At 40.6% G+C, this 72,089-nt stretch overlaps 2 protein-coding genes across 2 annotated transcripts; one reads left to right on the top strand and one right to left on the bottom strand.

Moving 5' to 3' along the window:
- Positions 1–6,221: 6,221 nt before the first annotated feature.
- BTG4 (BTG anti-proliferation factor 4) lies at positions 6,222–11,835 on the bottom strand. Its single transcript, XM_070426926.1, has 4 exons — positions 11,663–11,835; positions 10,968–11,105; positions 10,195–10,393; positions 6,222–6,404 (listed from the first exon to the last, which is right to left on the bottom strand). Exons 1-4 carry the CDS (start codon positions 11,833–11,835, stop codon positions 6,222–6,224), a joined length of 693 nt encoding a protein of 230 aa, XP_070283027.1.
- A 9,425-nt stretch (positions 11,836–21,260) lies between these two features.
- On the top strand, positions 21,261–68,061 carry HOATZ (HOATZ cilia and flagella associated protein). The gene is made up of 7 exons (XM_070425947.1): positions 21,261–21,550; positions 25,318–25,787; positions 27,038–27,076; positions 27,516–27,577; positions 64,966–65,025; positions 65,606–65,658; positions 67,873–68,061. The coding sequence occupies exons 2-7, from the start codon at positions 25,562–25,564 to the stop codon at positions 67,928–67,930; spliced, it is 498 nt and encodes a 165-aa protein (XP_070282048.1). The 5' UTR covers positions 21,261–21,550; positions 25,318–25,561; the 3' UTR covers positions 67,931–68,061.
- The last annotated feature ends 4,028 nt before the right edge of the window (positions 68,062–72,089 follow it).

Genomic DNA, 72,089 nt, shown 5'->3' with positions numbered 1-72,089 from the left:
AAACCAAGAGATCAATTTGGGGGTAAAGATAGGTGAGGTGCCCTTTGGATCTACACTATTCAGATTGTACTCTGATGCATCATTGAAGCTTTTTATTGATTGTTTGGGACTATGTCTATCATTGATCATGTAAGCAGAGCAAAGGATTAGAAATGAATGGTGGTGTGAATAAGTTAGGTCATCAGCACCTTATTTAAGAGCTTCCCAAGTACCAACAGATATGGATCTTAGATCTAAGAGTTGGAAAGGACCCAGACAATCACAAAATGTACCACTCTGCCCCGAGGTAGGTAAAGTATTAATCCTAGAGAGCAGAAACTGAGACTCAGACTTGCCCCAGTTCACCCAGCTGGAAACGGACAAAAAGTAATTAGAGCCCTAACCGGTTTGGCTCAGTGGATAGAGCGTCGGCCTGTGGACTGAAGGGTCCCAGGTTTGATTCCGGTCAAGGGCATGTACCTTGGTTGCGGGCACATCCCCAGTAGCGGGTGTGCAGAAGGCAGCTGATCAATGTTTCTCTCTCGTCAATGTTTCTAACTCTCTATCCCTCTCCCTTCCTCTCTGTAAAAAATAAAACATATTTTTTTAAAAAGTAATTAGAACTTGGGTACACCACTTCTTATTCAGGTTTTCTTTTACTATACCATAATGGTACCTACTGCTGTTTAATAAAAAGTTATTTGTAAGCATCTTAAATGTCATATCTTTAAAAAACAATAAATATTGGAGATGTTCAACTTTAGTAGATACTACAAGTCAGACTTCCAAAGTGATTGTATAAATATATACTGCCACCAACAATGGATAAGAGTTCTGGTCCCTCTTCATCTTTACCAGTCCTTAGTACATTGCATTTTTATTTTACCCATTCCTCTGGGTATGTGGTTTTAATTTGCACTTTCCTGGTGGCCCGTGAACCTGAGCATCTTTCATATATTTGTACACCATTTAAAAATCTTCTCTTGAGAAGTGTCTAGTCAAGTATTTTGCCCATTTCTGATTGGATCACCTATTTAATTGATTTGTAGGAATTCTTTATTCTGAAATAATTTTTCTTCATTCTGTGGATTGTCTTTTCATAAAAATAACTACATATGTCTCTCTTTTTATTTTTTAGATCTAGAAAGAAAATGGTGATTTCATTTCAGGCTGCATAATTAAATGGTATTAAATATGTCAAAACAACATCTGATGAAGCTGATAAAATATTTTAAATAGCTATAATACTCATATATGAATCTCATTAATGTATATTATAATCATCAGTGATATATAAAATAACAGGGGCTAATATTTGGCACAGAAGATAAGGAACATACTGACATTTTCACTATGACTACAAGATCATTAGATCACATATCTTATTAAAATATCTATTAAAAATATTGACTGGCCTTCTTTTATGTAAAATTTGTATATATTATCATTTGTCTGACTGACTAACATCTAAAATTGTCTGTTTCTGAGTCACACAAAGTAGTTAGATATATTTGCACAATATTTAGTGATCAGGAATAAGAGAACATAAAATGTAGTTCATGTGGCATATACAAAGTTCACTTTGGAGGCCCCAGTTGGAGCACCTCAAAGAGATGAGCAGTAATCTGAAACTAAAGTTTCAAGGTGGATTTGAGTGCTACTCAGGAGAGACACAACCATCACATGAACCAATAGAAGCCCCCGCCCAAAAAAAAAAATTTTTTTTCAAATACAAAACTCAAATCAAATGCCTGCTCAAATGACAAATCCAATTCCAGCAATTCAAACTGCTTCTCACGAGGATGATTCTCTTTCTTGTGCTCTAAGATGATTCTCACTCAGGGTTTTATATTACTTTAAAAAGGATTTTTTAAACTAATATAACAATTGTTACTGAGTCTATTGAGCAATGCAAGGAAGACAGGTTAGTAAAGAAACACTATGTGGGTAGATAATGAATAATAACTAATTAGTGAATGCAGTATTTAATTCATATTCAACATTTTTTAGCCTGGCAGGTCTTTTGTTATAATTAAGAAATTTCTTCACATGGCTGAAGATTTAACTCTAACTCCAACCAAAATACTAATGGTAAACTACTTTAGGGGAAATAAGTTAACGTAAAAAACACAGTGAGACAACATGACAAGAAGATTTACGATTAAGGTTATCAGAAAAGTTTTAAAGCGGGTCATAAAGAATATCTGCTCAGAATCAGTTTACTGCATCTAACTCCTCTATTTCTACCATCTTACACTGACCAGTTCTCATTTCTTTGTTGCTAGCGTTTGCTCACTTAGTCATCTTAAATAGCCATTCAGATTAAATTATTAGATTCTTATATACACTCACACCTGCAATCAATGCACAACATTATAAGATTAAAGACTTCTCCAGTACTTTGAGATGATATAATATTGGAGTATGCACTTAAGAACTTTATTGAACTATTTATATAAATTATTAAATGAATTTCCCAGTGAGTAAAGTGAAGATTAATTATGCCAGACATGCAATACTATTTAGGATAGTTAGGCAAAAGCCCAGGGCCTCTGAGAGAGGTGGTAAAGAAAATGCTGTGCAGAAAGCAAAGCTCTTTCTTTTGTATTCTTAGTTTTGGCTGAGCAATACACCTACTCGAACATGATCCAACTTCCTGATTTCTTGGGCCTTGCACCTGATTCCATTAATACATTAACAGCTGTAAGCTTTTAGTAAGCATGCACTTTTTAATGGAAATGCCACAGATTACAAGGCAGGGACCACGTTCTCTTTCCTGCTGTCTTATGTGTATTTCTTGCTGACTTAATAAATGTGAGATTAAGTTTTGATATTTGAGTTATCTTTAAGGAATTAGCTTGTATGCACACACATACACACACAATAATAGCCCACTGAGCAGAAAAAGGATAAGAAAACCTTAATAGGTATAGAAGCCATATTTCACCAACTATTAACAAAAAGAACCCTTTCCCCAAAATATAATACTTGTTTTAAGAAAATGTGGTTTTTAACTTCAAAAGTAGTGCATAGACTTCTGTTTCCAGGAAGAATAAATGGCATACTTTTCCCTACTCCTTCTACCAAATACAACTAAAATACCTGGGTATTATGTATAAAAAATAAACAAGAAGATTTTGAAAGGTGTAGAGAAGAAAACAGAACAGCCAGGGACCTCTGAGTCCAAGGCAGCCTGTGATGGTGAACTCCACAGATTCTCTTTTTTCTTCATGTATTCCCAACTTAGAAATAAACCCCAGTAACCCACAAACACCAGTGAGCACAGACCAAAAGAGCTCCACAAAAGCCTGCTCTCTTCAGCCAGAGAACTGAGAAAGGAGCAGCCCACTAAGACAGAAAACCTTTAGACAATGACTGCTTTACTCCAGCCAAACATCACAGCCCAAAGTGCAAACAAAAACCCTGCCTCCAACCACACCAAGAAAAGTTGGTTGGGGAGTCTAGACTTCCCCCCACTCACCAACCTGTAACAAGGCACCCCAACCTCCTCCTGTGGAGATGCCAGGAAAGATGAAGTAGCAAGCGGGGGATTTTCATCTTTCATCCCCACAGGGCAGTTACAACCCGCCCCCACCCCCCCCGCCCCCGCCCCAACTCCATGATGTCAGTGGAGACTGTGTGGCAAATCTAGACATCCACTAACAATATGGCAGCAATAAGTCCCCTCACCACCACCTTCCCACTGGAGTGGCATCAACAGAGGCCAAGAGTTAGAACTTTCACTATTGCCCACTGGTAATAGGGCCACCGTCACCAAAGTGTTAGTCGAAACAACATGAGGAGCTGGAATTTCCATTCCAGTCCAACAGCTATGAGGAATCCCTTCCTGAGATGGCCAGAAGACATGGCACAGACATTTCACCGAAGAGAATAAATAGATGGTAAAACTACAATGATTTGACACTATTTTTTTTTTAAATTTAAGTCATTCTGGTAAGTGTGAAGAGATCAAAACCAAAGGCAGGCACCGATATGGAGAAACTACATCCTTCATACATTGCTGGTGGGAGTAATGGTACAGCCACCCTATAAAACAGTGTGATAACTTCTTACAAATCCAAACATACAACAACCATGTGACCCAGTATTTGCACTCTAAGGCACTTATCCCAGAGAAACAAAAACTTATGTTCCCAGTCTATGTGCATGAATGTTTATAGCAGTTTTATTCATAATCCCCCAAACTAGAAAACTCAGGTGTCATCCTTTGACAGGAAAATGGAAATGCCACAGGCAAATGGATATACCAACAAATCTTGGTATATCCATACCATCCTATATAATAAAGAGGTAATATGCAAATGGTCATTACACCATGACAGTAACGACGGATCAGCAGGAGAGCGGGGCAGCGAGCTACAGTGCAGTGGAGAGCTACTTGTGATATATAATAGGGAACAAACTACTGATACATGCAACCACCTGGGTGAATCTCCATAGAACTTTGCTTAGTGAAAAAAGCCAACCCCAAAAGGTTACCTACATATGATTCCATTTATAACATTCTTGAGGTGACAAAATTATAGAAATGGGGAACAGATTAGTAGTTGTCAAGGGGGTTAAGGAAGGGATGATAGTGGGAGGGAAGTGGGTGTGACTATTAAAGGCAGCAAGAGGGATGCTGGTGGGTGATGCAAATATTCTGTATCTGGTTGTGATATTATAGTTTCACAAAATGTTACCTTTGGTGGAAACTGGGTAAAGAGTGCACAGTATCTATTTCTTAGCTGTATGTAAATTTACAATTATCTCAAACAATTTTTTAAAAAGAAAAGCTGCTAAATCCAGTTCACCAAAAATGAATCAAAATAGATTTCACAGTATAGAAAAGTTTATTGATGAACATTGAATCAGTTTTAACATTAGAACTAAGAAAAAAAACTATAGGAATAATTGTTTTAAGACAGAACATAAATGTTAAACTGTAACATTAAAAAGGCCACATATTTGAAAGTTGCCAAGAGAGTAAATCTTAAAAGTTGACATCACAAGAAAAATTTTGTAACTATGTATGATGGTGCATGTTAACTAGGCGTATTGTGGTGATGATTTCACAGAGTACACAAATATCCAAATCATGTTGTATACCTGAAAATAATATAATGTATACTTGAAAATAATATAATGCTATCTATCGATTACACCTCTGTTTTTTAAAAAATGACATGGGAAATAAGGGACAAAGAAAAAATAAGAGTGCTAATTTCTGCAGCTTATATAGCAACAAATAACCAATACTGCATAAATTTTTTAAGTTTTGAAGATTATTCCAGCCTCTTAGTGTTTTCCTTTAAAAAAAAAAAACAAACATAAAGAAGTCTTTCAAGAAATAAGATACTTTGTGATAGAAAAGCTGATGAATATTCAACAATTCTGTTTCACTTTAGGTTTCTTTGTTTTGCTAAGATCAAATAAAGTTGAATCCAAATATTTACAAGTGGCTCCTGTAGCATGCTTTTCTTGTTAAATTGTGTGTGTACAGATTCTTACATCTGTATATAGAAGAGGATGACTGGAATGATGGTCACCATTTAATGTGAATAATGGTAATTTCTGGCTGGACGTGATCGCATTTTATTTTCTTGGTGCTGTTTTTCCACTTAGCTTGAATTCTTATGATGAGCATGTATCACTCTTATAAAGTAAGTCATAATTATTAAGTCTATTTTGAGGTTTAGAAATAAAACCAATTTTTTTTTATAAAGGGAATTATGTATCTTAAAGAGCAATTTTCAAACAAGCTCTCACTGGCCTTATGAAATAAAAGTGATGGTAGGTAATAAAGTAGAACCAGAAAACTATATTATGAAGCTCACTCTTCCCTAAATGAAGACCTGCTTTTTTTTTAAATGGCTAATGAAGAAAGAAACTTAAAATTTTCTTGCAACAAACTGAACGAGGAATATATTAAAAACAACACGTTTATTTAAACTGTTACTTTTCATAATTCATTAAATCTTATCACAGGTTAATATCTTCATTCTATTATCTTCAGGGTACATTCATTAGTGTTATCTAAAACTTCATATAAAATTAAATAAGAATTAAAAGTAGAGCTAAGAACACTGTCATGATTTGTGTGAGAGGATTCCCATCATGTACCCTGGTCCCTAATGTTACTTTTTCTGCTTCATGAGCCTCTCAACCTCAGACTAGTTTTGTTTTAGAGGAAATAAAGTGGCTCCTCTGAGCACTATGGCACTGAGCGCGCAGCCACTGCCTTATCGGTTGGTGTTGACCCAGTGGTACCTGTCCACCAGGCACACAGCCGCAGGCTTATGGCCCCTGCGGTTCCTATGCAGCGCGTGATAAGCATTTCTCAGGTGGCCCAGACCGCCATCCAATACTTTCTTTTTTGGGGGGATTTGGAACCAAGTTTGAAAGGGCTGTTTCAGGTTTTCAACCTGGAAAAAAGAAGAAAAAAGTGATAAAAAGGTGCATAAAGATCTTTTTTAAACTAAGAAGTTAGCCCTAAGGGTTAAATAAAACCTATAACTCAGGAGTTAAATGTTTCAAAAGCATAGGAAGTTCAAATGAAGAGAAGTGGACAATCATATTTGGAAAAAATTGGCTAGCATTTTCAAGGGTATAAAGCAAGTCAATTTCATACCTTTAAATAAAAATAATTTTTTAATTTAAATAAAATTTTTAAAAACACACTTATGCAAATGTCTATATATTTGTGCATTCTCCCCTACCTCACCCCACCCCACTGGTGGGACCCAAAACTGTCTAATCATGATCTCTGAGTGGAGGTCAGGAAATATCCATTTTAAACATCTCAAGTGACCAATACAGATGTTTTATAGACCATACTCTGAAATGATATTGTTCTAGAAGAATACAGCTGATCCCTAAATGGAAGATGGCCTTTCTAAGCATAAAAATAGAATTAGATCTCAATCAGGAAGAATCAAAAAACCTGAATAGGCCGAAAGCTACTGAAGAAATTGAAGCAGTGATCAAAAATCTTCCAGCAAACAAAAGTCCTGGTCTGGGATGGCTTTACAGGGGAGTTCTTTCAAGCATTCAAAGAAGAACTAAAACCTATCCTCCTCAGACTATTTCAAAAAATTCAAGAGGAAGGCACACTTCCAAGCTCTTTCTATGAAGCCAGCATTACCCTAATTCCAAAACCAGGTAAAGAGAGACTAAGGATAAAATAAACAAATGGGACTACATCAAAATAAAAAGCTTCTGCACAGCAAAAGAAACCATCAACAAAACAACAAGAAAGCCCACTGCATGGGAGAACATATTTGCCAATGATATCACCGATAAGGGTTTAATCTCCAACATTTACAGGGAACTTATTTAATTTAACAAAAGGAAGATGAACAATCCAATCAAAAAATGGGCAAAGGACCTAGATAGACACTTTTTGAAAGAAGACATTCAGAAAGCCAAGAGACACATGAAAACATGCTCAAAGTCACTAATCATCCAAGAGATGCAAATCAAAACAACAATGAGGTATCATCTCATGCCTGTCAGAATGGCTCTCATCAACAAATCAACAAATGACAAGTGCTGGAGAGGATGTGGAGAAAAAGGAACCCTAGTGCACTGCTGGTGGGAATGCAGACTGGTGCAGCCACAGTGAAAGACAGTATGGAGTTTCCTCAAAAAGTTAAAAATCGAATTCCCATTTGACCCAGTAATCCCACTTCTAGGACTATATCCCAAGAAACCAGAAACACCAATCAGAAAGGATATATACACCCTATGTTCATAGCAGCACAATTTCCAATAGCTAAGATTTGGAAACAACCTAAGTGCCCATCAGCAGATGAGTGGATTAAAAAGCAGTGGTACATCTACACAATGGAACACTACAGCGCTATAAAAAAGAAGGAACTTTCACCATTTGCAACAGCATGGATGGAACTGGAGAGCATTATGCTAAGCAAAATAAGCCAGTCAGAGAAAGATAAATATCACACGATCTCACTCATATGTGGGATATAATGATCAACATAATTTGATGAACAAGAATAGATCCAGAGACAAATGGCGGGGGCGGGGGTGGTTAGAGAGCAATCAAAGGACTTGTATGCATGCATATTAGCATAACCAATGGACACAGACACTGGGGCGGTGAGGGCTTGCCTGGGGTGGGAATGGCTGGGGTGGGGGGTCAAGAGGGGAAAATGGAGACATATGTAAAACTTTAGACAATAAATTGATTAATTAATTTAAAAAATAGAATTAAGGGCAAATATTTCACTATATAATTTTAAACTTTTATACACATAGAACTATGTACAAACTATCTATATAGTTTAGAAAACTAAACAAGCTGGAGAAATAATATTTTCCAGTAAAATGACAAGTTAAAATACTCTTTTTTTTAAAAATATATTTTATTTTTTTGCAGCGAGGAAGGGAGAAGGATAGAGAGTTAGAAACATCGATGAGAGAGGAACATCAATCAGCTGCCTCCTGCACATCTCCCACTGGGGATGTGCCCGCAACCAAGGTACATGCCCTTGACCAGAATCGAACCTGGGACCCTTCAGTCCGCAGGCCAACACTCTATCCACTGAGCCAAACCAGTCAGGGCAGTTAAAATACTCTTAAAGTTTGAAGAGCCTATACTAATACATTCAGAAGTTAAATGATAAGTGGATAAAAAAAGGAAATTCATTAAGATAGTAAATACCTAAAATATTTGGGGACATGGAGATTTTTAAGTTTTAAACTTTAATAATATATGTAATATTATTGTTATCAAAACTATTTTTAAGTGAGAATACTCAATTTTAGGAAAAATGGTAAACACTTTCACATAAAGCTGGTTAGACTACAAATAAATATAATTTTCTAAAAGGTACTTTGGCTGTACATTGAGAATGAGTAAAATGTCCATACATTTATTAAAATGTATGGACCCAGTAATTCCATGTCTGAGAATCAAATCTCCAGAAATAATTTAAAATTCAGACATCTTTCTGTATAAGTTATCAGCTTTTTTTATATAACAATGTGGAAATAATTTATTATTGGCAGATATCTAGATTAACTGAGTAAATTACTAGGAAAGCAAATGAATATTAAAATTTTAAGTATTTAAATTACTTTAACATGTGAATACATAAGTGATCATTTTATTTTATTTTTTAATTAATTTCAGAGAGGAAGGGGGAGGGAGAGAGAGATAGAAACATCAATGATGAAAGAGAATCATTGATCGGCTGCCTCCTGCGTGCCCTCCACTGGGGATCGAGCCCACAACCCGGGCATGTGCCATTGACTGGAATCGAACCCGGGACCCTTGAGTCTGCAGGTCGATGCTCTATCCACTGAGCCAAACCAGCTAGGGCCATAAGTGATCATTTTAAGGAAACATACAAGCATACACATATAAAGTGTCAACACAGATCTCCCTAGATCGGTGTTTTTCAAACTGTGGGTTGCCACCATTAGTGAGTCATGAAATCAATTTAGATGGTTGAAATCAATTTAATTTAATTCAAAGTGTTGGAATCATTGTACCTACTAAGGGTAGGTAGTGTTTCATGAAAACTATTTCTAACATATAGCTATGCGTGTCTTTCTACAGGTTGTGGTAAAAAAAATAAAAATTAAAAATAAAAATAAGCCGAAACCGGTTTGGCTCAATGGATAGAGCCTGCAGAATGAGAGGTCCCAGGTTCGATTCTGGTCAAGGGCATGTACCTGGGTTGCGGGCACATCCCCAGTGGGAGATGTGCAGGAGGCAGCTGATCGGTGTTTCTCTCTCATCGATGTTTCTAACTCTCTATCTCTCTCCCTTCCTCTCTGTAAAAACTCAATAAAATATATTTTTTAAAAAATTTAAAAAAAAATAAAAATAAAAATTAAATAAAAATTAAATAAAAATTAAAAAAATAAGAAAGGCCACTAATTTTAATATTTATTCTGAAGAAATTTAGGTGAAAGGAAGTTTATGCCCAAATACTATACGGAAAAATGGGACTGCAAATGATAGCATAGATCCTGATCATTCAGCCAAGTAGAGGAACTACATATAGAAGGAAAAAACAAAACACAGAAAAACGTTTTGCCAGAATGTTAATATTGTGATTTTAAACTTTGCAGTGTTGGTTTTTTCCAGGTTTTCCAATTGTTGTTTCTTTGCTTTTATAGTCAGCACATTCTTTTTAGAATCAGAATAGGAATAAAAGTAGACAGGAGGCCTGGAGCACGCTTTACCTGATAAATACTCCTCGGATTGCTGACTTTAGGAATTATCCGGGGCTCTCTGCTACAACTTTCTTCATCGGAGGAAGTGCCCGAGGAGTAGTCTAGTGAGGCTCTACTGACAGCATCCAGGACTTTTCGGGAGATCTCCCATTCCTCCCATCTGCCTTTGAAAGAAGCAACTGTAAACGGGTGATTTTTCTCACCATACCTAAGTAGGAAAAGAAAATAAAGTATTTGTTTGGGATTCAACGTCTCACAGCTCATCTCTAATTTCTTCTGGAGACAACTCACTAACTTTTACAAAAAGAGTTATTTTGAAAAACAAATTGAAATGACTTGACAGCAAAGCAAGTTGAGAGACGTTTATGACCTTCAGCTACTGCACTGTTGTAATTGGTGGGGGTGTTCCTTAAGCGCTATCTTGGTTAACAGCTCAGAAAAAGACAAAGACTCATTTCTTTTGATTGAACTGATGGCCTGAATTGCCCCATGGTAGATAACTCCTCTTCCCCTTTGATACTGCCTATAGGACTTAGACATAATCTACTATTGGCAGGGATTAAAATCAAATTTCGAATATTATGCAAAATCGTTGTGCTTCCCACTCCTCCTGGAAGTCTGCGTTGTCTAATAAAGTTGTAACTAAAACCTTAACCAACCATTGCCCTCACTGTTAACCCAGGGCACCATCTTTCACAAACGTGTACAGAACTGACTAACTAACCTAAGGTTTCCACCTGTCAGAGGGAACGCAGACTCTTACTTCCAACGAGGTTACTCACCTGCAGCAAACTTCAAAGGGATCTACCCATAAGGTCATCTCCTTTGGAAGTCCCAGGTGAGAAAAATTCACATTACTTTCAGCACAAGCCCTCTGTAGAATGGGATCTTTATTCTGATTATTGTTTATCCGGATACACCTTAAAAAGCAAGGGAAGGGAAACAAAGGCATGTCGACAGGTGCTTTAGCCGGAGAATCATAGAAACTGTCAGACATGAATGTCACCCTTACCAGCCACTTCAAGGGCACAGACAGGCATTGTGAGAACCACCGCACTCTGTTTTAGTTAGGATTTAGAAGAAATACGGTTTTAGGCTTCTGCTGCAATACACAAAGCTCCCACCTCACCCCTGCTTTCCCCCACCCCTTCCCCACCCTCCAGTTTTACAAATAAGAGTGAAACCTCAGCTTTTCTCACAGCAACTCAGAATGTGAGTTGCATCACTGAGTCACACAATTCATTCACCAAGCGTTCACTGCATATTTTTCATCGTTAGCACCAGTTAGAAATTGCTCAATCCACCTCACATAAGGGGGTTTGTGCTAGAATATTCAACTGCACTATCACCAAGTATCTCTTTCTTTCAAGCAAGCCCACATTCAGTCCATAAAACTTGCATTCCTCATAGGCTGCCAACAAAATCGTTGCCAATGCCTGCTTCCCCCCGCTTCCCCATACCCCACACTAGCTCTCACCTGAAGGCTTGCCCTTTAGAAGGGCACTCAGAGTGCCAGTGGCCTCTGTATGTTTTAAACAAGATAGTCATCAGCTTTTCTGCAAAGTTTTCTATTTGCTGTTTACTCAGTTTATCATGCTTTTTCACCAGTCTTGTGACAAAGAAAACCGCTGTTGCAATTTCATCTCTCATGATTCAAGGGAGAAAGATCTATGAGGTCTGCAACCATTAAAAGGAAGCAAGAATGAATTAAATAGAACCAAGAGCCTCACTTACCAACATGTAGTTACTATTTGGAAATTGTATACACCTTACATTTTAATTAGAAATTATTTGCTAGTTTTTAATAACTAAATAAGCACATGAGTGGTATCAACAAAACAGGCAAAAATACCACCTCTTCAACTAGCCAGTTTTTAACAAATGTCAAAGGAAAAATATCTTTTTTAAACTTTAATACACCTAAGAAACAAACAAAACTTCATTATGCAACTTAAGCAAAAGAAAAAGTCTTTATGTTGGACAGTAATTACACCAAGCCCCACTTTTAAAAAACATATTTATAGAGAGCAAAAACATTTTAAAATGTGGCTCTCAGGTTGCATGCTTTAAATAAAAGTTAATATTAATAAAAAAATATTGTACTTGCCAGCAAAAAAAACTTCAGCCCCAACACAAAGTGGGCCAGAGTCAGAAGACCAACTATGCTTTTAGTTTCCAACTCTCACTCACACATGTTTTGTTAGTTTCAGGCGGAAATTTATAGTAGCCTGGGCCCCAAAGCCTGGTAGGTGTTTAGCCTGACACAGGTGCTATCATTCAGGATGCTCAGCTTTTTTCTCAGCCCCCATGAAATTGCTCCTTGTCTATGTCGACAGGGTTCTCTGTTTAAAGATTTTCAAACTGCATTTGTAACTTCCATTGCACTTTTTAAGTCTTATCTGACAAATTGAGAATCAAGCCGTCCCCTTCCATATTCTAATATCCTACATTCCAAATAAGTTCACTTCTAATTGTAACTGTCACCATATTAAAGAATTTTGTCTTGAATCTTTTATAGAACTTACAACTTTCTCTGCACAGTCATATGTGGACTGCAGACATTATTTACTGATATGTTTATTTGTGAAATAAGTGGAAGAGATTTCAGAGTTTATCAACCTCACTAGTTCTCAAAGTGTGGGCCCTGACCACCTGGTTTGGATCTACCCGGCTGCTTGTTAAAAAGGCAGAGTCTTGGAGCTTGGGCTGGATCTACTGAGTCAATACAGTGGGGCCTTGACTTACAAGTTTAATTCGTTCCCTGACAGAACTTGTAACTCAAATTACTCGTATGTCAAATCAAAAAGTGAACGAGTGAGACACATGATGCTGGGCTGATGTTGTGGCGTTCACTGTGACGTTTGCTGCGCCAACTAGCGGTGGGGTATCTGAAGCTGGCTCGTAACCCGAATTTTAGCTCGCAACTCAAAGCAAAAAATCGGCCGAGAGACGGCTCGTATCTCGAAAAACTCGTTAGTCGGGACACTGTACTTCTAAAAGTGAGGCCTGGAAATCAGTGCTAGTTAACAAGTTGCCCCAGGTGGGCCTTATACCACTAAAATGTCAGAACCATCACACCTGACTTATACGTCTTTAAACACCCACCATAAGAGCTCATTCAGGTTCTGATCAGTGAAAATGATTTCACTCTGACAAGAAAGCCCATATTCTTTCTAAACAGCTCCAAACACCAGGTGGACCTCCCTCCCTGTGAGGAGCCAAATCCACTCCTTTGATTCTCTATCTATGCAGCTTCATTCTTCCCTCTGGAGCAGTGGTTCTCAACCTTGGCTGCACATTAGAATCACCTGGGAATCTTTTTTTAAAATCCTGATTTCTGGGCCTCATCCTCTGGAAATTCTGTTTCTTTGTTACTAATGTTGTGGCCTCACCCCATAACAAAGAAACAGAATTTCCAGAGGATAAGGCCCAGAAATCAGGATTTTAAAAAGATTCCCAGGTGATTCCAAGGTTGAGAACCACTGCTCTGGAGTGTGTCCCATCCTCCACCACGTGAGGACACTTGAAATCAGGGGTGGGCAAACTTTTTGACTCGAGGGCCACAGTGGGTTCTTAAACGGGACCGGAGGGCCGGAACAAAAGCATGGATGGAGTGTTTGTGTGAACTAATATAAATTCAAAGTAAACATCATTACATAAAAGGGTACGGTCTTTTTTTTTTAGTTTTATTCATTTCAAACAGGCCGGATCCGGCCTGCGGGCCGTAGTTTGCCTACGGCTGCTTTAAATACTAGCTATTCAGCCTGCACGGAGACTACTCTAAGAGTTTTAACAGTTCTTCCCTGAGACATGTTACTCAGAGCCTTCCCCACTGGGCACTCCCCTCGGGCTGGGCTTCAGGTGAGTCAGGGACCCTCTGAGAGTGTGGGGCCCACACGCACACAGCGCTCCAGGTGGGCTCCATCTCCGCAGGACCAAGTGGGACTGTCGCCTCGCTTGCTCTGAACACTGTATTTCTACAGCGCAGCTTCAGGTAACATTTACCTGGGTGGCAGGAGCATCAGACCACTGCCTCACATTGAACCTGCAAGTCGTCTTTTTATCTTATCATCGTTATCTTCTTGCACAGTGCAGAATGTTTAAGAGTGCGGGTTTCGGAGTCAGACCTGGTGTGAACGGCAACTTTACAACTCGCTATCTGTAAGCTTGAGCAACTTGCTTAACCTCCTGAACTTTCAGAAGGAGGAGGTCTGTGAAACAGCAATCTCCTGGGGTTGCTATCAAGATTACCACCAATATTCTGTAAGCACCTGATCTAATTACTAGTTCCTTAGTAGTTTTACAGGAAGGCAGTACAGCAGAGCAGTTAAGAAATCTGTTGTAAAATCAAGCGCCGTGGGATTGAATCCCAGGACTTAGCTTACTAGAAACTCGGGGAAGTTTCTCAACCTCTCGAATCTTCAGAGTCTCATCCGTAAAAGGAGGAAGAATATGCATGGCCTTGGAAGCCGACTGCCAGATTTGGATCCTAGCTCGATTTCCTGTCTGAACTTAGCAAGTTATTGAACTTCTCTGTGCCTCGATTTCCTAATCTATATAAAGGTAATAATAATAGTACCCAATTTGAAGGGTAGTTGTAAGAATTAAGTGTAAAACGGCAGCTGGTACTGAAGAAATGCTCTGTAAATGTTAGCTATTACTGCTGTCGTAGTACAAATGTCATACTACTGCTATTGCCTTATGAGGTTCTTGTCAAGTTTAAATTAAAAATTATATATGAAGCATTTAGCAGAGTGCCTGGCATATAATATGTACTCAAAAAGTGGTAGCCTTTCTTATTAATAAATTTAAGTTTATACTTATTTTAATATAATTTTCTAGTTTTTATTAAGTGAATATAAAACAACTACATAATTGCAGCTATACTTATCATATTTCATTGTATAAAACTTAGGGCATCACTATAAAGAATGGAGATTTGTGACCCTGATTTTTGTCTTCTAATACATTCTCTTATCTTTTGGGCTACCTGTTATCTGCAAATTTGACAAGAATGTGTCCTGCTGCAAATAATGAATTAAAAGGTTGTAGAGGATGCAAATCAAGCAGAGTGCGCTCACAAAATCTAGTGACTCTAAAGTAATTCTAATGTGCAATAAAGGTGGGAGATCATTAAGAGAGATCTCTCCTAGTTGTCAAAGAAATTGGAAATGTATTCTAAACTTCTAATTGCTTAGTAATGCCTTAAGTTTAACAAAGATTATTATGACAAATTTGCATTTCATCTTTTTATTCTCATCCTTTCTAGCCTTTGCTGGGATAACTTTTGAAAAGATTGCTTTTTAAATTTATATTGGAAATAACAAAATTGAAAATCAGGACAATGCTCATATATTGCTGAAATAAAATTTGCTTCAGAACTAAAGGCAACACATGCATTAGCACATACTCAAATGTTTCCTTTTCAAATGATTAATGTTTATACTTATACTAGAAGCCCAGTGCACGAAATTCATGCACAGATAGGGTCCCTAGGCCTGGCCAGTGATCAGGTTCCCCGCTTCCTGGCCTCCCTGCCTCCTTCTTCCCTCACTCCCTCAGCGCCCAGCCACCACTGCTGGTGGCCCGCCATGTTCCATGCTGCTCCCTGGTGGTCAGCCCACAACTTAGCGAGTGATCCAACTCTTGGTCTCCCAGTTGAGGACAATTTGCATATTAGCCTTTTATTATATATGATGATGATTAAAATGCTATCAGATATTTAATAATTCTTTATTTCACCTTCCAGGATGGCATACTGTTCTACTGCACTTTGAGTTAGTGAATCATGTTAACTGATAAGGCTTTGAGCCCTCTCCTAGCATGATTTTTTGCAACAGGCCCAGGCAGGCCTTAGAAGTATGAATAGAACTGTAGGATACCAATGTACTTAGATTTCAGGAAAGAACAATCAAATAGAAACTAAACATCATGCAAGACTTCCTTCAGTTACTTGCTTATGATGATTTTAAACACCTTACTTAAATCACCTCCTACACATGAATGACAACTATACCTTCTGTTATAATTAATATTCACTCTGTGACTATTCACTGACCATCTACTACATATTACTGCTAAGTGCCATGGAGTTGGGAAAAAACAACTGCCTTTTAAGAGGTTTAAAATCTAGAGAAGGAAATCAAATATGTACACAAGTGCTATTTGGATACAGAGTTTGAGAAATAGGATACCTCAAATTACTCCATGTTTCAAGCATTAGTAACCAAGACGACAATGTCATCATTGACATAATCAAGTTCAGCGGAAGAGCCAGTACAAATGGAATGATGGTTGGTTCAGGTTGAGGTATACTGAGTTTTGTTGTTTTTTCTGACAATGAAACACCCAGATAGTGATGTCCACTGCAAGGATACAAGAAATTAGTGGAAGGTCTTAATGGGGCCAGCCCAAGCCAGCCTCAGACTTAGAGTAGAAAATGGCTGCTGAAATGTGAAGACTAAAAACAGCACTTCCACTGTTTTTATGTGATGTCTAAAATTCCTACTATAAGACATTGTCTTTCCAGGATTTCCTTTACAAAGTGTCAAATGGGTTATCCATAGTAGAGCAAAAGGCTCATGCTCTTTCTGAGGAGAGGAGTCTGGGGGAGGCATCACGGGAAATGGGAATCGGGTTTCTGGCCGTTAGGAATGAGGATGCAGAACAGGATGAAGGGGACCATCAAAGACATTTTACCTTTTGTAACAGGAAATCAAATGATGTAAAACATTAAAATGACCAAAATGACTTTGTACGAGGTCATTTTGGAATTGCATTTCTTCATTTTAACAAGAGTTTAATTTGATTGCGACAGTATCTTCAAGCCCCACAAGGTTCATCAATAAAGGTAAGCCTTGACATTTGTCTTCTTTATTTATCTAAACTTCAGCTATAAAATGAAAATGTTTTTGCATACAACAGTTTAAAATAGGCAAAATAATTTAAAGTATCATCCAAATTGAACATTAAATTCACTGGATTTTTGATATCATAGCCAGTCTTATAATCTGACCTGTTTGATTTCAGTAGCTTCACTTCCTTAAGTTGTAAATTACATCCCTAGGATCATCCATCCATTTGCACATGCATGTCATTGCTAATGAGGGGGAAAATATAGATGTTTTAGCAAAAATCCCATTTTTGACAGAAAGTACATTTCTTTTTTTATAAAAGCAAGTAGCACCATTTTATATAGTGATGAACTATTCTATACAACCCATGCATGAACTCAGTCCCATTAGGTTCAAACCACATAAGGAAGTTACATTAATTATTAAAACAAAATTCATACGCCAACATGTTACCTAGTAAAACTGTACACCATGCAATGTTGATTTGAACCCAAAAGAAATTTAGGTTAGAGCTGTCTTATCTACGTGAAATTCATTTAATGATAAAATTAATGAACCTGAAACATGATGCTTCTTTTTCATAAAGTTACCATACAAGTGCTTTATTTATGACAAGCATTTTTCTGACTTTATTTCTATTTTTTTTTTTTGAGGGGAAACACATATTTTTCTCATTTCTAAAATGTAAATTTTGGATATTCAAAAGTGTAACAGTTATTGTACCTCTGGGAATATCATAGTTGAAAAAATATAAATAAAGATAGTGATACAGCTTTATTATAGATGTTTTAGCAGTGTTCCCCAAGTCTATATAGAAATATATATGTACATATTGATGTATAACCTCATTTTAAGTTATGTCTCTCTCCACAAAAATAAGACCATTTCATTACAAATTGGCAGACCATGTTTTAAAGACATCATTGGCTATTTTAAAAGTCAGAGATTGTGTTTCTTGGGCCAGCTTTGATTGTCTTCATAAAAATAGAAAGCGGGACGGATTGGCAAATTTTCATCTGGGGTCTTTGCAGGAGGCCATAAAGGAAACAAAGCTGTGAAACATTGAAAACAGTATTGTTGTTTTTTTTAATGCAGCTACATACAAACTCAGGGGGGACATTCATTATAACTGGAACCTGTAAATTATTGAGCACTATAATGTAAGTGGTATTGTGCTACAGAGTGGAGTAGATATATTGCATCAAGCTGGAAACCAAGGTAGCCCACTAAGAAAATGTATATGCAGTGCTCTGTGCTAATATAAGAAATGTGTGTTATCTATGGCATCACACTCTGCTAGTATAACAAAATACTTTTTTTCAAAATGCAACTACATATTGGAAAAAAAGTGCTCTTTTACTAATGGAAGATACTAATTGTAAATAACTAAGTGCAAAAGGAGTTAGAGAAGGGAATGAGCAAGATGAGCTGAAAAGCACCAAGAAAATGTTACCATAAGTAGGTTTTGAGCCTGAGATGAAAACAATAGATGAGAGCTAAGAGGGGAAGGACAATGTGAACTTTAGTAAATGTAATCCTGATGAAATTCTTGAGAGATAGTCTATGGATATAGAGGAAATAAAAAATAACAAATAAGAGCTATGTAATTTTTTTTTAACTAAAAAGTATAAATCTACATAGAAAAAAAAAGATTAAGTGCCAAATTAGGGAGAGTGAAAATCAGAACAATAAGTAGACATAGAGTAATTCTTCAAAGAATAGCATAAAGTATTTTCATTCTTATAAATTAATTAGTTAACAAGATAATCAGTGAATTCTCTTATGGAGAATAGACTTTCTTCAACTGTGCACCTAGATGACTTGTTGGTTGTACTAAAACCCTAAAATTATAAGAGGTACCCTATAAGAGGTAACCTTGACGATCTAGCCTGTTTCTTTTGTTTTGTTTTTGTTCTTGAGGGGACAGAGTTTAATCAGTGGTGAGAAGTGGCCAGGAAAGATCATCTATTTACTAGTAGCCAGAGCAGTTTACGGAGCCTTTACTGACTGGCTGATGAAGCACTGAGGCAAAACGTTCTGATAGAGCCAGTGCAGTCGTCTGTTGCTCTATGGGCAATTCCACTGACCACACCTTGTGACCTGGTGGTGCCACGGCAGCAGTTACCCTTGGGTTCATATGTGCATATGATCCTGTTTAAAGCAGCTTGGCCTCAATGAGCATCCTCTCTTCTGCTTCTCCTTGCGGACTAATCATTCTCAAGATTTACTTCCTCTTGCCAGCCCCTAAATAGCAGATGGATCCTCTCAAAGTTGGTCTTGAGGCCTCCTGCTTTCCTCATGCTATTCCCTATTCTGCAAGAATAACACGTTGCTGTTAGTCGTCTTCTGTCCTGAGTGAACCATAGCAGGTTAGTAGGTGCTGTAGGATCAATAAAAATGAGACAGCATAGCTCTCTTGGAGATCTTGCTTATCCTCACAACTTCAACTCTTACAGATTCAGGAAACTATGAAATCTCTCTTTTCCGTTCAGGTCTGGAGTTCCAGCTCCAAATACCTAATTCCACCACCATGTCCTTTCACCACCTAAAACTAAACATGCCTAAACCTAAACACATCATACGTAAGTTCCATCTTGGCACTTAATATAATTATATGTAATATAAATATACAAATAATATCTAAATTATCATATTGGGTATATTAATGTAATTAATATACAATCAGCCCTCCAAATCCATGGGTTCTGCATCCTCGGGTTCAACCAAACTTTGATCAAAAATATTTTTAAAAAAATGTTACACCATGTATTTCGGATGGTTGCATCTCTACTGAACCTGTACAGATTTTTATCTTGTCATCATTCCAGAAACAATACAGTATAACAACTATTTATATAGCATTTACATTGTATTAGGAATTACAAGTAAACTAGAGATAATTTAAAGTACACAGGAAGTTGGATGTAGGTTATATACAAATACGGCACCATTTATATAAGGACCTTGAGCATCTGTAAACTTTGGTATCCGTCAGGAGTCCTGGAACCAATCCTCCAGGGATCCTGAGAGATGACTGTGTAACTATCTCAATTATCTATATACTAGAGGCTCGATGCACGAAATCCATGCAAGTGTAGGCCTTCACAGCCCCAGCTGCCTTGGCCCTTGCAGCCCCAGCTTTGGGAGGTTGTCGGGAGGGTGGTTCCACTGTTCAGCTGTTCAGTCAATTTGCATATTAATGCTTTATTATTATGGATACAAATTGTGTCTCTCTCCAGCTAAACCATAAATCCCTAAACTGTGTTCCCTGAAGACCGTAAATATGCAACATGTTTACTCCTTCTGCTAAGAGCTCAAACAACTTTAATTATAAAGCCTATTTTTAGATTGTTTCTGATTTACTAAAAGATTAATTTAACATTTTCATATCAAAAGCAGCGTTATTGATTAATCAATAAACATATACAAGCTAATTAAGAATCTGGTGCACTCTTACTAATGAGAGTGCAATAAAATGGAATCAGAACTCCAAAATTATAAAAACTGCTGGCAGGTCATTTTAGTTAGAAAGAAAATCTCTCATTCTCTTTGATGTTTGGTTCTTCAAGGCACTAAACTGACTTCAATCTTGTCTTGCTTTGACACATAAATTAGTTCCTAAATGTAGTATCATGAATGTTAATACGATAATCTGGCATTTATTGATATATATAAAAATCAAAATATGGTTTTATATTTCCTAAGAAAAAATGAGCATTAAAAAAAAAAGGTCTAAAAAGAAGTTGATAAATTCCAATAATTTCTAATCAGTCTAATTGTCCACTTCTTCCTTCCTGACATGCTTCAAAAGCTGTAATAAATAGAAAAAGCTCAGATGGTGTTTATGTGTTAATTCCCAGCTCCCCGTCACTTCTTAGTCTTTTATGTAGGAGTGGTAAATGTAGCCAATACAAATTTGCCAAAGCTACAGCAGAAGGTGTTTGTTTTCTAGCCTCTTGGTTTCCTTCTCATCACTAATCTCACCTCCTTTCCTTAGTGCTCCTTCCCCATCTCCCTATTCACCAAAAGCCCAGAAATTAAATAAAACAGTAAATAATTCCCGTGAAAGGTGCCTTCCTGGTACTGTCTAAAACAAACACAGTCTTCTGTTGGGGCATTTTAACCACCCCCAGCATTCTTACTTAGATTAAATCGTGGGTCTCCTGGTCTCCAGGCATGCCTAGACATGAACCATAAAGGGAACGAGATCCGTGGAGTTTCTCTAGTAACTGCCGGCCACATCAACAGCAACCCTGAGAACAAGCATTCTTTAAAACAGACACACACAGAGCCAGGCCACACATATTCTCCTCATTATTGAACTGCTTTAGTTGTACTATCCACAAGATACATGGCATTTTAAAAATTTATTTCAGTAGGAAATGCATCTTGGTGACTTTTATATCTATGTTTTCTTTATTTTTTTATTATATTTGAAGAGAAGTTTTAAAAATCTAAATTTCAAGGCATCTACTGCAACCCATGCCTTGGATGAGAGCAACCCAACTCAGGTAAGACGTGCAAGATGCAACTAATAATCATAAATTACAGTGAGTTGTAAATGACTTGTGTTTTGCATTTTAACTTAACAGGTTAATTTTTACATTCATGTTTTCTGTACTGTACATTTTATATTTCACTTTGATTTCTTACTCTTCACTTTGGTGTTCACAGAACAAATAATGAATTTAGCAAAAATGCTTGTATATTCAAAGATAATACTGTAACTTCAACTTATCCTTGGAAAGTCCTGGCATTTTAATAGTGTGGGTTTGGAATGTGTGTTGATAAATTTCACAGGACTCCTTTCTGTGGCTAGGACTCGCCGGAGGCCTCCTTTCCATGTTATTGATGGCACCTATGAGACCATTTGCTGGTTTCGGGAATCGCTCTGTAGCTGGGAAGCTTTCTTTGGTGGAAAATAATTTAGAACTAGGCTTTCAGGATCAACAGGGAGTGCATTATGCTGGGTTCATGAAGACTATATTGGGGGGTGGGGGTCTACTTCCAATTGAGTTCCACACAGGGTGTAATCAGAAAATATTCTTTATCGTCTTCTGATTCATTTATTGAAGGGAAAGGGGGGAAGGAGTGACTAAAGGAAACAATTATTAGTGGAGGTCTACCAGAATTCCTCTGTAACTGTCCTCTTTGCCCCATCTACTCCACACACACACACACACACACACAAACACATCTCCGTCATCAAATGTGAAATTGTGAGAATAAGAAAATGGAACTGGTCACAAGACATTGCTTCTCCGGCCTTCACAGCCCTCACCCTGAATGTCCAAATTGAGTCTTATTTCAAGTACCTGCCCCACGAACCTTCCCTGACCAATCACAATTCTCAGTGTCCCACCCTACTCCCTTCTGTCTCTACCCAGTTTAGCAATTGATTGTATACTGCCTCCAAAGGTAACTATGTTCACTTTTTTGTTGCCACCTATGACTTTGGGGGCTGAACACATAGCTGGTATTTAAATAAAGATGTGCTGGAAGTAGGAATCGTTTTGCCTCATGTGGGTCTTGAGAGTGTAAAACCGTGGCCTTGATCTCATGAGGGCCAGACTTTGATCTAAGTAACAAGCTTCCTGGCTCCCTTTTTGACTAAAGCGCAGCCTTCCACCTCACCCCATGGCCCTCCCAGCGTTTAAGGGGCACACAGAGCGCAGATGAAACCCTCAAAGTCATTCCTCCACCCAGTGGCAGGGTCCAGGCCTATCTCCACTTGGAAAAGTCAGCCTTCAGTTTGGTACCAGGCCAGCTGTCATCCCGAATGGGATGGGCATGAAAAGTGGGCTCCTGGGGCTTCTTGGGGGGGAGAGGGGAGAAGGAGCGCTTAGTCCCCTGGTCTCATCAGGTAGAGGAACTTTTTAAGGAGCTGTGCCTCGGTCTCCTGGCCTCTCCCCTCCCTCCGGGGGCCCTCCACCCGCCCCTTCTCAGCTCCCTCCGCGCCCTCCCCGACCCCTCCCCCACCAGCCCCGCGTGCCCGCCCCGCCCCCCTCCCCGCGGGGTTCCAAGGGCCGTTGGCTCGCCACGGCCACGGCCACGGTCACAATCACTTGGCGGCTCGGAGCTGCGGGGCGCACGGGGTTGGGAGCCGGCTCGGGGGTTTGGGCTGGGAGCTGTAGAGAAGTCGTCGGGCCGCCCGGGAGTGAGGGCGGTGGGAGCCGGCAGGAGGAAGCGCAGGGGACGGAGAAGAGACGGGAACCTAGAGGAGGCCCTGGGCGGTGCGGGAGGCTGCGGGGCGGCGGAGACCGGCAGCCGGACTCTGCGGCAGAGGTGAAGCCGGCCGGCCGGGCGCTCCCGGGAGCCACTTGGAGTTGGGGGGCCCGGCCCAGGAGGTGCGGGTCCCCTCGGAGCGCCGCCCACTGGCCGTGCCACCCGAGGTGTATGCGGCGAGTCCTGCGGGACAGCGCAGCCTGCGAGCCGGGCGTGGGTCCCAGGTGGGTCCCTGGCGGCTCCGGGGGCGTCGTTCGAGAGCCTCGCCCGGGCCTCGCGCCCAGGCACTGCGGGCATGGCCCGGGGTGAAGTGCGGGGTCCAGGCGGGTGGCGATCGCGGGCCGCCGGCTCGGGGACCCCGCGTGGGCGCTGCGGACCGCCGGGAGCTGCAGCCTGCGGGCGCCGGTGCTCGGTTTGTAGGCAGTGTAATTAGCTGATTGTGCTCTGTGCTGGCAATCACTAACTCCACTGCCATCAAAACAAGGCACAGCATCGCCGCCGCCGGAGAGGAGAGGACGCCGCCGCAGCGGCGGCCAAGGGCCAACCCCAAACGTTGGAGCAGAGCGAGCTGCGCTTTGAGATCTGATGCGTCAGCATTTGATGGGCCTGGCGCTGCTTGGCGAGCAAGTTGTCCAAGTGCCAGCAAAGCCCTGAAAATTGGGGGGTGTGGGGGAGGGGGGCTGCTGCTTCTAGATACACTTAAACTGTTCCCCTTTCTAAGAGTAAAAGCAAGATTATGCAATCCCATGTGAGAAAAGTGAAATATGTGGGATTTAATGGCTTTAACTGTAAGGTACAGACTTTTAAACTGCTGGGAGGACCCCACCCCCTCCCCCACACACACACCCACCCTACCCCCGCCCCAGGTAACGACGTTTAATGCTGCATAGCTGTGATTAATCGTGCCGATTTTTCATTACTTAGTAGGGCATTCACACACCCACCAACTAAAGTGAGCTACAGCTGAGCCAATGGCTTAGTCACAAAGCCTGGGGCTCCAACTTGAGACTGCAGTTTGCGATGAAAGGAAACTGTTTTCTGTGAGTCTGGTTACTAGGCAGTGTAGTTAGCTGATTGCTAGTAGTACCAATCACTAACTACACGGCCAAGTAAAAAGATTTGGGACTTCATCCAAAGGAGGCGCCTGTGCACATCGATGGACTTGGGGGAGTTGGGGTTGGAACACGGAAATTTTGCCAGTTCTCTCAGCCAAGAGAGAACTCAACATTTTAGCTGCTAAATATATAATGTTTGTAATGAAATATATGTGTATTTTCATATAAAAATGTTCAGTATTTCATCAGGCTCTTAACCCAAAAAATTTTCAGGTAGATTGGGTAATTGTATAGATTTGGGATGATCAACTTTTGAAGTATCTTTTCCATGAGACTGTATTAGTGTTTTGAAAGAATAAAGTGCCATGCCGACATAGACGGTCATCGGCGCGTGTTCATTTCCTAAGTTGCCTTTATGAGGATCATCTCAATTCCTTCCACAATGATTACAACTTTCCTATCTCTGAAATGGTTAAATTGTTCCTAGATTATCAAAACCTCCCAGGAAAGCTATTCACAAGCACTTGTTAATATTTCTGTAAGACTACATTAACAAAATTTTTGTTTTTCATGAAAGGACCGAGTCCACTCATCAGACGTCCTTAATCATTTACACTGTTGCAGTCTAGGCAGCCTTTAGCGGGACCCATTAGTAAATGCAGTTAATCTAAATCCAGCTTCTTTCCTAAGATTTGTCTTAAAGGATGGGGCGGGGGAGAGAATTATAACAAAAATTATATACACGGGTACCCATTGCCCCAGTTTAGACCTCTAGCTCCCAATAGAATGGGATCTGCCCCATTTAATTCTCCAACCAAAGCTGGCCTGTAACGAGCTATGACAGTCGGTGTGGAAGCGGGAATTGGGGCGGTGGGGCTAAGGAATAGAAAGCTTTATTGGGATATCTTTGGGGGAATGGAAGTTGGAGACTAGGGGAGGCAGGTAGAAGGCTGACCCACAATATGAGCGCTGAAGTGCTTCCCCACTGACCCCAACAGGACAAGACACGCCCCCAGTTGATGTTTTGACTCTCCTATCTGGACTCCATCTAAGACTGGTCCCGAAGCCTGCGGTCACTACAGAAGTGGGCTTCAGAGGACCCACCCATGCGCGCTGGACCTCAACATCTACGGAGGAAACTAAGGGTTTCCGGCCTGGCCTGTTGCTGCCAACTTGAAGGTTCTCTGAGAGGCGGGGCTGGGAGAAGGGCCAGGGGAGCTTGGAGAAGCGTCCTCAGTTGCCATGGAAACGAGGCCTGGTGCAGGTCCTAGCCCTGGAAAGAAGTCCTGTGAAATTTATCCCCAGGGATTATTAGTATTCAGTGGCTCCTCAGAAAAGGACACCAGCTTGGCCAAGCAGTTTTGGATCACGGCGTCAATGTATCCGCCTAACGAGTCCCAGTTGGTGCTGTCGGGCAGTAGCAGTCAGCGTCTGCCCGTGGCCAGGTCCTCTAAGAGCAGCACCATTGGTGAGTAGCTGCCTCCAGTTTATCCTGTCTGCCTCCACCTCTCTACCTCAGTCAACATGGAAGATACCAGAGCCCCTCCCAGGAGAAAGTGCTGAACATAATGCTTTTTCTTTTTTTCCATGATGGTTGACAGTCAATATTAGTTTCAGGTGTACAGCGTTGTGATTACACACTTATATCACTTCGTAAAAGTGATCCCACCAACACAAGTCTATTACCCGTCATATATAATTATTACAACATTCTTCACTATATTCCCTATGCTTTCCTTTACAGCCTGTGGCTATTTTTATAACTGGCAATTTGTACTTTCCAATCCCTTCCCCTTTTTCATCCATCCCCTAATACCCCTCCCATCTGGCAATCATCAATTAGTTCTCTATCTATGAGTTTGTTTCTGTTTTGTTTGTTCACTTATTTTGTGTTTTAGATTCTACATGTAAGTGAAGTCATAGGGTATCTGTCTTTCTCTGTCTGACTTATTTCACTTAGCATCATACTTTTGAGGTCCATCCATGTTGCCCCAAAGGGCAAGATTTCATTTTTTTTTTTTTATGGCTAATATCCCATTGTATATATGTACCACAACTTTATCCATGTATCTATCAAATTTAATTCTAAAATAAGAATCTTTCATTTGACATGTCTAAAACCTTATGCAAATAGTTCTTAAGACTTCTCATCAATTCTTCTACCCAAAAGGATCAGTGGTGTCTTTGTTATATCTAAAAGTACATCTTAAAGTATCCTATATAGCATCTATTTGGCCAAAGGGTATAGAAGCATCTGGGGAAATATTATTATACCTTGGCTGAAAGGATATTAAGAAGAGCCATTTAGCCCTAGCTGGTTTGGCTCAGTGGATAGAGCGTTGGCCTTCAGACTGAAGGGTTCCCAGTTGGATTCCAGTCAGGGCCACAAGCCTGGATTGCAGGCTCAATCCCCAGTAGGGGGTGTGCAGGAGGCAGCTGATCAATGATTCTGGCTCATCATTGATGTTTCTATCTCTCTCTCCCTTTCCCTTCTTCTCTGAAATCAATAAAAAAATTTTTTTAAATAGTCATTTACATAATTGAGTTCAAACATGAAATCCCTAGTGAAAATTGAAGGCAGAGTTAACATTAGGAACTAAGTTCCTGGCCTGTAAGACCTTAGTAAGGCCTAAGGAAACTATTTTTATAGGTATAGAAAGCTTAAATACCTTTAATGCTGTTGTTTTCTAATGACTTATATTCTTTTGTTAATTTTAGAGAAAAGTTTATTGCAGTCTCTTTCTCTTGAGAAAAACAGTAAGTACCAAGTTTTATGCCTCTCAACATTCTGATTCCAAGATTAAGAAAATTCGAAGTATAAAGATACAACTTTATACTTTGGTGTAACTCTGCCTCGGGAAGCACCCTATTTACTCAGAGGAAAATGCCTCATTTCCTATAACATCTTGAATAGGGATGTGGAAATTGGAATCTCTGATACCAAATACCTTTTCTTGTCTCTGGACTCAAGCGTACTCATCTTCTAAAGATTAGAGGTTTTCTGGAGCCATAGCTAATTAATTCCATCTCTAATTATTTATGAATCTGGTTTATAAAGTTTTAAAACATAGTACATATTTGTGTTTACCTTCCTACTCTATGTATTAACTTTTAATCTTTATGCAATTTTATATCAATATTATTATAAAATCAAGATAAAATTATTTCAGATTGAATATGACTTTATTTTCTGTAGAGGGAACAGATGCCATTGATGAAACCCTAAAGATGGAGGAGAAAAAAAAGTATCTGGAAAAGGTAGGTCAACATTTCAGAAGGTCATCTGATTTTCATTAAGCTTTCTAAATAATCCCAATTATTCTTTTTTAACATCTGTATATAAAATTTTTCTACATCTGTATGTCTGTTTGAGCAAATGGAAAACTTTTGCTAGAATTTTAATTGAAGATTAAGAAATTCTATTAAACTTGCTATTCTCAGTCTCTGCAAAAGCCCAAGGATGTATAGGAACAACAGAATTAGAGGGAAATGGAGAGAAATGGATTCACATACTTTCCCTCCAATAAGATCCCAAACCATATACAATGTTTTAAGAACAGAAATATTATAAAATTGGGAAAAATTGAATATGATTGACTATCTTAATAGATCAAAATTAAAAGAACAGAGGAATGAGTCTGTCACCATTTCCACTAAGGGCTGAAATTACTAAGTAAACACATTGATGTTGTCAAATCAACTGGACAAGTCTCTTTTTGGCAATATCTTTTGTTTGCTTTTCATGATGTGGGCACAGCCTTTAAGTCAGCAATTAATATAGTGATTTATAGAAATACTTTATTTGGTTAATGGATAAATTCCATTCCTGTAACTGTTTCTGTACTCTAAAGGCAAAGACAAAGGATTTGTTTTGGCCTAATGTCTTTAATCATTGCACATATTGGCAAACTCTGAAAGACTTATCGGGAATTCTGCATAAATTACAAAACAATGCATTTGAGTTTGCTGATCACATTAATTCTCTTTGTGGACTATTGCTGATTCCTCCAAACAAATTAGGTAATTAGAAACAGTCAGCATTTTCTTCTCTCTCGAGGATATTAGGTACAGTATATTTATACTAGAACTTAAAGTGAGGGAAGGAGCCTCATTTTCATTGAGGCAAAAATCATTAAAAATCTATTTCTTCAGCACTTTTGGAGTTAAAGTTTCATTTAATATCATTTTGGAAGGGATTAGAAATAAAATGTTAAAGATACACTATTATCAGTTTTTAATATTTTGTCAAACAATTAAGACAATATGGTATAAGCTACAGGTGGATATTCTGCTAATGGACTATTACATTAGTATCTTAGAACCGGTTTCCTTGCCCTAGGTTCTTCTATTAACTTATGAATTATTAATTCCACAGATATTTATTGAGAGCCTCCTCTATGCCAAGTACAGTACTAGATGCTGGGAATGCAAAGATAAAATGTGGTTCCTGATCTCAAGGAGTTTACAATCTAGTGGGGGAAATAACCAATTAAAGTCAAGAATTATGATACATTATTATGATAGATGTATTCACATAATACTATGGAAACATATTGAAGGACATTAAAATCAAGCTTAAGGAATCAAGAACTCTTCTCAGAGCAGCTAGGTTTCAAAGAATGTATAGAGTTGACCAGACAAAAAATATGCAAAACAATTCTCTGCGCTGCACTAGTTATCTTCCTAAATTCCAAATCCAATCATGCTGATGTCCTACTGTATTAGCCTGCTGGGGATGCCCTAACAAAATACCACAGACTGAATGGCTTAAACAATAGAACTTAATCTTCTCAGTTCTAGAGGCTGGAAGTCTGAGATCAAAGTGCAAACAGGGTGGGTTTCTGCTAAAGTCTCTCTTCCTGGCTTATCGATGGCCACCTTCTTGCTATGTCCTCACATGGCAGAGGGAGAGCTCTGGTGTCTCTTCTTATAAGGTCACATCTTATCACATTAGGGCCCCACCTTGATAACTTCACTTAACCTTATTACCTTCCTAAAGGCCTTATCTCCAAATACAGTTACACTGGGGGGAGGGGGAGGGCCTCAACATAGGGACTTGAGAGGGATACAATGCAGTCCATGCACCTACTGTCATTCTTTTCCATGGCTCTCCACATCTGCAGGGTCAAGACCAAGCCCTTCAACATGGCATTCAAGTTCCTTTCCAATCTGACCATGACCTGACTGACTTCTCCTGCCACTATCTTCCTTCCCTTGTACCCCTCCCCCACTCCCAATGTACCTACTCTCTACAGTTGGTTCTCAACCACCAGGCTAGGCCACATAATATACCCCTCCCCATATGTGCTACCAGAGTGGTGACTGGATAATTTTTGCTAAACCTAAACAAACACATTATTCTGTATATCTGCCAAACTGTACATTTAGTCAAATGGGTCTTGCAATGCAGTATAGAAAATTATGTTTTGGAGAGTAGAAGAGGCCTAACAAAACAGCAATCCAGCAGAAAAGAAAGAGAATGTTGCTGAAACTGTGCCTGGTGAGTATATAGGAGAGTTTAGTTAATACTGTGTAGTTCTCTTCTAACAATGCCATGGTGCAAAAAGTGACCAAGAGAATCCTGCAATGACTGAATGTATTACTGGGATGTAGCATTCCTAACAGCCAATTTAGTGAGTCAATGCTAAGCAGTTTACATGTATCTACTCACATTCTCCTTAAAACAACCTCATGATGCGTATCCCCATTTAACCAAACAAAGCTTATTAGTAAACTAGAAGCCTGGTGCACAAAAATTTGTGCACTCGGGGGGGAAGAGGGGGTCCCTCAGCCCGGCCTGTGCCCTCTCGCAGTCTGGGACCCCTCGGGAGATAATGATCTGCTGGCTTAGGCCTGCTCCTGAGTGGCAGAGGGCAAGCCCAATCCCTAGGTGCAGCCCCTGGTCGGGCTCAGAGCAGGGCTGATTGGGGAGTTGGGGCACCGCCCCCTGTCATGCACAGAGCAGGGCAGATTGGGAGGTTGCGATGCCACCCTCAGTCACGCTCAGGGTAGGGCTGATTTGGGGGTTGGGGCACCGCCCCCTGTCACACTCAAGGCAGGTTCAATGGGGAGGTTGCGGCACCACCCCCTGTGATGCACAGAGCAGGGCCAATCAGGGGGTTGGGGCGCTGCCCCCTGTCACTCACAGAGCAGGGCCCATCAGGGGGTTGGGGCACTGCCCCCTGTCACTCACAGAGCAGGGCCAATCAGGGGGTTGGGGCACTGCCCCCCCCCTCATCACGCACAGAGCAGGGCCCATCAGGGGGTTGGGGAGCTCCCCCCTGTCACGCACAGAGCAGGGCCCATCAGGGGGTTGGGGAGCTCCCCCCTGTCACGCACAGAGTAGGGCCGATAGGGGAGTTAGGGCACCGCCCCCTGTCACCCACAGAGCAGGGCCAATCAGGGGGTTGGGGCGCCCCCACTGTCACACTCAGGGCAGGGCCGATGGGGAGGTTATGGCTCTACCCTGTCACACACAGAGCAGGGCCCGTGGGGGGGGGGGGGGGGTTGAGGCACCACCCCCTGTCACACACAGAGCAGGGCCGATCAGGGGGTTGGGATGCCACACCCTGTCACACACAGAGCCGCAGGGCGATCAGGGGGTTTGGGCGCTGCCCCCTGTCATGCTGATCTGGTGCCAGGAGGCCTCGTGGCTCCGCTGATCCCTGTGCTAGGAGGCATATTACCCTTTTACTATATAGGATAGAGGCCTGGGGGCCGGCTGGTTTGCCCTGAAGGGTGTCCTGGATCAGTGTGGGGGTCCCCACTGGGGTGCCTGGCCAGCCTGGATGAGGGGATGATGGCTGTTTGCAGCTGGTCACACACCCTTCAGGGTGGGGGTCCCCACTGGGGTGCCTGGCCAGTCTGGGTGAGGGGCTGAGGACTGCTTTCAGGCTAGGGGTTTTGACTGAAGCTCCCAACCACTCCTTTTTTTCTTTTTTTTTTTCTTCTGGGCCAGCTTTAGCTCTGGCTCTAGCTCTGAGGCTTCCGCTGCTGGTTTGTTTGCCGTTCTATAATCGAAACAATGTATAACTTCAGCTCTGAGATCCCAGCCGGCTATATTTGTTAGAATGTTTCAAACTGCCAGCTCAGAGTCCAGCAAGGCGGGGAACATTGGAATCTGCAGTCACTGGAGCAAGCAAGCCTCACGTTCGCTTCCAGCTGCCTGGCTGCCGGCCGCCATCTTGGCTGACAGTTAATTTGCATAAGGATACGCTGATTAGCCAATCGGAAGGGTAGCGGTCGTACGCCAATTACCATTTTTCTCTTTTATTAGTGTAGATGATTTTCCGAAGCTCCCACAACCAGGAAGTGGCAGGCCTAAATTCAAAGCCTGCATCCTAACTCCAGAGCCCATGCAATTCATTGTGTTGTAATGACTGCGGGCCATGGCATTGTTCAGGCATGCTGCCAAATATTCTAAAATTCCAAACTAAAGTATGAAAACAAGTGTGAGACATCTTTCCCAGCCCCGCAGTACTATAAGCTGTTTCTTTAACCTGCAATGCACTTTTATGTCTCTACCTGTAATTCTCCTCCCCATTTATCTTCAAGACCACACTCAAATGCCCCTTCTCTGTGAAGCCTTCCCAGAGTGACCTCGAGACTAGCAGGAGAAGAGCTTCCTTCTCTCTGCTCCAAGAGCAAGTGCCATATGCCTCTCTCCTAATGTTTGTCACAGTCTCTTATCTGTGTTGCAGCTACTTGTGCATGTTTCTGTCTTTCCCCCTAGATTACAAGCCCATAGTGTAGTGAGCTTTGGAGACCAAGTATTTTGGAAGTTGAACTCTGCCACTTACTATTTGTGTGACTTTGAGCAACCTATTAAACATCCATGAGGCTCAGCTTCCTCAGATATAAAAAGAGAAATGGTAAAAAATATCCACCTCAGAGTTGATATAAGATGTAAAGTGCTTGGCCATAGTTTGCCCTCAACAAATGTTAATTTTCTTCTCTTCTATGAGGACAGAAGTTATTTCTTATTTGCTTAACCACATGCCTTTCCAGTTACTGAAACTAAAATATTTTTAATTGAATAAATAAATACATAATTGAAGTAATAAATGAATGAAAGTATGCTCTCTACAGTGATATTTCCATTTTGTTTAGCCTGAAAACATATTTATCAGGAAAATTTTCTAGAATGATAATTTTTGCAAGAATGTTCCCAAAAGCTAATCTGTTTGCAAGTCTGATTTAGTAGGACTGTTTCTAGCACCTCACCTCTTTTCTTGGTTTTGCTTGTATCTCACGGTCAATATATGATGAGAGGAAAAATGACTCCCTGTAATTACTAAAACATAAAATCTATTTCGGGTACAACTGTTTTTCTAAGTGTATAGTACTCTCTCTCCATTGCTACCACCATTATTCTAGAATTTTTAGCTTGATGACAGAAAGTAAATGGGAGTAGAAGTTCTTTTAAAACATTTACAATCTATTTAATTTGAGAAAATCTTATACATGTTTTGATCATATACATGATAAGTAAATTCCTGGAATAATATTCATTTTAAAATGGGAAATAATATTTCCCATCAATTCTCTTAAAGGTTTTTTTTTTTTCTTCCACTATCTCCTTAAAATTAACGAAAATCTAAAAATGTATTTTCCATCTCTCTTAAAAGTAGCTTTATGGCTTTCTCTCCTCAACTGATATTGATTTTTCAGTTGTTGAAATTTTTTGAAACTTTAATGTTATCCTCTTTGGAATATTTTCTAGGTATACATTATAAATGTTTTTGGTTAGTGGACAAAATGCTATTAATCACTTCTATTTCTGTGATGGATATCCATGGCAGGAAATCAAAAACAATTGTGTCTGTCAAGATTAGATGGCTTATTCTGTCCATAAAGGAAACCTGATAGCACTATATGGACCATTATTCTACCTCTGAGAGTTCTAAAGTAGTCTGAAAACATTCTAATAAATGAATAGTCAGCTAATTCTTTGAAATCATAAAACTAATTTGCTTTCTAGTTTTGCCACCTTTTTAATGATTATCTCTTTATGAAAAGAATTATAAATGATGCATTTGCTTGGAGAAGGAAGAAGAGTTCAGAGCAGTATTTTAAGGCACATATATAGATGGCATATTTGGAAATATCCACCTGGAATCGAAGTTTTAGCATGAGTAAATATAAAATCCTTTTACAAGGAAATTATTCAATCTGCATGTCAACATCTCAGATAAACCCTTTATTGGGAATGGGGTTTTAACCTGTCCTATCACCCAACCTATGCAACCAATACTGTAAGTCTAAACCAAAAGTGAGTTTGCTATCTATCATTTCCATGAAAAAGAAGCAAATTGTACTATGATAAGAGCATTCTTTGAAGAAGAAGAATCTATGAGGCTTCACAAGGTGTTTTCTTAGGCACAGAAGCATGAAAGTGGAAATAAAATTTTAATGTTATTCTTTGTTATTCTACACCAAGCATCTCAAACTCAAAGGCTAACACGGGCCAAATAAACAAGGTTTAAGTTTATGTGGGCCGAAAAAAAAAACAAAGGCTTCAATTTTCATAAAAACATAGGTTTATTTCGATAGAGACATGTTGAATACAAAGACCTGAAATAAATTAGTAATCATTAACATAAAATAATAGAACATTTTAATAAAAATTAATATTTCTCTTGAACATTAACTTACCAGACACTGAATAACACACAAATTAATAAGCATAACACAAATAAACCTATTTTTCTTGTTCTCCAAAAGCGAAGTATTTCCTGTTGCACACACCAAATAGGTCAGTCCAAGACTAATGACGTGGCAATCGGCTGCTAAAATATTCGCTGCTAATATTAGTGGAGAGAAATGGTGCGCCTGTGTGTAAGGCAAGTACGGGAAATGAATGCAACACTATTATAGTGATCAGTCATTAGCGAACGTTGTAGTTTGTTATTAGTAATTATGTATAACAGGATATTGTAAAAATTAAGTTATGAAACTTTTATTAAACCTTTCTTACATACTGTTACATTGGCTGGTCCACAAAAATATTCATTGTGGGCCGAAAGTTTGACATGCCTGTCCTACACTTTCAAAGTGAGTGTCCTAGAGTCAAACCAGAGATGTAGGGAATTCAGATAAGGAAAATCCCCTTGGGTGTCAGATTGATCAGGATTGGCTTCCCAGGCAAAGTAAATTTTCTCAGTAACAGTGTTATCTGCTTTATGTTAGTTTTGCTTTTCCACTCCAATGTAATATTATCAGAGTTCCTTTCCCCCATAAGACAAATACCACTAGGAATGGTGGATTTCTCTTTCACCAACAAAATATACTTAGTCACTTAAATTCTTGTTCCTAATTTATCAAATAATTCAGGTGGAAGAATCATAAAAACAGACTGGGCATTCACAATAACAAGCAAATGTTTTGGTTGCAAATGATAGATAAAGGATTATATGAAGACTAATTACTCTTTTATATCATCTACAGTACCACTTTGTTTTCAAGCATTATTTGATCTTGGAGAACATGTTCAATTGAGAGATGAAGTCCCCCCCTCCACCCCTTAATTTTTAGTAACACCTGCAGTCAATGAAACATACTTGGGGAAAGGAGTGAGATTTGGGATCAAGTAGCTTTATTCATCGCCCCAGACAGCACTAGCCCCAGAGTTGGGTAAGGCCATGCCCCCAGCTGCATCTCTTCCTCATTTTCCCAAAGATCTGTATACTTTATTTTCTATACACATTCACTTTAAGAACAAAATTAAAACAAAATTGTACCCTACAGTACAATTGGACAGGGACCCATACTAATTATCTGTTTGCAATGATTTGAATGAAATTATCAAATGCAGAATGAGGCAAAAAAAAAGGATCATGTATTTTTTAAGTGAATGCAGAACTATCCATTTGATTTCAATTTCATGAAGCATTATTGTTCAAATTAGTTGATACCTTAAAAGCAGCAGGAATTATTAGAGAGCTGTATTATTCTGCGGATCAGATGACTCAGAAAAGAATTATGGCATACCTGAGATCAATAATATAACATTCTTTTCCCTTTGCCTCTATCAAAGACAAGATGAAAAATCATGGGCAAATTATATTGGAGCAGATAATAAAGTTAAACAATTTATGTATCTATATTTACTTCATCATTTGACCATTTTTCTATGAGAAGGTATCTTAGTCACTTGAAATGTAATCAAGAATGCCCTCAGAGCCTGAGGTGATACAATCATTCATTTGTTTGGCTCAAGAATTTACAGTCACCCTGTTGGTAATTGCAAATTCCCTTACTAGCTACAATTTATCTGTAACTCCAAAGTCAATTCTGGTGGTGCTTCCATGGTCATTGGTGGACGCCCACAGGACAGTGAACACTTTGCGTAGCCCAAACATGTTTCTAGCTGAGGATGAACAAGGTGATGGTGCTCTGTTTCCTTTTTCAGCTCTTATTCTATGAACAGTTTTCCTTTCTGCAGTTTAGTTAGTGCCACGTCGTTAGCTTTTTGAAAAATGATTTTACTGTTTAAAAAAAGCCTCCAAGTGCTGAAATGCTGTCTAGTGTTTCTAAGTGCAAGTAGTTATCATGTGCCTTATGGGGGAAATACATGTATTAGATAAGCTTTGTTCAGACATGAGTTATAAATAAATGATGCTGGCTCTGGGTTCTATATTGATAAATCAACAGTATATTTTAAACTAGAGGCCCGCTGCACAAAATTCGTGCACTCAGGGTGGAGGGAGTGGGGGAGGTCTCTCAGCCCGGCCTGCGCCCGCTCGCAGTCCGGGAGCCCTCAGGGAATGTCCAACTGACGGTTTAGGTGATACAATCATTCATCTGTTTGGCTTGAGATTTTATAGCCACTGTGTTGGTAATATTTGCAAATTTACTTACTAGCTACAATTTATCAGTTTGACATCCTTAGCACTCCTGTGGAGGTGGGAGAGGCTTCTGCCACCGCCACTGTACTCGCCAGCAGAGAGCCCGGCTTCTGGCTGAGCAGTGCTCCCTCTGTGGGAGTGCACTGACCACCAGGGGGCAGCTCCTGCATTGAGCATCTGCCACCTGGTGGTCAGTGCACATTATAGAGACCGGTCGTTCTGCTGTTTGGTCGATTTGCATATTAGCCTTATATTATATAGGACTAGGGGCCCGGTGCACAAAAATTTGTGCACTCGGGGGGGGGGGGAGGGGGTGTCCCTCAGCCCATCCTGTGCCCTCTAGCAGTCTGGGACCCCTCAGGAGATAATAACCTGCTGGCTTAGGCCTGCTCCCGGGTGGCAGAGGGCAGGCCCAATCCCTAGGTGCAGCCCCTGGTCGGGCTCAGAGCAGGGCCAATTGGGGAGTTGGGGCGCTGCCCCCTGTCATGCACAGAGCAGGGCGGAACGGGAGGTTGCGATGCCACCCCTAGTCACGCTCAGGGTACAGCCGATTGGGGGGTTGGGGCACCGCCCCCTGTCACACTCAAGGCAGGATCGATAGGGAAGCTGCGGTGCCACCCCCTGTCACGCACAGAGCAGGGCCCATCAGGGGGGTTGGGGCTCCATACCCTGTCACACACAGAGCAGGGCCGATCCGGGGCTTGAGGAGCTCCCCCCTGTCACGCACAGAGCAAGGCCAATCAGGGGGTTGAGGAGCTCCCCCCTGTCACTCACAGAGTAGGGCCAATAGGGGAGTTAGGGCACCGCCCCCTGTCACACACAGAGCAGGGCCCATGGGGGGGTTTGGGGCGCCACCCTCTATCACCCACAGAGCAGGGCCTATCAGGGGGTTGGGGCACCGCACCCTGTCACACACAGAGCCGCAGGGCAATCAGGGGGTTTGGGCGCTGCCCCCTGTCACGCTGATCCCGTTGCCAGGAGGCCTCGCGGCTCCGCTGATCCCGGTGCCGGGAGGCATATTACCCTTTTACTATATAGAATAGAGGCCTGGTGCACAGGTGGGGGCCGGCTGGTTTGCCCTGAAGTGTGTCCTGGATCAGGGTGGAGGTCCCCACTGGGGTGCCTGGCCAGTCTGGCTGAGGGGCTGAGGGCCGTTTTCAGGCTGGCGGGTGACTGAAGCTCCCAACCACTCCTTTTTTTCTTTTTTCTTTTTTTATTCTGGGCCAGCTTTAGCTCTGAGGCCTCTGATGCTTTGTTTACCTTCTGTATTTGATACAATGTTGCTGTCTGGCTGGCTGAAGCCCGGCTGACTAACGCAGGTTTCTGGGGTTTTGTTTAGCTTCTATATTTGCAACATAGTTGCTTAGAGTTGCAGCTGAGAGGCTGGCAAGTCAGGCGGGGAACGTTGGAGTCTGCAGTCACTGGAGCAAGCAAGCCTCCCTGTTCGCTTCAGTGCATGGCTGCCGGCCACCATCTTGGCTGGCAGTTAATTTGCATATCGCCCTGATTAGCCAATGGGAAGGGTAGCGGATGTACGGCTAACTACCATGTTTCTCTTTTATTAGATAGGATAAGGTGTCTTTAAAGACAAGCACACATCAAAAAAGTTATATATTGATCCTTTGATGAAATGTAACTAAGGCAGGCAGGAAGCTAGGAACAATGGTTCAGTACTTGCTAATTCAGTGTTCACAGCAACTTTATAAATCATAGCTACTGCGAATGAAAATTGACTACACTAAAATTGGTTGAACTGTAGTTTAATATACAAAGTATTTTACTATCTACCTCCTACCTCACCTCCCAGCCTCATTTACCATCATTCCCCTTTAAGTGCAATTCATACAATAACTTTTTTAAAAATTATTTTTTAGAGAGAGGAAGGGAGAGGCAGAGAGAGAGAGAGAGATCATCAATGTGACTGAGAGAAACATTGATTGGTTGCTTCCTGCATGCACCCCAACCAGGGACCAAACCCACAATCTGGATATGTGCCCTGACCAGGAATAGAACCTACCACCTTTTGGTTCACAGGACGATGTTCTAACCAACTGAGCCACACTAGCCAGGGCCATACCTTAGCCATTTTGAACCTCTTGTAGTTCCAAGAACCCACCAAGTTGTTTCATACCTCCATGACATTGAGCCTACCATTTCTTCTACCTAGAAATGCCTTTCTCCCATTCTTCCCACTTAGGTAATGCCTGTTTTTACTCTAAAACTATTCAATGGTCACATTCAAGTATTTTCTTACCCTCACATATTCCCCAGTCCGCTATAAAGGCCCCTTCCTTTGTGCTTCCCTAGTCCTGCCATAGTCCTGGCATATAGTGCTGTGGTGTGGTTGATGTATTTCTCCTGCAGGCTCTGCGTTCCTTAAGGGAATGGATCATAACTTCTTTGACTTTATAATCACAGAGTCTGTCAAGTAGTAGATGATCTCCTAACTTGTCAAACAAATACAAATTAATAGATGGGTGATTTAGCTTGTCTGAACAAGGATCCTGCATGATAGCCTAGTTCCTTGAGTTAGATGTCATATGAGGTACTCATTTCATAAGAGGACAATGCAAAATAGGATTGATCTAGACTCAGAGGCCTCACAGATTCACAGGTACTGAACAGACCTGCAGGCAGTTGTGCAAAAGGATGGGCAAGCAATAGACAAGAGTGAGAGATGCATACATCAATGTGAGAGAGAAACTTTGGTCACAGAAGAAAGTCACAGAAGATGAGCATTGTATGTTCTCTGAAGGAAGTGATACCAGAAAAAGGCAATAGTTAGAAATTTAAAATCATGGTGTCAAGTTGCAACCACATGTAAGAGAAACTTTGATGTGGTGATTAGGACACAGGGTCAGGAGTGGAAAATAAGACAGGACCGCTGTCCCAGTATAGCTGAGATACTAGACGAGGTACTGAACACGGGACAGACTAGAACTTTGGAACAAGTGAGAGACTTGACTATACAAAAGAAAGTCTTAAATGTACGACAGGAAACCATAAAAATTCTAGAAGAATACAAAGGCAACAAAATCTCAGACATATGCCAAAACAATTTCTTCACTGATACAGCTCCTAGGGCAGTTGAAACTAAAGAGAAACTGAACAAATGGGACTACATCAAAATAAAAAGCTTCTGCACAGCAAAAGAAACCATCAACAAAACAACAAGAAAACCCACCTCGTGGGAAAACATATTTGCCAACGTCATATCTGATAAGGGCTTAATCTCCAAAATTTATAGGGAACTCATACAACTTAACAAAAAGAAGATAAACAATCCAATCAAAAAATGGGCAAAGGATCTAAATAGACACCTTTCAAAAGAGGACATTCAGAAAGCCAAGAGACATATGAAAACATGCTCAAAGTCACTAATCATCCGAGAGATGCAAATCAAAACAACAATGAGGTACCATCTCACACCTGTCAGAATGGCCATCATCAACAAATCAACAAACGACAAGTGCTGGAGAGGATGTGGAGAAAAAGGAACACTTGTGCACTGCTGGTGGGAATGCAGACTGGTGCAGCCACTATGGAAGGCAGTATGGAGGTTCCTCAAAAAATTGGAAATGGAACTCCCATTTGACCCTGTGATCCCACTCCTAGGAATATATCCCAAGAAACCAGAAACACCAATCAGAAAGGATATATGCACCCAGATGTTCATAGCAGCACAATTCACCATAGCTAAGATCTGGAAACAGCCTAAGTGCCCATCAGTAGATGAATGGATTAGAAAACTGTGGTACATCTACACGATGGAATACTATGCTGCTGTTAAAAAGAAGGAACTCCTACCATTTGCAACATCATGGATGGAACTGGAGAGCATTATGCTAAGTGAAACAAGCCAGTCAATGAAGGAAAAATACCACATGATCTCACTCATTCATGGATGATAAAGACCATTACAAACTTTTGAACAATAATAGATACAGAGGCAGAGCTGCCTCAAACTGATTGTCAAACTGCAGTGGGAAGGCCAGAGAGAGTTGGGGGGCAGGAGGGAGGGGAGTAAGAGATCAACCGAAGGACTTGTATGCATGCATATAAGCATAACTAATGGACATAAGACACTGGGGGGTAAGGGAGGGTAGGGGTTTGTCAAGGGGGGGGGGGGGAAGGATACTTATGTAATACCCTTTGTAATACTTTAAGCGAAAAATAAAAAAAAAAAAAAAAAAAAAAAAAAAAAAAAAAAAGAAAGCAAAGTCCTAGAAGTATATACTCTTCCTCCAAACTACAGTCACATTGTTAAACAGTTGAGTTATTCTCTGAAAACTACTTTAAAGCCATCAGTATTTAAGACAAACAAATTAAAATAACTATGGTAATTTGGGGTAGAGGGGAGTGCAAACCAAAATATATTCTTCAAAAATCAATTTAAAACAGTTGATTCCATTATTGAAATAAACTTTTTAAAAACATATTTTCATTATAACAGTAATTTATTTTAAAAAAAAACAACCTAGAAGTTATTTAGGATACTACAGTATTCCCCCCTTATGCACAGGAGATGTGTTCCAAGACCTCCAGTGGATGCCTAAAACCACAGATAGTACTGAGCCCTATCTGTACTGGGGTTTTTTCCTAATCATTCATACCTATGATAAAGAGTAATTTATAAGTTAGGCACAGTGAAAGATAATAATAACTATAACTATTAATCAATTAAACATTTATAACAATGTACTGTAATAAAGGTTATAGTTATGTGAATGTGGTTTCTCTCAAAATATCTTCTATTTTTTTTAGGGGGCACTTGGATCAAAATAACTTATTGTACCTTCTTCCTGTGATTTTGTGAGATGATACAATGCCTAAGTGATGAGATAAAGTGAGGTGAATGACATAGGCATTGTGATATTATAAGGCATTAGGAATTAGGATATTATAAGGGTTACTTGCACACAAGCACTGCAATATCATGACAGTCAATCTGATCATTGAGACAGCTAACTAACTAACATATGGGTACCATATACATCATGGGTACGCTGGACAAAGGCATGATTCACATCCCAGGTGGGACAGATTAGAAGAGCATGAGGTTTTATCATACCACTCAGAACAGCCTGCAATTTAAAACATGTGAGTTGTTTATTTCTGGGATTTTCTATTTAATATTTTTGGATCAAGGTTGACCACGGGTAACTGAAATCATGGGAAGAAAAACTGCAAATAAGGGGTAGGAGGGACTACTGTATATCTAAACTTTGAAACTTTTATTTAAATAAAGGATCAATTTTTAGAGCACTGAGTAAGTTAAAACAAAAACAATTGTGTTAGGTACTGGAGCACAACAATGAACAACAGCAACAACAACAAAAACATGTTTTAAATATACAAGTTCTGTCCTTACATGAAATTTGCAATTAGAGATATTTATGAAAGAATTCTACATGGTGTTAGGAAAACATTTAATAGGGCAATATTGATCCAACCAAGAAAATTAGGGAGGATTTCTGAGAACTTTAAGCTGAGAGTTGATGGAAGAGTGGGCATTAATTAGGCCAGAAAAAGGTGTGAAGGGAGCATTTGGAGAGCATTTCAGGTGCAGAAACAGCCATGTAAAGACCCTCTGCTTCAGAAGGCTAAGCACCTTACAGAAGCTGAATGATCAGGATGGTAATGTGAAGCTGTTATAATGTACCCCGTGAATCACAGGAGGACACCTCAAGAAGTCAAATTAAAGAGTCACATTTATTGCAATCCGGGACTATGAGGGGCCATTTTGCTTTCCCAAATCTCATAGTGATAAGATGGTGGCAAAGCCAGACTTATATAGACAAAGATCACAAAGATATTAATTACATCTCAAGGTTTGGATTGAGGAACCTGGTTTGCAAAAAAGCAGTTTACAGAAGCAGAAGCAGCATGTTAATTATAGTTTTGGGTCTCAGGGGTCACTGAATTGAGAGAAACACATCTAGAGCCCTCGGGCCTGGAATGAGGAACCTGGTTTAAACTTAGGCATGTTATCTAAATTACAGTTTTTGTTTTGGGTCTCCAGAACAGAGTCAACAGGGACACGGTTAACTGGAGCCCTCTGACCTTGGGATAATTGTGCTGACCTTCCCAGGTAAAGGAAAATGTGCTTTCTAAGACCAGTATGACCACTACAAATGGGATTTCACATTACAATCAATAGGGTATTTAATCGAATGGGATGATTTATATAATTCAGAAAATCAAAATAACCTGTCTATTGTTAAACAAAGCAAATAGGTACCTAAGCCAAACAGCAGGGTTAAAGGTAAACTATAGTTTCTACCTGAGATGATTGCTACCATACTTCAAAGCCATTGAAGGCCTTTAGGTTCAGGGATGATAATATCAGATTTGTTTGAAAAAGTTCAGGAGATGTGATTGAAAGGGCGAGGGCTAGGCCCTCCATCTTGCCCCAGGGTAAGTGCTCCATCATACCTTGGCCACGTGCTTGGCAAGGAACTTCTTCCCAGAAGTCTAAGCCTCTGCTAGCCACACCCAGGAACAAGACACCGACTTGCTCCTGACCAATCGGCAGAGCACAGTCCTTTCTCCTCCCCTTACTCCAACCCCCACTATAAAACCCGTCTCCACACAGAGTTATCTCTCTCTCTGCTTCCTGCTGCTGTGTCGGCAAGGTGGGGGAGCCGAGCTAGCTCGAATAAAGACTCTTATGCTTTTGCATCGGACATGGCTGGCTCCCTGATGTGGTTTCTTGGGGATCCTGAAATCTGGGCATAACATTTGGGGGCTCGTCCAGGATTCCCAAGACCATCCAGGGACCCCCAGTTCGAAGAGTCTGACTGGCCGCGGTAAGTGTCTGTGTGTTGTGTATTCTGTTCTGTGTGATATATGTTATCTCTAAGGAACTCATCCTGTATCTGGAGGAATGGCTTCTAGATGGTACTCACCATCAAAACTCAGACTGGCTAAAGGTTTGAATCTGGCCTATCTTTTAAAAAAGGTAGAAGAGAAGCATTCCTAGGCAGTTTTCTACTGCCTCTGTTCAGGGACTTGTTCTGTATCTGTTCTGTGTGAGCTCACTTCTGAAATCTGTAATCGCCCGCAATGATCTAAGTGGACGCACAGGGGGATCAAGGGCGGGAGGAGTCGGGGGACGCCTCGACCTTCCATCTGGAGGGGTGTAGTTTTGCTTCCGCGGAGTCGGAAGGTCTGTAGGAACCCCCTCAATCTGAGACGAGGTGGGTCACTCCCGCCGGTTTAGTGTAAGGCCATTGTCTAGTTGCTTCCATGGAGTTGGAAGGCTGTTCTTTGGGGCCCTCTGTTTGTCTGTGTCTGTGTTTTTCTGTTTTCTGTGGACTTACTGGACGGATGTTATGGGACGGACTCAGACTGCTCCTTTGGGTATTGTGATTGATCATTTCAAGGAGATTGGGGGAGGCTGTAGAGCTCCCTCAGGAGTTGGGAAGTTGTTATTGTTTAAACTCTGAGTGAATGTCTGGTGAAAGTGTGTGAGTGTGGAGGGAGGGGGCCTGTCCTCTCCCCTCCTTTGTGTGGCTCCACGACTTCGGTCAGGTGGGCATCTGAGTGAGGATCTGTGAAAACAGGTCACCCCCTCCCCAAGAAAATGCGTCTAGGATTTCTGTGCACGTGTAGAGAGAAAAGCTGGCTTAAAACTAATGCACGCACTGTCCGATTTTGGATAGAGTTTTGAGCTAGAGTCTCTTTGCAGATGTGCAGGATGGAGCCCAAGACTGATCATTTACCCAAAGAAAAAAACGGATGCTAGCTAGATTCTAGACTGATTGAGAAATGCTGAATATTTTGACTTGCCAGCTAAAAGTTTAAGGTTCGGATTGAATTGGGAAAATTTGTGTAATTCTGGTAACTAAATGCCTTTGCTTATTGGTCCTGATTTGCAAAAAAAAAGTGTAGACAGCCACCATTTTGGGCTGCATGACTTGGCAGCAGCCATGTCAGCCACATGACTTGCCACGCCCCTGGGGGCCGCCATCTTGAAACAGCAAAGGCCCCTCCCTCTGATTTAGTCAAGGGTGGAGCTTTAAGGCGGAGTTTTATGGGGCAGGAAGTGTGCGTGCCTCTCGGATTTATTTAATATGTCAAAGTCTTTAAAAGGGACTAATAGCAGTAATCCAATTTCTAAAGTAAAGTACGATTATTTCAGGTAGAAACTGTAGTTCCATACTGGGCTTAGAGGGCACATTTTTCCTTTGCCTGGGAGGGACAGCACAGCTGTCCCAGGATCGGAGGGCTCCAGTTAACTTATCAACTCAGTGTTCTGGAGACCCAGGACTGTAATTTAGATAACATGCCTAAGTTTAACCCAGGTTACCCAAGGGCTCTAGATAATATGTTAATCAAACTAGGTTATCTGTTGGTATTTTGTGCTGTAAATGTGGCATGCGCCTGTGTAAAAGTGTTTTTGTTTATTTCTGTTTTGTTTTGTTTTCTCCTGTGGTGATTCAAAGTTTTTAATGGGAAATGTTATCTGTCTTTATTGAAAATTGTTTAGCTAATGAAATTTCTGTTTGTGTCTAAAAAAAAACCACAGGCTTGATTTCTTTGAGGCTGAGTGCTCTGACCGATAGCAAAGTACCCTGAGCGGCCGCTGGGATCTTTCCCTAAGGGCGCTTGCTCTCTGTCAGAGGTGGAATCGGCCCGCCTAACTAGTAAACATCTCTGTCTGTTTGTTTGCTGGGAACTTTGATTTGCTATGTGATATTCTGTGCCGGGATGGGATTTTGGAATTCTGGGGTAGATTTAAAACGTATTTGTGGCTTTTCTAGTCTGATTGGGACATTTAAGGGTGTGGCTCACAGTTCCTCAGGGCAGAGATTTCATGGGCCCTTCCCCCTGCCTGTGAAAGGAAGGCAACAGGCCCTAGAATCTGTACGAGACCAGCCCAACCCCAACTCCTCCTCATCAGCACAGACCAGGAGATTGGGTCTACAGCAGAAGGCACCGCCAGGAGACCCTCGAGCCACGTTGGAAGGGTCCCTACACTGTGGTGCTGACGACCCCCACTGCTCTCAAGGTAGACGGCGTCGCGACCTGGGTCCATCTGAGATCCAGGAAGACTTCGTCACCAAATGGAGCGTCGATTGAGATCAACGCAACCCGCTCAAGCTCAAGCTATGGCATGCTCGACCTGCCTGATGCTGGTAACATTGCTCGCGATCACTCCTGCTACCGGGAGCCCCCACAATACTGTGTAATAGACTGAGATGATGCCTGCATCTTCATGGACATGGCTCCAAAGAGACAAGGATAATTCATAGGAAGGTCAAGAATAGACTTTAGTAGGATTTGGCTCCCTGAAGCGGCCATGATGCCAATATTATGTTTCATTGTATTGATATGTTATAATGACCTTTGATTCTCTTGCAGGTTTGAATGTATGTTGGCTGTCCTGGAAGGGGACTGTGTGGGGTGAACCCCAAGAGTAGAGGGTGTCTGGCTGACAAGAGGGCAGGTGCCCAACTGGGCAGGGAAGGGTGCCCATCAGGTTTTGGTCTCTGTTGAGAGACAGTTGATGGTTGGCAGCCTGTATATTGTCTTGCAGGCCTGTGTAACCATGCCCATGTCAGGGGTAGTACAAACCTCAACTGTAGAAAGCTGGGAAAGGCCTGTTTGGAATAGAAAGTCTAAGGCATGGTTATGCATGGAAAGAAGGTTTAATGCCAACAGTTACTGTTTTGTTATAACTCCATGAAAAGGAATTGGCAAGGAAAAATCAGAAAATCTTAGAGCAGATCAGTATGTTTTTCACCTTACATAATTCCTCTGAAATATTGGCAATGCTAAATAAGTCATGGCAATACATTTCTTTGCATAGATTCAATAAGACTGGTTCCTAATAGTGGTTTTATTAATGGAAAACTTTGACTGGAGTATCATGTTTTAAAGAGCCCTGTCTGAGCTCTAAAGACTTGAAGCCAGTAAGAATGCCACGAAGAAAATCTGGTATCCTGCTTGGGAGCCCTGAAGATGGCTGGCGCTGGAGCATCAGGCCCATGCCCTACCATCACTGGCGGTTGGTAAGAGTAGAAGGGGAGCAATAAGGATGCCTCTGCATCCCTGTGGAACCCCCACACACTCTGGGCCGCAACGAGTAGGAGGGCTATTGAGATGGGCCTTAAAGCCTGGAGCGTGGGCTCAGGTGGAGTTGCTACAGGTGAAGGATTCACCTAACTCAGCAGATACTGCAGGCAGGCCTGATGGCAACTGGATGGCTTGGCTTCCTGGCCCTATGGGGCACATTAAGATTCAACCACGAGATTCCAGCAAAGGTGGTCGGTTACCATTCTTGTTGTGTTTATGCAAACATCAGGCCAAATTGAATACAGTAGATAAATTAATCTTGATTTGTTTTTTTGATAGCCATGGAGGAATTTTAAGAAGAAAAATCCTATTTCAATAGAAGTTGTTAAAGCTAAAATGGTTTCTTTCCCTTCCACCGGACCATTTGTTAAGCATACAGGGATAGTTCAGTTGATAGTTCTGTGTGCCCACTTTGGGCCTCTAGCAACGGTGGAATAGAATTGCAGTCCATCTCATGATTGAGCCGGAAGTTCCAAGACAAAGGGGGGAATGAAAGGGCGAGGGCTAGGCCCTCCACCTTGCCCCAGGGTAAGGGCTACACCCTCCACCTTGCCCCAAGGTAAGGGCTACGCCCTCCATCTTGCCCCAGGGTAAGTGCTCCATCTTACCTTGGCCACGTGCTTGGCAAGGAACTTCTTCCCAGAAGTCTAAGCCTCTGCTAGCCACACCCAGGAACAAGACACTGACTTGCTCCTGACCAATCGGCAGAGCACAGTCCTTTCTCCTCCCCTTACTCCAACCCCCACTATAAAACCCGTCTCCACACAGAGTTATCTCTCTCTCTGCTTCCTGCTGCTGTGTCGGCAAGGTGGGGGAGCCGAGCTAGCTCGAATAAAGACTCTTATGCTTTTGCATCGGACTTGGCTGGCTCCCTGATGTGGTTTCTTGGGGATCCTGAAATCTGGGCATAACAGTGATATGGAGAATGGGTTAAAAGTGCAGAGGAGAAGGGAGGAACCAGAGTGGAGGCCACTGCAATCATGTAGTTGGGAGGTGATGGTTGCTTGGATTAGGAAAAAGAGATTTGAGAGATATGTAGCAAGTAAAATAACTGGGATTTCACTTACATATTGGATATGGAAGGTGAGACATGGCAAGGTATCAAAGATAACTCATAGCTTTCTGGATTGCTGAACAGGATTATGGTACCACTTTGTGAAACAAGGAACATTAAATGAAGGTCAGGTGTTGACATTTATTGGAAAGAAGTGAGGGGTTAAAAGTTCAGTTTAGACCAGGGGTGGGGAAGCTTTTTCTGTCTAGGGCCATTTGGATATTTATGACATCATTCGAGGAAATGATATACAAAATTATCAACTTAAAAATTAGCCTTCTATATCTAGTCAAACATTTAGTTAACTCACCCCTAATGGCGTGGCAGGACCAGGTCAAATGATCTTGTGGGCCTTATACAGTCCACAGGCTGGACGGTCCCTACTCCTGGATTATTAGACTTACTGAATTTCAGGTACCTTTGAGATAAGCAAAGATAAGCCAATTTGAACTTTCAGATAGGCCTGTGAATATATGGGCTAGAGAAGTACGGGCCAGGGATGAGATAGAGTCATCTGGCTGGGGAATCCCCCACCCTCTCCTTACAACTTAACAGCAAGGCAGGGAAGACATACCTGAAAGATGAAGTCAGTCCCATTCGCCCATTCATCATACCTATGCAACATCAACACGATGAAAACCTTAATTATTTGTTGGCCTTGATAATTACTGCAGACTGAATCATCAATAGTATGCAATTCAATCATATATAGAAGTACCTTTAGTATATCTATCTATAGTTTATTGAATTTTAAAATGTAATGCTCATTTTATGCTCATGTTTTTTTTTCAACATTAAAATTCAGATCTCACTTAATTGCTTTAAAAAATAAGTGCATTCTAAAGCAATATTAAAGCAGTTTTTAAAATCACTTTTACTTTTATGCATTTGTTTTGTGTAAGTTTTTTAAAATAAGAGCTATGTTCTTGAAGTAATTATTATTGGTTTTCCATTAAGATATATGTAATAGAACTAAGAAAAAATATGTAACAGAACTAAGAAAATACACACTTTCCTTCTTCAAAACAGATAAATTCATATTTTGTTGAAATATACATTTAAGAAAAATGTTATGGAATCCCTCTTATGTAATGACTGATATGTTTTTCTCATTTTAGTAAGCTGTCATTTTTCCATGAAAATTATATATGTCGGAGCTGGGAAATGAGCCAGGGTCAAGTGATTTCCAGGAAGTACAGAAAGGTGCTTAGATATGCATTTTTTTTGCAAGTCAGCATTCTTCCTCTCTCCAATTAATATTCCTCTAACATCTTTCATCCACTTCCATAGATTACTGTGATAGGTCTTCCTTCTAAAAATTAGGTTCGTGCTAGAGAAAGCCTTTTCACTTATTATTCAGACTATCTTTTAAAGTGCACAGCAGATCATTTGAGGTCTAACAGTTCTGTATCTTATTGTAATAGATATAAATTTACTCTATGAAAATTGTTGAATGTACATATCAGATTTCAAGGAATAGACACAGGAGATGGTAGTAAATTCATAGAACATATTCATAGTTGAAGAATTCTGTTATCAGAATCAACAAGCTAAGAGGTGCATACTGCCTTTTGGAATCAAGCCCAAAATGAGACTTTTCACTAATACATAGTTTTACTGTAAGTAAGAAAAAATCTCACTTTCCTCACGATTGCATTTGTAACATAAAATAGAAATAAAACCCACTAAGAATTAAGACAGTGCAGGTGTTAGGTGATATCTCATTGTGGTTTTAATTTGCTTTTCTCTAATGATTAGTGACTTTGAGCATCTTTTCATATGTCTATTGGCCATCTGTATATCCTCTTTAGAGAAATGTCTATTTAGGTCCTCTGCCCATTTTTTTTTTTTTTTACGATTGTTTTTTGGTGTTAAGTTGTGTGAGTTCTTTAAAAAAATATATGTTTTTATTGATTTCAGAGAGAGGGAGAGAAAAAGAAACATCAATGGTGTGCCGAAACCGGTTTGGCTCAGTGGATGGAGCGTCAGCCTGCGGACTGAAAGGTCCCAGGTTCGATTCCGGTCAAGGGCATGTACCTGGGTTGTGGGCACATTTCCGGTAGGAGATGTGCAGGAGGCAGCTGATCGATGGTTCTCTCTCATCGATGTTCCTAACTCTCTATCTCTCTCCCTTCCTCTCTGTAAAAAATCAATAAAATATATTTAAAAAAAAAAAAAAAAAAAAGAAACATCAATGGTGAGAGAGCATCTATTGGCTGCCTCCTGCATGCCCCCTACTGGGGATTGAGCCTGGAACCTGGGCATGAGTCCTGACCAAGAATAGAACCCAAATGTGACTTCCTGGTTCATGGGTTGATGCTCAACCACTGGGAAACATTGGCTGGGCAAGTTGTGTGAGTTCTTTATATATTTTGGTTATTAATCCCTTATTGAATGTATCATTGGCAAATATCTTCTATTCAGTAAATTGTCTTTTCATTTTGTTGATGGTTTCCTTTACTGGGCAAAAAAATTTTTTTTATATAGTTCCACTTGTTTATTTTTTCTTTTGTTTCCCTTGTTCAAGGAGACATATCTAAAAAAAAAATATTACTAGGAGTGATGTCAATAGTGTACTGCTTATGTTTTCTTCTAGGAGTTTTATGGTCTGAAATCTTGCATTTAAATCTTAAATCCCATTTTGAGTTTATTCTTTTATATAGTACTAGAGGCCCGGTGCACAAAAATTTGTGCACTGGGGGGGGGGGGGAGGGGGGTCCCCCAGCCCAACCTGTGCCCTCTCGCAGTCTGGGACCCCTCAGGAGATAACGACCTGCTGGCTTAGGCCTGCTCCCGGGTGGCAGAGAGCAGGCCCAATCCCTAGGTGCAGCCCCTGGTCAGGCTCAGAGCAGGGCAGATTGGGGAGTTGGGGCGCCGCCCCGTCATGCACAGAGCAGGGCAGATCAAGGGGTTGGGGCACTGCACCCTGTCACACTCAGGGCAGGGCCAATGGGGAGGTTATGGCTCTACCCTGTCACACACAGAACAAGGCCCGTGGAGGGGGCTTGGGGCGCCACCTTCTATCACCCACAGAGCAGGGCCGATCAGGGGGTTGGGGTGCTGCCACTGTCACACTCAGGGCAGGGCTGATGGAGAGGTTATGGCTCTACCCTGTCACACACAGAGCAGGGCCCGTTGGGGGAAGGGGGTTGGGGTGCTGCACCCTGTCACACACAGAGCAGGGCCGATCAGGGGGTTGGTGCACCACACCCCGTCAAACACAGAGCCACAGGGCAATCAGGGGATTGGGGAGCTCCTCCCTATCAAGCACAGAGCAGGGCCGATCAGGGGGTTGGTGCACCACACCCCGTCAAACACAGAGCCACAGGGCAATCAGGGGATTGGGGAGCTCCCCCTATCAAGCATAGAGCAGGGCTGATCAGGGGGTTGGGGCGCCTTCCCCTGTCACAAACAGAGCAGGGCAGATAGGGAGGTTGTGGCCCCACCCCCTGTCACACACAGAGCCACAGGGCGATCAGGGGGTTGGGGAGCTCCCCCCTGTCACACACAGAGCCGCAGGACGATCAGGGGATTGGGGAGCTCGCCCCTATCAGGCACAGAGCAGGACTGATCAGGGGGTTGGGGCGCCTTCCCCTGTCACAAACAGAGCAGGGCAGATAGGGAGGTTGTGGCCCCGCCCTCTGTCACTCACAGAGCCGCAAGGGATCAGGGGGTTTGGGCGCTGCCCCCTGTCATGCTGATCCCAGTGCTGGGAGGCCTCGCGGCTCCGCTGATCCTGGTGCTGGGAGGCATATTACCCTTTTACTATATAGGATAGAGGCCTGGTGCATGGGTGGGGGCTGGCTGATTTGCCCTGAAGGGTGTCCTGGATCAGGGTGAGGGTCTCCACTGGGGTGCCTGGCCAGTCTGGGTGAGGGGCTGAGGGCTGTTTTCAGGCTGGCGGGTGACTGAAGCTCCCAACTGCTCCTTTTTTTTCTTTTCTTTTTTTCTATTCTGGGCCAGCTTTAGCTCTGAGGCCTCGCTGCTGAAAGCAGGTTTCTGGCCTTTACCTTCTGTATTTGATACAATGTTGCAGTCCGGCTGGCTGAAGCCCGGCTGACTGAAAGCCAGTTGCCGGGAGCCGGTCCATCCTTGCTGCTTGACACAGTCGCTGCAGAGAAGAAACATCTGCACAGCATGTGTTTCAAGGGACCTGGCGTATATGGCATACTGTTCTTAATATGTTTGCTCCCTTTAGCACTATGTGTTTTAACCAAGGTCACCTCTCCGAGAAAGGTTGTTTTCCCAGGTAGGGATTTTTCCTTGAAGTTAAGGAGGGGATAAAACCTCTTAACTAAGTACCAGGCGGGTAGTTAATCACTTTAACTACAATCACCCTTAAGCTACATAATCTTTACTCCCTGGAATGGAGATAAGAAACGCCCTAACCTTTGCAATAGAAATTGACAGGATTAAAATCAACTGGTATAAATACAGATGTAACAAGACAACAAGAGAGAGAAGCTAGAGAGAGAACCTACACACAGAACCTAGAGAGAGGACTTGGCTGGAGATCAGAGACAGAACCTAGAAACAGAACCTAGCGAGAAAACCTGGCAGGAGAACCTAGAGACAGAACCTAGAGACAGGACTTGGCTGCAGATCCTAGACAGAACCTAGGGACAGAACCTGGACACAGAACCTAGAGAGAGAGCCTAGGGAGAGAACATGGCAAAAGATCCTGGACAGAACCTGGCTACAGAACTTCACTGGAGAACCTAGACAGAACATGGCAAAAGAGTCTGGATAGAACCTGGCTAAAGAACCTGGCGACTGAACCTGGCTGAAGAACCTAGAGACAAAACCCCGGACAGAACCTAGCAAGAAAACATGGCAAGGGAACCTGACTAGAACCTGGCGACAGAACCTGACTGGAGATCTGGGCTAGAACCTGGCTGAAGAACCAAGAGACAGAACCCAAAGACAGAACCTAGAGATAGGACTTGGCTGGAGAACCTACACACAGAACCTAGAAACAGAACCTAGCAATAGAACCTGGCTACAGAACTTGGTTGGAGATCCTAGACAGAACTTGGCTGGAGATCCTGGAGGGAGAACCTCGCCATGATGATCACCTGAATGCAGCCTCTGAGTCCTTCCTTCTTTGCTGACTCTGTCCACACGTATGGGGAACCCCTGGACCCACTGGGGCAGTTCCTAACCAGAACTCCGACCAGAACTTTGGCTGGAGATCCTGGCTATAGGTCCTGATGACTAGGCTGCTGATCAACTGAAGGCTGTCTTCGTGTCATTCCTTCTTTGCCGAATCCGTCCACACCTTTGGGGACCCCTGGACCTGCTGGGGTTGGATCCCAGCATCCGAACAAGACAATAAACATCAGATCCTCATCAGACTCTCATCAGATCCTAATCAGATCCTAACCAGAACCTAGCAGGAAAACATGGCAAAAGATCCTGGACAGAACCTAGACAGAACATGGCAAAAGAACCTGGTGACTGAACCTGGCTGGAGAACCTGGAGAACCTGGCTGGAGAACCTAGCGAGAGAACATGGCACCAGAACTTGGTTGGAGATCCTGACCAGAACTTGGTTGGAGTTCCTAACCAGAACTTCGCTGGAGATCCTGGAGGGAGAACCTCGCTATGCTGATGAACTGAAACCAGTTTCCATGTCATTCATTCTTCGCCGACTCTGTCCACACCTTTGGGGATCTCTGGACCCATTGGGGTTGGACCCCAACAGCCAGTTTCTAGGGTTTTGTTTAGCTTCTATATTTGCAACATAGTTGCTTAGAGTTGCAGCTGAGAGGCCGGCAAGTCAGGCGGGGAATGTTCGAGTTCGCCATCACTGGAGCAAGCAAGCCTCCCTGTTCACTTCAGTGCATGGCTGCCGGCCGCCATCTTGGCTGACAGTTAATTTGCATAAGGATATGCTGATTAGCCAATGGGAAGGGTAGCGGTCGTAAGCTAATTACCATGTTTCTCTTTTATTAGTGTAGATAAGAAAGTGGTTGTTTCATTTTTTGCATATATATATATATACTTTTTTTTTCAAAACCACTTATTGAATGGACTGTCTTTACTCCCTGTATAGTTTTTCCTCCTTTGTTATAGATTAATGGACTGTATAGGCATAGGTTTATTTTTGGGCTCTCTATATTCTGTTCCATTGATCTATTGTCTACTTTTATGCCAGTATCATGCTGTTTTAATTACTACAGTCTTGAGAATAGTTTTATAACAGGTAGCATGATACCTCCAACTTTGTTCTTCTTCCTCAAGATTGCTTTAGCTATTCAGGATATTTTGCAGGTCCATATAAATTTTAAAATTATTTATTCTAGTTCTGTGAAAAAATATTGGTATTTTGATAGGTTTACATTGAATCTATCAACCAAAGGACTTGTATGCATGCATATAAGCCAAAACAATGGACATGGACAACGGAGATGAGAACATGAGTGGGGCAGGAGGTTGGGGGTTAATGGGGGGATGAGGACACATTTGTAACACCTTAACCAATAAAGAAATTTTAAAAAATTGTTTGGGGTAGCATGGACATTTTAACAATGTTATTTCTTCCTATCCATGAGCACACTATATGCCTCCATTTATTTTGTATCTTCTTCAATTTCTTTATGCAATGTCTTATTTTCCAAGTACAGGTCTTTGACCTCCTTGGTTAAATTTATTTTTAGGTATCTTTTTAATCCTCACCTGGGGATATGCTAAGAGAGAGGAAAGGAGAAGAAAGGGAGAGAGAGAGAGAGAGAGAGAGAGAGAGGAAGAGAGAGAAAGAGAGAGAAAGAGAGAAAGGAAGGATAAACACTGATCGGTTGCCTTCTGAATGTGCCTGACTGGGGATCACACCCAAAACCCAAGTATGCGCCGTGCCCTGACCAGGAATAGAACCAGCAACCTTTTGGTGCACAGAACAACACTCAACCAACTGAGCAACCCTTGCAGCTGATATCTGAATATTAATTTTATATCATGCTAATTTACTAAATTTATTTATCATCTCTAATAGGTTTTTTAGTGTGCAATCTTCTCTATATGTGGTATCATGTCATCTGCAAATAATGACAGTTTTACTTTTTCCTTTCCAATTTGAATACCTTTTATTATGCTTTTTCTTGTTTGATTTCTGTGGCTAGAACTTCCAATACTATATAGAATAGAAGTGGTAAAAGTTGACATCCTTGCCTTGTTCCTGATCTTAAGGAAAACACTTTCAAGTTTTAATGTTAACTGTGGGTTTGTCATATATAGCCTATATAGTGTTAAGGTATGTTTCCGCTATTCCTACTTTCCTGAGAGTTTTTATCACAAAGTGAGTTTGTCAAATGCTTGTTCTGTTTCTATTGATATGATCATCTGATTTTCATCCTTCATTTTGTTTATGTGGTGAACCACATTAATTGATTTGTGAATATGAAACCAATGTTGCATCCCAGGATAAATACCACTTGATCATGGTGTATTGCTGAATTCAATTTGCTAATATTTTGTTGAGGACTATTCTTTACTTTTTAAGCTTTTTTTTTTGCAAAGTGCTACATGATACCATAAAATAAGTAATTAACTTTGAAGAAAGCTGGCCCTAAACTGGATTAGTTACCTCTGCTGTGTATTCCCATAGCACACATTTTATACTAGAATATAATTTTTTCTGTGAGAGCGGAGACTTTATCTGTCTTCTTCACCATAGTTAACTCTAATTAATTCTTCCTTTTCAGAATAAAGAAACCATTCTGTAAGTGTGTGTTAGGTGTAAACATACAAAAATCTCTACTATGGGTTTGAAGTAGATCAGCAAAAGAAGCCTAAGATATGAGTCGAACAGAACTGGGAAGTTACTAGTTAGCTAAGTAAAACCAAGGAAAGTTGCTAATTTTTATGTGGTTGAGTTCATTTTATCCCTAAAGAGGTAATAATAATATCATCTACCTCACTGTGTTAGGAGGATTAAAGGAGTAATTCCTCACACAGGCTTCATATCCAGAACTTACTCAATGAAACTGTTTTTATCTTCTCTGTTTTCTCTTTCACCATAATTGAAAAATAAAATTTTAGCAGGTACAAAATAAGCTTTGGTATAACTGAAATGCTTTGATTAAAGTGGTATATTTCAAAGGTGATGAGTAGATTACTAGAGGCATAGTCAGCTAAGTGTGCACATCTGATTAAAAGATACAATCAAGATTGGCTCGCTTATACTGTTAAAGAGACTCTCCTGTTATTTTCCCTTAATCCTCTTTATGTATCAACTGCAAAAGAAAAGTTACCACTAGAGATATATTTTAACTACGGAGCAAAAATGTGTGGGCAAAGTTGATTTAACACTTGCAGGTAAATAAAAGTCATCGAATTTATCATAATGCCTCTCTTTAGATTAAGAGGTGAACCTTATAATGATTCTGAATGTCTGAGTCAGTGGCTCTCAACCTGACCCTATCAAAATTAACCAGGAAAGGAATATTGGAAAATACACATACCCTTTGCAACAGTTGCTAAAAATATAGAAAAAGACTCCAGTATAGAAGCTAGCTTACTAAAGCCAAAGCACTATTAGAAATGGTAAATAATACAGCAAGTAGACCCAATTCCATCCAAAGCAAGCTCAACTGATGAGTCAAATGTTGACTAAAACTGAAGTTATTAATATGGCCCTAATTTGTATAAGTACTATAAGTCTGGTTTGCTTGTTAATTTTGTTTTTGTGTTGGAGTAAATCTATGATACTATTTTTTAAATTCTTTTTTTAATTTTTTTTAATTTTTAAATTATAATTGGCATACAATACTATATTAGTTTAGGTATACAACCCAGTGACCTGATATCCATATAACCTATGAAGTGATCACCTCAATAAATCCATAACTTGTCTGGAACCACAGGTAGCCACCACAACATCATTGACTATGTTACCCATGAGATACTTTACATCCTCATGTCTATTTTGTGAATACCAATTTGTGCTTCTCAATCCTTTCACCTTTTTTTACTCAGAGTCTAAACCCCCTTCTAGCAACCATCAAAATGTTCTTTGTATCTGTGAGTCTGTTTCTGTTTTACTTGCTCATTTATTTTGTTCTTTAGATTCCACAGATAAGTGAAATCATATGGTATTTGTCTTTCTCTGTCTGATGGATTCACTCAGCACCACACCTGCTAGGTCTATCCATGTTGTCACAATTGGAAAGATTTCATTCTTTTTTATGGCTAATATTCCATTTCAAATATATTATATCTCATCTTCTTTATTCTTTTGGCTATTGATGGCACTTAGGTTGCTTCCATATCCTGACTATCCTATATAATAAAAGCCTAATATGCAAATAGACCGAATGGTGGAACAACCAGTCGCTATGATGCACACTGACTACCAGGGGGCAGATGCTCAATGCAGGAGCTGCCCCAACCTGCAGGCCCCAGGCCAGCCAAATCCCCCTGATTGCCCTGCCAGTGCCCCACAGAGGGAGGCGACCCATAGCGGTGGCAGGGAGCAGGGCCAGCCAGCGGGCAGCACCAGGCCAGCAAAGGCGGGTGCCAGCGGGGGCCCCCTGATCTCCCCACTGGTTGCCATGCAATTGGCCCTGATTGCCGGCCAGGCCTGGGGACCCTACCTGTGCACGGATTTCATGCATCGGGCCGCTAGTTGTAAATAATGCTGTAATGACCATATGAATGCGTATGTCTTTTTGAATTAGTGTTTTGGGTTTCTTCAAATAAGTGCCCAGAAGTGGAATTGCTGGAACCTTTTTGTCTCTTGTTACAGCCTTTGTTTTAAAGTCTATTTTATCCAGTATAACTATTGCTACCCCAGATTTTTGATTCATTTTTATTTTCATGAACTATCTTTTTCCATCCCTTTTCTTTCAGACTGTGTGTATTTCTTTTATACAGCATATGTTTGGGTCTTATTTTCTTATATATTCAGACATCCTGTGTCTTTTGATTAGAGCACTTAATCTATTTGCATTTAAAGTAATTGTTGATATATATGTACTTATTGCCTATTTATTTATTTATTTATTTATTTATTTATTTATTTATTTAGATCCTCAACCGAGGATATGTTTATTGATTTGAGAGAGAGGGAGAGGGATAAAGAGAGACATCAATCTACCATCTCCCGCATGCACCTGACTGGGGATTGAACCTGCAACCTTTTGGTCTAACAGTCCAACTAACTGAGCCAAGAAGCCAGGCCTGCCATCTCTTATATAAAAGGCCTGTGGCCATCACAGTGTCACGCTATAATGACCAAAGAGCAGCAGCTCTCGCAGCGGGGCACTAGCTACTAGCAGCAGAGAGTTATGAGTGGCGGAGGGCTACAAGCGGCGGAGGGTGGAGCAGCGAGCTATGAGTGGTGATGGGCGGGGTGGTCAGCTGAGGCAAGCAGAAGCAAGCTATTTTAATTTTTTTTTAAAATATATATATTTTATTGATTTTTTTTACAGAGAGGAAGGGAGAGGGATAGAGAGTTAGAAACATCAATGAGAGAGAAATATCGACCAGCTGCCTCCTGCACACCTCCTACTGGGGATGTGCCCGCAACCAAGGTACATGCCCTTGACCGGAATCGAACCTGGGACCTTTCAGTCCGCAGGCCGACGCTCTATCCACTGAGCCAAACCTGTTTGGCAGAAGCAAGCTATTTATTCATGATTTCGTGCACGTTGGGCCTCTAGTTTTATTATATATTTGATCTTTATTTTTCTTCTTCTTTTTAAAAAAGACCCTTTAACATCTCTTGTGATGATGGTGGTGGTGAACTCCTTTAGCTTTTTCTTGTCTGGGTAGCTCTTTATCTGTCCATTGATTCTAAAAATAGCCTTGCTGAGCAAAGGAATCTTGGTTGTAGGTCCTTGCTTTTCATAATTTTGAACATTTCTTGCCAATTCCTTCTGGCCTTCAAACTTTCTGTTGAGAAATCAGCTGATAGTCATATGGGTACTCCCTTGTAGGTAACTAACTGCTTTTCTCTTGCTGCTTTTAAGATCCTCTCTTTGTCTTTACCCTTTGGCATTTTAAATATGATATCTGTTGGTGTGGCCCTCTTTGGATTTATCTTGTTTGGGACTCTCTGCTCTTCCTGGACTTGTGTGTCTATTTCCTTTTGCCATTTTAGGGAAGTTTTCTGTCATTATTTTTTTTCAAATAGGTATTCAATTTCTTATTCTCTCTCTTTTCCTTCCACCCCGCCCCCCATGATGTGAATGTTGATATGCTAGAAGTTATGCTTCATTACCTCTTTCATATTGTTGGTTTTATATTATTAGTTATTTCTCTCTTCAATTTTGGGTTGATTCTTATTTTCCTTCTAACTTTCTTCCCTTTTCACTTGTTTCTTAATTTTCCATTTTATCTTTTTTTATAATATAATAATTTACAGTTATTAACATCTCTCAAAGTACTATTTTAGTTGCATCTCATAAGCTGGATAATGTTTCATTATTATTCCATTTTAAGTATATTTAAATTTATATTTTGATTTATAATTTGCCCATGAATTATTTTTAAGTATGCCTTTTAACTTTCCAATGTATGAATTATCTGTTTTTTTATTTATAACTTAATTATGTTGACATCAGAAACAGTTCCTATCTCCTACTAAACTAAGAGCTATCTTTATGTCAAGATCCTCAATATGATGTCATTCAACTCCCCTATCCTGTGTACTTCTGTCCCAGTCAAGTCAGGCTTATCACCATCTTTAAGCAACTTTAAGTTCATATCCACCTCCATGTCTCCAATTATTTTTAATTGGACTAATAAATTCTCTTCATCACTGAACATGCTTTTTATATTATGATTATTAAATTAGCCCACTGCTTCCCTAGCTGCCTTTCTCCTTTGATGCATTATTTTTAATCCATAGATTATTTATTTTGAAACTTCTTTAAGATTCTAAAATTTTTGCATGTTATAAAATTTTAAACTTATACTAAGATTCAGCAATGGATTTGTGTAAATATTACCTTTCGTTATGTGCTTTCTCTCACATTCTCTGATGTTTGTGCCATGAGCATATATTGCATTTATATTCAATGGAAGAAATAAAGAATCTGCTCCTCTCACTATATAATAGAATTGAGTACTAACTATATAACATTTACAATATAAGCCCTTTATTCACATTCTCATTTAGTCCTCAGAAAAACTCTGTGTGAGAAGCATTAAATTGCCTCTATTAGTTAGGAAGCTGAAGCTGAAACATGTAAGTGGCCTTTTCAAGGTCACACATCTAAAATATAGTGGAGATGGTTTGGACCTGGGTCCATCTGACAATGGAGCCAAGGTTCTTAACCTCTATATCATACTGGTTTCAAGAGTTTCTAGATTCTCTAAGTATTGGGATGGTTGCCAAGTAACTAAGCAAAGAGATGATTTGGGAATCAATTCAATACTGCTGTAAAATATTTTAAGATCAAATTAAGTGAATTAGCATTTATACTAGGGTAGTCAAAAGAAAATTTCTATTGGTACTGTAGGTAGTTATCAGAGAAATAAACACTACCATATGCTATTTTTGATGAATGTTTCTGTCAAAAAATGTCAACCATAATACAAGGAAGAAATGCATTTTTTTAAGATATGAGAACCACGTCTTAAGAAGAAAGGACCTTTTTTAAAAAGTCTTGTGTGTATTAAGAACTTTATTATACCTGAAGATTAACTGAGTGGAAAGTTTATAATACGCAGGAGAATTTGTGGTCAGAGGACTTTGCACTACATAATTCAGGGCAAATAGTATCTTAGGTATCACTCCTTGTTTCTCCTTTTTCCTTCTAACTCTATGCACCAATTCACCCATAGATCAGAGGTTGAATAATCAGAAATCCTCCATGCCTATATAAAGAAGGTGGGCAAGCCATCCTTCTCTCCTTTTTTCCACTTTTTGAAGGATTGGAAGAAAAAATTTTCTCTCATCACCATCATTACCACCACAATATAATAGCTACAATTTATTAACTAGCCACTACATGTCATGCATTATGTTAAGCAATGTTTGTATTATTTGCAAATTTCACAATGACTTTTCTTATAAATGAGCAATCCAAGATTCAGAGAAATAGTTCTTTGATTTATCCAAGACCACAAACTTCTAACCCATGGGTTAGTGAGTACAGTTGGATGGAAGAAAGGAGGAGCCAGGAGGGATAGTGAAGATATTACTTGCCATTAATCACACAGCAGAAATGGGATTCAAACCCAAATGTATCTGACTCCAATAATCTATATTTCTACCCAATTTGTTTGACTTTGAACAGGCAAAAATAGAGAACTAAGCAATTAAATTCTAGAAGTGACATTAAAATTCAATATCCTTCACTGAGACATTAAATTGGTAAATTATCATATTCTAATTTTATGTAATCAATTTTTGTTATATAATTTGTGTTTTCAATAATATTATTTAAATATAAATAATATAAATGAAAATATAATATAAGAAAATAAATAATATAAAAATATTATAAGTGTAAATCCTGACCCCCGTTTAGTATTATTTTTAAAGTTAATACATTAAGATATCATAAAATTCCACCAATGGGCACAATCAAAACACTATGATTAGAAATGAGAATTTTGTTATGAAATTAACAAGTAAGTTATTTATCCCTACTAATGAAGTAATTGCAAGGATTTTCTCTCGCCACTGAATTTATTTCGTTATCCTGGCAGAGATATCTTAGACTCTGCAATGTTCTTGTTCTGATGATACAGCTGCTTACAGTAGTTTTATTATTCATTCCCAGGAAACATGTCCAGGAAGCAGAAGTCAAATCACATTTGAAGGCTTTGTTTCTGGTGTATTATATTATATTATAAAACTTATTAGGCACTAAAATCCATTATTTAAAAAGGACCTGAAATAAAAATAGAAAATGAATCAATTTTTTATGTTAACATAACATTTTCCCTTTATTTTACTTTATTATTTTTCCCATCACCATTATGAATTTTTAATTCATATTTTAGAATCTTGTAATTAAATATTTGTCTCTTTTTATATTAGAAGGATTATAACAACATAACTTGCCTATGACTACCCAATGGCTACACAGAAAATAATCATGTCATTTTGTCCAAAGGGGATTTTAAGAATTAAACTTGTCCCTGCTTAAATTCGCCTTCTAAAACTTTTTATTTTTATTTTTTTTGCTTAGGCTAATAATTGTGTATTAGTCAGTGTAATGATTTCATTCATACATCATGACTCAATCAATTTCAATTCAATTCAACAAAAAATCATTGAGTATAATATGCAAGGCACTGCTAAGCTCTAAGGAAGGAAAAAAAAAAGATGAGTAAGACTCTGAAAGAGACAAGGTAGCAACTATGAGATAAAGCAGGGAAAGTAAGATCAATACCATAATAAGGATATAAAGTGCTATGTAATCACTGTGTGGCAGCAATTGATTCCAATTCAGTATATGTGCAATGGAAAAATTGGAAATGAAACTAACATTGAGTAGCTACATTGAAAATATCCCATGTCTTTATCTACAGACATTTTATTCAGTACATAGCAAGTGAACAGGTATTATGAAATTCAGCTTAGTTTTTAAAATACCCTGAATTTATTTTCTTTCAATAGCTGTAATATATGATGCCTAATCCTATCTAATAAAGAGGGAATATGCTAATTGACCCTCATACCATCGCAAAGATGGCGGCACCCACAGCCAATAAGGGGGGGATATGCTAATTGACTGCCCCCACCCTCAAAGATGGCAGCGCCCACAGCCACAAGATGGCAGCTCCCAGTCACCTCAACCCCGCTGGGGTGGCAGATGCGAGGCAAGGCCAGGCGGGCCTGGCCACTTCGTGTGCCTGCCTCCAGAGTCCCCCAGTTCCTTTAGACCCCAACTACCCAGGGCTTGTGCTGCCAGCTGTGGCAGCAGCAGAGGTGTGATGGGGCATCGCCTTCCCCTGATCACAGGGTGGCCTCCCGCCCCTGAGGGCTCCAAGACTGAGAGGGGACAGGCCAGGCTGAGGGACACCCATTCAGTGCATGAATTTTCATGCACCAGGCCTCTAGTATTCAAATAAAAGAAATCTTGTCCCAAAATAAATAAAATAAAAAGTTTGCAGGCTCATAAAAGATAAAATTAACATGACTTGAGCAGAATGATGCCAACCAAAGCACCATTGTTCTTGGTTGATGATTACTTCTCCTCAGCATGGGTTCCTCCTCAAGTGTGTCTCAAAGTATGCCTGAGGGTTGTGGCTTCTCTTGCAGGTATAAGGGCTGGAGAATCACCTTGATGAATCACTTAGCAATGCAGCAGCTTCTGGGGCTTTGCACACCCTGTTTTCTCAAAAGCTTTCTTCCCATCCTGTCTCTATTGTTGCTGGGTGACGACAACGTTTAGGTCCAAGCTTGGACATCACCTCCTCTGGGACATCTTCTCTGACTCCCCTGAAAGATACATACACACTCTAGTCTGCATTAAGGATCCCTCTTCAGTTTTCTAATTGCACTTTGTCTACTGACCCCATCATTGCACATTTGAAATTATTTACTTGTCTTTTTCTCCACAAATCTGCAATCACTTTGCAGGCAGGGACTGTGTTTTATTCAGCCTCTTGCACAGTATTGTGACATCATTGGTGCTCATTATGGATTGAAATGTATCCCCCCAAAAATCTGTGAGGAGTCTTAATCTCTGGTACTCAAAAAGTGACCTTGTTTGGAAATAGAATCATTACCGATGAAATTAGTTAAGAAGTTAATACTGGAGAAGGGTTAGCCCCTAGTCCTATATGACTGGTGTCCTTATAAGACAGCCGTGTGAAGACAGAAATACAGTAAGAAAGCAATGTGACCATGAAGGCAGGGATTGGAGTTATAGAGCTGCAAGCCAAGGGGAGCCACAGATTGCTGGCCCTGCCGACACCTTGATTTGGCACTTCTAGCCTCCAGTACTGTGAAACAATGAATATGTTGTTTTAAACCACCCAGTTTGAAACTTTGTTACAGAAGCCCGGGAAAATAGTGCAGTGCTCAATAAATTTGAATGGACCAATGGATGACTTAGGAAAACCCACTGGAAACAGCTTGGCTAGACTTGCCAGTTTGTGGGGTGGGGTCTCAGGGAATCACTAGGGTGAGGCAAACAGTGATAGTCAGGTGATGGAGACTCAGATATGGTGCTTGCCTGCCTACTCTGTGGGGAAAGGGTTCGGCAAAGGAGCAATGAACTCTGCCAGCACTTCTATCCGGGTGAAACTGGTCCCTCCGGTTCTCACCCTGATATCAGACTCTTTAGTTCCTCCACATACATTCTGGATGCCTTTGGAGATCCTGCTCCAGCACTGAGGCTCAGAGGGAGTAAGTCAAGTAATTCTGCTCATGAGCCCTTTAAGAGGAACTGCCTGCAACTCCAGCAGCCTCCATTACACTCAACCACAATCTCTGTTGGTTTTAACAGCCAAAAGTTATTGGGACTTCTCTTCCTGGTACTGGAACCCTAGACTTGGGGGTCTGGTGTGAGTCTGGGAACCATCAATCCTCAAAGAGTCTTTTGCAGCCAAAATATCCCTCCTGATTTTTGTCTACCACACGTGAGTGTGGGACCAGCCTGTTCTGTATCTCTGCCCCTCCTGCCAGTCTTGGTGTGGCTTCTTTTTTATATTTTTAGTTGTATGACTTCCATTCTACTAAATTTCAAGTGGTTCTGAATGATGATTGTCCTGTAGTTTAGTTGTATTTTTTTTTTTTTTTTTGTGACTGTGGGAGATGAGAGTACCATATTTACCTTCGCCACCGTCTAGACCAGAAGCCTCTTGCTTCTAATTTTGATCTAAACAGAGCTTCTTTCATTTTTTTTTTTTTTGGCCATTTGAAGTCACAAGTTTTATTTGTCAGATTCTCAGGTTTTTCTTTTGTTCTCAAATACTCCAGATGCAATTTTCTGCCTGGCTATCTCCAAAACTGAATATAAGTAATTCTATGAAAACATTTTGTACCTATATTTGCCTCTTTTTATATAGTCCATATCTTGATAAACCTTCATGCCTGCATTAAATTAGTTTTTTACACTTAGGAAAACTTGAGAATGTGCATGTCTCAATATCTAAGACAGGAGAGATGAGAGAATAAGGCTCTGTTTCATGCGCAAGCTACTAGAAAGAGCCCTGTTATAGTACTTAGGTGGTGGCATGTGGTTTGGGCTTGCTGATTTTGTATATTGCTATCACTTAATGGCAATTTCATGTGGTGGTCATTAGCTTGGGATTTGTTGTCAAATACAATTGATACCAAATCTAGTTCTGCACTTAATAGCTTGAGTGAGTTACTTACTTAACCTTAGTAAACTTCAGATTCCTCATCTATAACATGGTATAATAGTAGTCAAACTTATGAGTTATTGTAAGAAAATAATTACATAACGTATATAAAATTCTTGGCATAGTTCCTGTATTAAAGTCTTAATAAAAGTTAATCATTAGATGCACAAGAAAATCCCTTTTATTTGGGATCGAATTGTTTTGCAGAGCAGCATCCTCTGGAATAAAAACTGCATTGTGTTACAAATGAAAAATATAAATCTATTATGGAAAAAAATATTTTTAAATTATGCCCTAAAATGCAAGAAGAAAAATGGAAAAAAAAATCTACTCTTGGTGGACACAAAAATTGCATTAATGAGTCAAAAGACTCACCCACTTTTTCCCTCTTTACACAGGCTAAAAGGAGAGATGAGATTCTCCAACTCTTAAAAAAACAAAGAGAAGAAAGGATCTCGGTGAGGCTGATAGTAGGCATTTGGATAAATCTATCTGGGTGAGGGGTGGTGAACTATCGAAAATTCTCCAAGATTGACCCCTTGAATCTAGATAACAAAGTCCTGAGCCTTTTATATACCAGAGGGGGGCAGGGTATAGACATCAGATAATTTGGCAATCCTTGATAAACCAAAGATATCTCCAGGGTGTGCCAGCTCTGATGCCAGAGAAATTAGATGCTATTGTCAGTGAGCTGATTATCACATAGTTTAAAGCTGCAGTATTAACATGGGCTACTTCGGTGCTAATATTTGTTTTATGATGATTGATCTTACTTAGATCATGCAAAAACAAATGCTAAATGATGATAAACAAACTTAATAAAAACTACAATAGCACCCTGTAAACTTATGAATGTATAAACTCTCCTGAATGAACCCCAAATTCCCTAATCTGGAACATTTCTGACCCCACAGTCCCCAGATTTAAGAAACTAGCCTGTATAAACTCTGTGATAATTTTACCTCAATATTTTTTCAATTAAATTTCAGTCAGTGCAAAAAGTAACACATTTCCTTTTTGATTTTTTGTTTTGTTTAGAAAGAACTGGTCTCCCTTCCTTATAAACCAAAGAGCAAAGTCTGCAAAGCAAAGTAAGTTTACTTCTGTCAAATATTTTTACTTTTTTAGTTACCCCATAAAAGCACTTATTTTCTTACTCACTTTGCCCCCCTATACTCAAATCTTCTAAAAACCCACCCACTGATTTAGAGATTTCTTGCCTTGAATAAACTTTCTTCTTTTCTATATTAAAGCCTGTGTGCCCACTTCCATATCTGTGAAATATGCAAGCATAAGTTAGTGTAAACAGGAAAGCAAATCAACCTTGTATCTCTGTACACATTCTCTCCCCTCCTTTCTTAACCTGGGCTATTGTATCCACCTGCTAGTGCCCTCTCCACTCCCCTCTCCCCTCCCCACACCTAGCCCCACCATCCTTAGCAAATCAATAGGTCTTCTATTGTCAGTGCTGACACCACCAATGGCATATCTGTTGAATCTAAATCCATGTAGCAAGGGCTTTACCCTCACAGTGATGAGCTAAAAGCCTTATCCCTAGAATAATATTAGAGCAGGACCAGGCACCGGGTCCAGAACTATTGAAAGGAATCCAGCTGCCACTAGTTAATCAGTTAAGAACTCTCAGGTGTTTTTTTTTTTTTTTATTATGACTGAAAACCAATGTGGCTAACTCAACATTTATTTTAAAAGTATTTATTTGCATAATACCTTCAGGGAAGAACAGTTAGAAAGTAATAGAATTTTTATTCTTATCCCATTGGTATTGAGGCTGACTCCCTTTAATGTTATCAAATGTTATTAAAGAAAAATTAATATATCTACACTAATTTTTAAAACTGGGGAAAATGGAAAAATCATTCTGTCACCTGGCTATATTGTCCACACAATGCTCAGAAACTTAATTTCTTGCATTTTAGCCAGATGATTAGATGTAACTTCTAAGGAGGAAGCAAAACTAGTCTAATGAAGATTCACTTGATTCAAATAATGCAGTGATTCCCAAAGTGGGCGCTACCGCCCCTTGGTAGGCACTGCAGTGATCCAGGGGGGCGATGATGGCCACAGGTGCATTTGGGGGCGATGAGTAACTGCTATTAAAATTTTAAAAAAATTAATTTCCAGGGGCTGAGTAATATTTTTTCTGGAAAGGGGGTGGTAGGCCAAATAAGTTTGGGAACCACTGAAATAATGAATAAAGACTGCTATTTGAGTAGCATCAGCAGATATCTCTGGGTGCCTCAATTTCTGTACATATTTTTACAGGAATGGTCAGAACATTCCTTACTACTACCCATGTTGATCCAAGAGTAAAACATATTTCATAGCTTACTTTTTTTTTTTTTTTTTGTATATCAGCTTGCTAATTCTCCCTCCTCTGTCCTGAGGCCTTGCATTTCTTTCCATTTCACTGTGACAACTTCTTCCTCTGAGCTTCTTAAACTATAACCATCTTTTGGCAATTGATCACGCACTGCTCTGTGCCCACATTCTATTATTATTCAACTGATATTATGTCTTGAGTTGTTATTTAACTTTTCACATACCTTTACCTTGTCTATGACTGTATTGTAAGCTCCATTAGAAACTGGGTCACCCAAAGTGCCTAGCATACTCCCTACATGTAGGAATTCAGAAAATATTCAGAAATATGTTGTTTAGTATTAGTTAATTTAGAAAGTGATGTTTTTATACTGTACATTAGTTTATAACATTTTTTTAAATTTTGAAATATTTTAGACACATTGTAAAATACTTTAATTTTGCCCTCTTTTAGCTCCCTCCATTCTTTCCTATCTGTCCCAAACCCCTCTGGGTACACAGATACAACCTTACCATCCCTTATCCAACAGATATTAAGACAATCCAAATCCCCTACTGTCAGAAAGAAAGAACTAGAAAGTGTGTACAGAGTAAGATTTTAGTAACAATATGTTTATTATCCACTCCAGGAATATTTGCATAATAGAGAACTGACTAGAAGGAACAATAGATAATCCATCATAATCAATTAGCAATGATGAAATCTCCCAAGTTTGACTCTTGGGTGAGCAAAACATATTTAGGGTTAGGAGGTCTTCTCTCATGCCCTTCAAATCACACTTTACAGTAGAATTACAGCTTCTCCCACATATAAGCTTACACTTGGTTGCAAAATCTAATGCATTGTCAGAATCCAAGACAGTAAATCTTTATTGGGAAAACTTTTGAAAGTTGTTTCCATGCTACTTTGTGTTCACAACTACAGAGTTCTGTGTGTGGGAACTGACCTATGTTACTGCCAACAGGAAAGTGATTCCAGAGTCCAATAAGGAAGACCAAGAAGAAGTCAAAGCCTTGAACTAAATTGATTGACACATCTTAGAGGATGGCTCACTTAGATCTTCACTTTTGAAACAACCTAGTCCTACATCAGGATCATTGGAATCATTTGTTAAAATAGGCAAAGAAATAAAAATTAAGTATGCAGACTTCCAGGAATTTTACCAGTTATTGAATATTTGGATCTATTTTACTTATTGGATACCACTGTTTTTGACACCACACAATAACCATCTCTCTCATCTTATACATTCTCAAACTCCTATTTTTCTTGTTTTTATTTGTTGTCTCCAGAATTGTTATATTTGACCTATGTTATGAATATCAGATAAACAAGAAACAGGGCTTTATGTGCCCCAATTAGTAGACTACTAGTAAAAACAATAAGCAAATAGGGATGAAAGGGCAATCCTAAAAACTTTAAGGTTTTCTTGCTGTTAAAAAAAAAAAAATCTGTTTTCCAAAATTTGGTTTCTGGAACATGTCTGCAGTCAGGAATTAATTGCTCTAGTTCTGTGACTAGCTGGCTTAGCATTCCTATGTCTTACACACATGTACATCCCAGTGCCAACCTCCCTCACTTTTAAAGATCATTCTCTTTGGTGTATATTGGAAAAGAGAAGGTTAAGTATTTGTTCTTTGGCATTGTCCCACTGGCATTCCTGCTCAGGGCTGTACGCTCTGCTCCAGTGCTCACAGCTCTATTTATGACCACCACTCACTTCACTTGGCCTCCACCTGCAGCTCCTGGACATAACCTCCATCAGATGCAACTCCCACTCCACAGTGCCAACAAAACTTAATCACAGGGACACACCAAACTGCAAGGGAGGCCAGGAAATAGGCTTTAAACGGGGGAGAAGGAGGGATCTACCCAATTAAAATTCAGAACTCTATCACTAAAAGAAATAGAGAATGAATATTAGTGGAAACTAGCAGTATCCACCACAACACTATTTGAAGAAAAGTGTTTTGAACAGAAAGTAGGCCTTAAGAAAAGTTTAGAAAGTTATAAAGTGGAAATCTCATATCAGCACCATCAAGAATAAAAAGGCCCCAGCCGGTTTTCTCCGTGGATAGAGCGTCAGCCTGCAGACCAAAGAGTCCCAGGTTCAATTCCAGTCAAGGGCCAGTACCTGGGTTGCAGGCTCCTCCTCGGTCCTGGTCGGGCTCGTTCAGGAGACAACCTATCAATGTGTTTCTCACACTTTGATATTGATATTTCTCTCTGTCTTTCTCTCTCTCTTTCTCTCTTCCACTCTCTCTAAAAATCAATGGAAAAATATCCTCAGGTGAGAATTAAAAGAATAAAAGGGACCCTATCAGGATGATGTGTTTGTCTGCCAGACAGATAGCTCTCTTTAGTGATGACATAGCAGGCTATCAAAGCCTAAACTTCCAAATCATGTAAGTAATTCCCTTTCTTCTGATCCCATGCTCACTGACTTATCTTTTGCCCAGAGAGAGGATATGTGCTCAACAGGCCGATGCAAACATGAGCTTACCTGATGATTGTATTTCTCAATGTGTAAATATATTAGTCTCTTAGATTGGGTTTGAGTTTGTCAAACTAAGGATTAGACCCTGGACCAAGATAATTTTACCGAGAAAAATTCCACTTTGTGAGCTTTCTTGACAACCAGCCTTTCCCTGGTGACACCTGTCTGCATTGCCAGGTGTAACAGTTAGGTATTACTGCAACAATATTGCATGTCAAAGTGAGCGTCAACATTTATTCTTGCTCACACATCTGTAGGTCAGTTGGGGGTTCGGCTGACCTAGGCTTGGCCAGACAGCTGTGCTTCAGGCTACAGCACCTAGGCAGGTCTCTTTTCACTACAGGCCTGTGGATTGAGGCAGCTCTGCTCCTCACATCTTCTTTGGGATGTACAGGGACCAGTGGGATATCTGAGCTACCTTCCCCTAAGAGAGTAGCAGAGAAGCAAGAGAATAAATGAAAACATGTGATGCCTTTTTCCAGTCTTGGCTCAGGAACTTCTGGTTCATTCTGTTGGCCAAATAAATCACATGTTCAAACACAGAGACAAGAGGGAGGGATACATACTCTGCCCCCTTAGTAAGAGGAACTGCAAAGTCACATAATAAAGGGTGTAGATACAGGGTGGTGTGAAGAATCGGGGTTGTTATTACAATCTACCACATTAGGTTGACTGCATGCCTCAACAAAGTCTCTCTGGACCAAGGGCCAATGTATCAAAGGGAGAACTCAGGGCACAATTTAATTAATTGGACCAAGGTAACAGCTTCTCTAGGTTGTAACGATGCTGTAACATTGGAAATAAATATTTTGCAATTGACATTAAGTGCCCAGCTACCTACACACTTAAACATCTGTTTGTCTTATCAACCCTTCACAAAAGTTGAGGTAACTTTTAGTGTTACCAAGATTTAGTTGAAACTTAGGCCAAAACAACAACAACAAAACCAACACAATAAAACTTCTCAAAGGCCACACAGACATTAAGTGAAGAAAAACAGGACTGGAAACAATGCCTGGTGCCAAATCAAGGGCTGATTTTCACCAGAGCAGCTCTCTCTTTGATAGCTTAGATAATGAGGAATTTCTAGAAAGAATGTATGCTGGATACGCGATATTCTAATTCGGACATAAAGACTGGTGGTACATGGGGAGAAACCAAGATGGCGGCATAGGTAAACACCGGAGTTTGCTGCCTCGAACAACCACTTCAAAAATACAACTAAAAGACGGAACGGACATCATCCAGAACCACAGGAAAGCTGGCTGAGTGGATGTTCTACAACTAGGAGGAAAGAGAAAAGCATACCGAGGCTCAGAGGAGGCGCAGTGCTGAAGTAAAATACTAAGGTTCGGCGTGCATGTGGAGCGGGCTGGAGGCTGAGGGCGCGGTTGTTTTCAATCGGGAGGGAGTCTCAGGCTCTGAGCTCCAGTTCCAGGCGAGTCTCTAAGGACCCAGACTCATACAGGAGAAGCGGGACTGTCTGGCATCGCTCAGAACCCTAGGGCAGCTTTCTCTCCGTGGGGCTTGCAGCGACTACTGGGACATTGAGAAGCAGAGCCTCTGAGGGCAAGACTGAGAGCAGCCATAATTGCTAACCCCGCCCTGTTGATCCCGTGGGACCCGCCCCGCCCAAGCCCTGCAGGGAGGCTTTTGCTGGATAGCCTCAGGCAAAGGCTAGATTAGCACCTCCCTAGAGATCCAGGAGCCAGGAAGCCCAGAGGTCAGAGTGGGACCATCCAGCTTTAAGCTCCGTGGAACCATAAAAGACACACTCAGGAGGCAGACTCAGTGAGCACCAAAGCCCCATCGAAGCAAGTCTAGCCCCAGAGGGGTGTCTCCAGCACAGAAGCTCTCCCACCGCAGACACAGCTGATTCTCACAGCCAATTGACCTGGAGGTCAATTCCTCACAGTGATAACTACAACAATCAAGGCTTAACCACAACAAGACTGTGCACAAAGCCCACAAGGGGGTGCACCAAGAGTGTTTACCTTAGGTAATTGGGACACTTAGCACAGAAAGGCACTCTATCGACACAGCGAAGCATAAAAAAATGCCGAGACAAAGAAACAGGACACAAACGACAGAATTGGAGGAAAGCAAACTGTTGGATATAGAGTTCAAAACCACACTTTTAAGGTCTTTAAAGAACTGTTTAGAAGCCCTCGAAAAGACTGGTAAGACCGCCGATAAATGTAGTGAGATCCTCAAGAAATCTAATGAGACCCTCGATGTTGTGATAAAGGACCAACTAGAAATTAAGCATACACTGACGGAAATAAAGAATATTATACAGACTCCCAACAGCAGACCAGAGGGTCGCAAGGATCAAGTCAAAGATTTGAAATACGAAGAAGCAAAAAACACCCAACCGGAAAAGCAAAATGAAAAAAGAATCCGAAAATATGAAGATAGTGTAAGGAGCCTCTGGGACAGCTTCAAGCGTACCAACATCCGAATTATAGGGGTGCCAGAAGATGAGAGAGAGCAAGATATTGAAAACCTATTTGAAGAAATAATGACAGAAAACTTCCCCTACCTGGTGAAAGGAATAGACTTCCAAGTCCAGGAAGCGCAGAGAACCCCAAACAAAAGGAATCCAAAGAGGACCACACCAAGACACATCATCATTAAAATGCCAAGAGCAAAAGACAAAGAGAGAATCCTAAAAGCAGCAAGAG

Source organism: Myotis yumanensis, unplaced genomic scaffold (genome assembly GCF_028538775.1).
Source record: "Myotis yumanensis isolate MYYU_CA2020_CCGP unplaced genomic scaffold, mMyoYum1.0.hap1 SCAF_10, whole genome shotgun sequence".
NCBI classification, from domain to species: domain Eukaryota; kingdom Metazoa; phylum Chordata; class Mammalia; order Chiroptera; family Vespertilionidae; genus Myotis; species Myotis yumanensis.
The sequence above is the reverse complement of the archived record's forward strand: the minus strand, read 5'-3'. Positions and strand labels throughout refer to the sequence as shown.

Bases quoted from the DNA above. Each gene is read 5' to 3' on its own strand.
- BTG4 (XM_070426926.1), bottom strand. From the start codon at position 11,835: ATGAGAGATGAAATTGCAACAGCGGTTTTCTTTGTCACAAGACTGGTG. The intron at 11,106-11,662 runs GTGAGAGCTAGT...TTGCTTTTTAAG, and splicing joins TCTAAAGGGCAAGCCTTCAG to GTGTATCCGGATAAACAATA. The intron at 10,394-10,967 runs GTGAGTAACCTC...TTTCCTACTTAG, and splicing joins CCCTTTGAAGTTTGCTGCAG to GTATGGTGAGAAAAATCACC.
- HOATZ (XM_070425947.1), top strand. From the start codon at position 25,562: ATGGAAACGAGGCCTGGTGCAGGTCCTAGCCCTGGAAAGAAGTCCTGT. The intron at 25,788-27,037 runs GTGAGTAGCTGC...TGTTAATTTTAG, and splicing joins CTCTAAGAGCAGCACCATTG to AGAAAAGTTTATTGCAGTCT. The intron at 65,659-67,872 runs GTAAGTTTACTT...TACTGCCAACAG, and splicing joins AGCAAAGTCTGCAAAGCAAA to GAAAGTGATTCCAGAGTCCA.